Source organism: Gadus macrocephalus, chromosome 3 (assembly GCF_031168955.1).
Source record: "Gadus macrocephalus chromosome 3, ASM3116895v1".
In the NCBI taxonomy this organism is placed as follows: Eukaryota; Metazoa; Chordata; class Actinopteri; order Gadiformes; family Gadidae; genus Gadus; species Gadus macrocephalus.
In genome coordinates, this window is record NC_082384.1 from 11,790,070 (window position 1) to 11,846,171 (window position 56,102).

Here is a 56,102-nt window from a genome sequence, read left to right on the forward strand (position 1 = left end):
CTGTCCTCTCTGTTCATCCCGCTGTCTGTCTGTCTCTGTTCATCCCTCTGTCTGTCTGTCTGTCTGTCTGTCTGTCTGTCTGTCTGTCTGTCTGTCTGTCTGTCTGGGTCTGATGGACAATCCTGATGGACTATAAACTAATCACGATCTGATTGGACAGGAGGAGGTTGAAATGGCACATGCTTGAGAAACATGATCATGATGGGTCTCTGCTCGTCTCCACCCCGGCCTTCCTCTCGCCGACATGTCCCACCTGTGTTTGTTCCAGAGAGCCTGTGGGGAGGGACTGCAGGCGGAGCTTCCCTAACGATGATCAGCCTCACCTGTGCAATGTTGGCCCACAGTCAGGTGCCTCTCTGGCTCCCTGGAGCAACAGCCTTGTTTTGGCTTCTAGTTCCTGTTGGGGATCTTGTATTTTAGTTCTCACTGCTGTGCTTTGTATTTAGTTTGATGTTATTTCGGTAGCCGGTCCTACGGCACTCAATGTGGACGGCCCAGTGGTTTCCTCTCTTTTGTTGTGTTGAGACAGATCACCCCTTTTGCCTTTCGGTTTGTTACGTCTCATGGGTTTGAGCCGCTCCAGACAGGGGCTGTAACACCGCTGGTTGTAAACAACACGGTCCCCCCGTCCCCTTACTTAACACTACTTTCCACCAAACACGCAGAGTGCATGGTTTGTCACAGACTGTTGTCTCTTTTTCCTTGTTCCTCAAACCCGTCCCTATCTCTCACTCCTCTTTTCACCTACAGCAGCTACCTGGGTTTTAAAATGGTTCAGTCTTTTACAGGGTTGGAAAGTTCAGGCTTTGTTTGCAGCAATAATGTCAGTTGGACCAAGGATTCAAAATAGAGGTTGCCTTGCCTTTTTATACTAACATGAAACCCTCTGTGCACAGAAGGATACAGATGCTTAAACAGACACACACGCACGCACGCACGCACGCACGCACGCACGCACGCACGCACGCACGCACGCACGCACGCACGCACACACACACGCACGCACACAATGACACATTCATATTGGAATGGACACGCACGCCTGTGGTTGGTCTGCATGGACCTACACTTTTTCACACACTTGCCTGTGCTTTGATATGCATGACCTATGCACGTACACACACACACATACGCACGGACGCGCACACGCACTCACATACGCACGCATGCACACAATGACACATTCATATTGGAATGGATTTCAACTTTTCTTAATTATAGCAGTCCCCGCAGCAGTTGGTGAATGAAACATGAAACTCTCCTTTAATGTGATTCTGTCCTCTTTTGACCTTCCCTTCATGTCAATTTTTCTTTTTCTTTTGCACTCTAATTCTCCCTCTCCTTTTCTATGCTGCTGTCCACTGAATCTCTTTTGCCCCCTCTTTGTCATTCACTTTCGCACCGACTCTCTCTCTCTCGCTCGCTCTCTCTCCCCCTCATTTCTTCAGCTCGCTCAACCACTTCAGATTTTTTTTTCAAAACACATACAACAAATCAATCATACATACACACACATACACATACACACGCACTCGCACAAAAACTCAAACAAACGTACAAACACACCCACAATCGCATTGAACAGCACTCACACACACGCACACATACAACATCACTCACACACTCAGTGGCAAAAACATTCAGGGACAGACACATCCCTGAGGTTGTTGCTAGGAGACGACAGCTACCTGTGGACTGATGGGGGCACTGTCTCAGCACCGCGCCGGCCAGACGTCATCTCAGGATCACTCAATGTCTCTTGGTGATTCATGGCTGTGCCACTGCTGCTTTCAACACCCAGTGAAACCCAGAAAGGTTAAGGTTTTTGATGAAGGGATTTTACATTTATTTGACCAGGAAGTCAAACCTCTCCTCTAGGAGACCTGCCAAATAAAGTAAGTTATGCAAGTTTAGAGATAAAGAGAGGATTCCTAGTCTCAGAAAAGTGTAGCCGCATTTGAGTGTTTCACTCCCAAATGTGTGCATTAACCGATGTAAGTTGCTTTGGATAAAAGCGTCTGCTAGATGTGCTAATGGTAATTGTAATTAAATTCCCTATGTCAAAAGCACATTTGTAAGCAACATCCCTACCCTAATAATAAGTCTAAATTCACTGTAAGCCCCTGAGGTTTAATCTTTATCTCGCATGCTCCTCGGTTAAGACTGAGAAGACCACTGTATCGGAGCTCTGCTTCACAGCATCCCTGATCGAAGACTCTCCCCGTCAGCCCCATAACGTTGTTTGGGATGGAATATGACCTATTTATTGTTATTATCAAATGCCACTGGCTTGCGTTGTTAGTGTGACTCTGCAAGTCTTTGAATGAATATTTAACTTAGTCAGGAGGACCAAGCTTGAAAGTGGGGAGATATAAAGAGCATCAGCAGTAAATAATGAATGGGAGCCAGCCTGGGGGGGGCGGGGGGGGGGACACACTGTGTTGCTTCTGAGAACAATCTCTGTAACAGAGAGAGCTGCACACTGACACCAACTGCCTCGCCTCCCTGCAACTGTTGACAGGGGGTTTATGAGGAAATTAATAATGAAGGCAGCAATTGTATTTCTATGTGAGAGTGCATGAGAGAGTATGTGTTTGTGTGTTCTGTTCGTTTTGTCACAGGGCAGGCTGACCAGTGGGGTCACAGTGTTTTGAGTAAACATGATTTCAACATCATCTTTACTTAAATCGCTCAGCAGATACTTTTATCCAGAGCGACTTGCAGTGAATTGAGATACATGTCAGTACAACACAGTCTCACTCCCTACTCGTCAAATGTGTGACGCATGGCCAAGGATCCCTGACGTCAATTTCCGACGAAAAATGGGTACCTTTTTCGTCGTTTTTCAACGCCAGATAGACATTCATGTTAATCCCTCACCGTCGGATATAGACGAAAGGAAATCAATGTCTATCAACGGTGATGCCGTCACGTTATGCAACTATTGTCGATTGATTTGTTTGACAGATTCACCATTAAACGTGTTTCTGATGACATTTCTAGCGAGAAATTTACTTTTTCCTTGAATAATCTTCAGTCAGTGAATGTGTATGATCTTTATTAATCTTTAGTTATTAGGAAGATTTAATCGTCTCGCTCGCATGTCACACCAAGTCAATTTCCTGTATGTGTGAATATACTTGGCCATTAAAAGAATTCTGATTCTGATTCTGATTCTGATGTTTCAACGACGTCAGGTTGCTAGGGACGCTGCTTTCGCTAAACTAGCAGCTCACGTGTTTCCTGCGTTTGTGTTATTAAACCGTTACTTTATGTAACTTTTAATGATATTGTAATAACCACAGGCGAGGTATTGAGCGAAGTAAGCTTGATAACAGGTTTATTGGATTCCACAATCGGACAGGCAGGCACAGCTCCACCGGAAAACTACAACAATCAAAACTCCCGCCCGGAAGGAAACCCCCAGAACCCCCTCTCAGAAGGCCCGCCCCTTCCTCCCAAACCCTGTGACGTGAAACACGTTTATCTGAGAGCCAACCCAGTCGCCAAAAGCATACGTTGACAGTGTACGTTTTCGTGAACACTGGATTACGTCGCATTTCAACATAAAATAGCGTGTTAGCACACATATACACACACACGCACGCACACACACACACACACACACACACACACACACACACACACACACACACACACACACACACACACACACACACACACACACACACACACACACACACACACACACACACACACACACATGCATTTCGCTGCTAAAACAACAACTTGGGCTGCTTCTAGGACATTTTGGGTGGATTTTGAACGGTATGTGGGCAGGACGTTTTTTGCAGGCAGGACCTGGCAACCCTGCGCTGTTGCCCGAGGTGCAGAAATGCTCCGGAACAGATCTGGATCCACCATGGCCAAAATAATTGTCATGAATAGCATGAATAGATTCATGCATTATCATTCAACTTGAACATGTGTTTTTACAGTATAGAGTGGTGGAGGGATGACGTATGTTGGCCAACCCGGAAGTGAGCGTCGACCTGGGTTTCCCTTGACAAAAAGCCAACGGGTTTTTCCATTGGATTTTGGATTATTGCAGAAAAATTAGCATCTTTGAAGCACCTCCACAAAAACTGAAAATAAATAAATAAATAAAAATAACTGTGCTCCAAAGAACGAAATGTAAACCAATGCATTCTGAATGGGAGTGTTTCTCCGATTTTTCCATGCTACACAGAACGAAATGTAAACCCATGCAAATAAAGACTTCATGGTCATAATAATTTAAATATCATTATTCTCCTCAGTGTGTAGGGTGGTATTCTATTTTTTTCAACGGGGCTGCATCGAGTCACTTGACCGTCATGGTTGCTATGGTGGTTGCTATCGACCAGCCCCTCTAATCCTTACATGGCTCTAAAAAACCACGCTGCAAAGGAGCTGCCGTCCATTGTGTTGTTTTTGTCGTAAACTGGGTCCGATGGTTAAAAAATAGACAGATATTCCAAGGTATCCTTAAAAGGCAGCTTGGATGTTTATATTTTCTGCAGTTTAGACTTCTTCTATAACCTATTTTTGAAAGCAAAACACCAAGCTCAATGATTTAACGAGGCAGGGTTATTTGAAACAATTTATTAAATATATATTTGTGAGAGGTCATTCCTTCTCCTGAGTTTGCTTCCTATTTATGTCTAGTGTACAACCCTACTGTCCACAAGCATCACCCCCCCCCCCCCCCTCCCCATATGGATTTGGAGAATTGTTGCCACGTCCCAGTGGTGGAGGTATCATATATATGAAAGAGGGCATTCAATTATACTAATGATCAATTAGGAGGCCGAAGTGATGCAATAGGTGACTGGGTCGACAACATTTAAGTAAACTGTACTTTGAGGTCTCTTATATATCAAAGGGGGTCTCAAAGGACGCATATGCTTCAACCTGTGGCTCCAGCCCTACAGGAAATGACTCAGCAAGTGCTCCATCTCGTTGCACCTGCACCCAGCGGCTCGCTTGCAAGATTTTGGCCTGAAGTTCTTCCCAGACCTACACCCTAGCCATCCAACACGCTTATCTGAGAATCAGGCTTCTCTTTAATAATGACAAAAAGTTACGAGAGAAATACACATTAACTTTTTGTTATCTCATAAGCGGCGTGGTGCCGGCTCCTTTTGACCTTTTGACCCCAGACTTCTGGGGGAATAGCTGAATCAATTCATTAGTCAATCAGAAGCATGTAAATGTCTTCCCGGTGGCGTAAGAGGGCGAACAAGGTGTCCTTCAACATCTACGCTTCCAGGCGATTGCAACGGTGCCACACATGAGCATATTCGAACATGTTTAATGGTAGTAATTAGCTGTCAAAATTGGAGGGCTTAATCAATAATGAGCAGCTATTGATTTGCTTCCCGATAGAAATGTGTGACAAATGACATGTTATTTAGCATCTACACATTGAGCTGAGTCCAATAATACCCAGCATGACACTCTAGCAAATGGTAACATGTATTTTACATGGTACACCTAGGTCTAGGACATGATCTCGGTGTAGCAAGAGGGCGAGCTTGATCTCAGCTTAACGTGTAGATGCTAAATAACATGTAATTTGTCAAAAATCTCCATCGGGAAGCAAATCTATGGCTGGTCATTATTGATAAAGACCTCCAAAATCTACAGCTAATTACTACCCCGAAACATATTCAAATATGATCATGTGTGGCACTGTTGCAATCGCCTCAAAACGTAGATGTTAAAGGACACCTTGTTTGCCCCGTTACGCCACCGGGAAGATATTTTCATACTTCTAATGGATTGATTCATATTTTAAGGTTCTCGGAGTGAGACTTTAAGCGGCTGCAGCAGAAGTGTTGAGACGAAAGATGATATCAAGACATTTATAGAATATTCCCATTCACATTATGATTCTTCGTCATAACATCCAACCAAACATCCTTTACAGTCACCGAGCGAGGATTATGAAAGTCCAGGCCCCCCCTTCCTGCACTCGGGGTCCGACTGGGCCAAGTTTCGGGCAGGAAGGGCCACCCCTTAGTGGCCCTTCCTATAAAGAATGGCTATTCCATAAAATTAGTATGCCTTTAATCATTAAAGGCATACTAATTTTATTTATGCTTTTTCACCATTTTGAAAAGTGCAAATTGTGATTTGATAGTGATAGGTTAAACAATAGTGATGACTGTGAAACAAATAGAATCATCCATAAGCTACTGAATTTCCAATGACTTGAGTTTAAAATGAGGGCATTTTGTTAGCTCATGCCTGGAATTTATCTGACAATAAGTCCTCTTTTTCAAAATAGAGTATTTATTCAATGAGAATGAGCCAGATGCCATGCAATCTTTCTTTCTTAGAGTATAGTTTAATGCCATAAGAAAGCATCACTCTTTTAAACGATCTTGACTAGCAGACAGTATAGCAGGGCTCAATTAGAGTGTTGTGCATTTCTCTGAACAAAATGGCCCTCTGAATGTTTACAAAATATATACTACATCATTGTAATATGAAGGATATTATCATATTATAATAAATATTTTAAAACAAATATCACAATTACCAGAGCAAAAAGCATGTGTTGACTGGTCTGTTTGAAGACAAAGACTGCATTGTAGAAGGCAGGAAGAGAAACGCTGCATCAAACATCTGTTTAAAACACAACTCAAGTTTATTGTATCACCAGAACAGCACGCATACAGGTCTGTTCGCTTGGGTCTGTTAAAACTGGTATGAACGTAAAAGTAAAGCGTAAGAAAAACGTTGACATCAACAACATCAACCATAAGGTTGGGATTATTGTGGATCTGTACACCGGACGAGTCCTGAAACATGTCCTTAACTGAAGGAAACCAGACCCTTGTCTGTAGTGTCTGGGCTGCACACACACAGCCCTTCATCGTATTGAGACCACAGTGTTCAGCGTTGTTCCGTTTTTCACATGTGATCCCCAATCGTTGCATCAAAATATTTACACACATCAAAACTGTGTTGAAAACCTACAAAGTGGGGGGGACTGGGGACGGACAGAGAGAGTCAAAGGAAACAGAGCGTAAAGAAAAACAAAAGTGTAGGGGAGGAAAAACATAAAGGACTATTGCAAAGAACCTTGGGCAGAGAGGAAAGACGTGTCCTTTTTTCTAATTTCTTTTCTTCTTTTTCTTAAAAAATATTGTGTGTGTCCAGCACACACAAACATTCACACGTGCACACACAGTCCCTGAAGAGAAACGTGGTTTAAAAAAAAAATGGACAATGTGGAGAGACCCTGGCCGGATACAGTATTATTGTAACAGAGTAATACGAATGCAATTAAAAAGACGAGAGAGAGAGAGAGAGGTTACAGCATCTGGGATACATGGAGGGAGAGGGTGTGTCTACGGACGGGTGAGGAGCAGAAGGACGTGTCGAATCGGTGGAGTCTCTGAGCGAGAGCATACAGTACTTATTTCAAACACCTGTTTCAAATAAAAATAAAAATAAAACATTTCAAACACCTGTTTCAAATAAAAATAAACAGTTCAAATAAAACCACACGTTCCGAGTGATGGCTGGTACAGCCAAGATGGCCGGTTAATAAGTACACAAGGAAACCGACGCCGCTAACCGCGTGCAAAGTCACTAGCGCATCCCCCACACGAGGGTGGGTGAACCGTTTGCACCTCAAAGAGTTCCGAGATGCAAAAAACGTAAGAAAAATATAAAAACAAATATCTTATAATGTTATCATTCATAAAACGTTATGGCTGTAACTTTAGTTATATTATATGTCACTTAACAATAAAAGCCAACTATACAGTGGAGCCACATCCAGCCTGTGGGACACAGAGGTCCAGGACAGGACGGGATTGGCACCGAACAACCCTTTACATCAGCAGCCCATCGCAGTGTTAATAAATGGATACCATGAAATGAGCCCGCTCTTTTCCCCTTGTTTTATCAGAGTTTCTCCAGATCTACGTCGGGGACTCAGACAACCCGGTGGTTGGAGAGGTGAGGAGGGAAGATGGGTGGAATGATGGGAAGGACGGACGCAATGGAGGACAGGCGGCGTGATGAGAGGAGGGGAGGGGCTAGGAACACTTCCACACGCACACGGCCAGGCTGCCTCCGAAGAACATGTAGAGCAGGTTCTTCACCTCGTGGGTCACCTCGAAGCCAAAGCCCTCGCCGATCACCACGTGCCACGAGCTGCCAAACTTCTTGTCCATGGACTCCTTGATCATCTTCGCCGCACTCTGAGAGAGAGAGAAACGGAAAGAGACCGGAGAGAGACAGGGGGAGGGAGTGAGTGACGTAGAGACATAGAGAGATAGAGAAAGAGACAGACCAGATAGAGACAGGGTGAGTGGTAGTGAGAGAGATAGTGAGAGAGAGCAGCAGAGAAAGAGAGAGAGACCAGATAGAGACAGGAAGAGAGGGAGTGAGAGAGAGAGAGCAACAGAGAGAGAAAGAGAGAGACCAGATAGAGACAGAGAGAGGAAGATAGATAGATAGATAGATAGATAGATAGATAGATAGATAGATAGATAGATAGATAGATAGATAGATAGATAGATAGATAGATAGATAGATAGATAGATAGATAGATAGATAGATAGATAGATAGATAGATAGACATGGCAAGCCGTTTTAACATTCAATCAGTAGGGCTGACTTGTAGTGATTTAGTTTTCAATAGTCAAAATGACCTTTCGATATTTTAAAATGTTGTTTTGACTAGTTGAAATGTTAATTTAAGATAACTGTAAAACAATTTAGACATGATACAAAAATATTTTCCCATTCAAAAATGACATTTCAACTTGTCACAATTGATTTACATTTATGATATCTGTAATTCAAGAACGATTGCAGATATCTATGATGAACATTGCCACTAGTGAGAATTTAATCTATCCATAATTAACATTTTGACTAGTGAGAACCTATTTGTAGAAACCATTAGAATTTCAACCACTCAAACTAACATTATGGATAAGTAGAATTAGAATATAACATGTCCAAATTGTAATTTAGATATCTCATATGTAGTTTGAATAGAAGTCAATGAGAAAAAAATAATAGTAGTAATTGAGTTATAGTTATCTACAATTAACATTTATATTAGTAATAACTGAATTGTTGATATCTTTAATTAGAATTGTTGCTAGTTATTGCTCTAAGATTATGGATATGAAAACCCAACAATCTCTCTATTTGTTACTAGTTAAAAAGCAATTGTTGATATCTACCATTTACAGTCTTTGAATTTAATAGAATAAAGACATTTAGAGAGAGATAGATTTAAATTATTGACCTGAAACTAACTAGTATCCCATGTTCTGCAGAGCTGAAACAGCTGAATTCAGGTGATTCTGGGAACGCACTCATTCAAAATGATGCCAGCCAGCATATTATTTACTCACACACCTCATTGTTTGTTGCAAACTTTTCACAGGCCGTCACACAGAGCTCCATAGTCTCGACCCTCATTTCCTCTGCCATGTCTGTGTGCTGGAGACACAAACACAGTTCATTAACACCCTACCATGTCTAAAACACACATACACACTGAAAGAATAAACCAGGCCTCTGGCAGTTGGCCGGCTGCTTCTTAGGCTGAGTAAAAAGTGACACACTAGTCTGTGTCAGCTGGCACTATACATACGATCAAACAACAATGATAGAAGATGATCCATTTACTATTTGAACTATTGAACTATTACAACAACTGCTATTATGATTAAGTATACATTTTTATTGAATGTGACTGACTCACTACTACAATTGCATGCAATATCAATACAATAAATAATGTACGATAATCAGTGTAAAACCCCTTACCCTTATGATCAATGTAATGCCCATACCTTTATGATCAATGTAACACGCATAGCCTTATGATTAATGTAATACCAATCCCCTGATGACCAATATAACACCCATTTCCCAATGGTTAATGTAACACCCATTTCCCAATGGTCAAAGTAACGACCATAACCTGATGCTAAATTGAACACCCATACCCTGATGATCTACGTAACACCCGTACCCTGATGATCTACGTAACACCCATACCCTGATGATCAACGTAACACCCATACCCTGATGATCAACGTAACACCCATACCCTGATTTGAACTGAACACCATACCCTGATGATCAATGTAACTCCCGTACCCTGATGATCATTATAAAACACCATACCCTTATGATCAATGTAACCCTGATGATCATTTTAAAACACCATACCCTTATGAGAGGAAAGCTGTGGAGTCTCTTGTAGTCTGCCTCTTCCTTCTTCCCCTCCCCTGTCTCAGCCATTCCGACTCGATCCAGCAGCTACACAGAGAAAACAGCACATCTTCACGAAGACAGCAGCACGTATAGCTTAGCTGACGCCTGTTTTTAATAGTACATGCACCAATCAACAACCCTAACCAAACGTATACATGACAGCCATTGAAAGGGACAGAGGAAGATGCATGCGACCCTAGCGTAACTCGATACAGGCTAATGTTTGGTTGCTAAGTTCATTCAATAGTGCTAGCAACGGCTAGCCATAGCAATCCTAGTATTTGTTATAACAGCATAATTGCTGATCTGGTAAGAATGACAAGTACAGCGTTTGCATGGATTATGGTTATAGTTCAATATATATTGAAGAGTTTAATATATGACTAACGTTACGGTTAGTATAATTAGTAATTGTAGCTCGCGTTAGCTAAATATCTTGAGTAGCAACCACTCTTTTCCATTGATGTTTTGTCTACAGTTTATAGATTTGACCAATCTCGTTAACGAAGTAGCGACTCACTTCTTTAATAAATTGAACACAGATACACTCGTTACTTACGCGACGTTTGCTCGACAAAAAGTTATTTCATGTGTAAGAGTCCGGTTGTTAAGGAGACATGTTTTAAACAAACGAGATGCCAGTGAAAGACAGCTCCGCCCCCTTTGCTTATACTGCTCCGCCATTGGCTCAGAGTTTACCGTTGAACTGAGCTGAAGAAGAAACCATGATGTCATCCTACGGTAAGAGAAAGAGGGACAGAGAGACGAAGGGACAGGGCGAGTGATGGAAGGAGTCATACCCAACGATCAACTGAGCCCAACGTTATTGCAAAATTAAGCAGACATGCATGCATCAGAAAGTAAGCTTTCCTCATATGTCTTCGGTTTGATGAGATAAAATCTAATTGATCAAACATTTAGGAATCGAGTTCCAGAGTTATACTTCTGTAGCCAATGGTGGGAGTGGAAAATCACTTTTCTAATCGGCCCACTAAGAGAATCTGACCTAGATGCAGTAAAGGGGTAGCAGCCACAAATCCCCAGGTGTACAAGTTTGATTGAGAGCAGACTGCGACCTGCAGTAGTCCGACACACATTTTATAACAAATATATATACGTAAATAAACACATTTTCATTCCATCCTGGTGCGTTACATTTGTGGCCGTGCTGCCATAATAATTAAATTAATTGATGATCATTCATCAACCCTTTGTAACAATGTTTATATCTGAAAATTACCTTTCCTTCCAGATGTGTTTAATTTGCAATGAATTATTGGAATTGAATGGCACATAACTATACTTTGTCTAGTAAAACATAAAACATGTTCACAATTGACAGCCTCTGGATTAAAGATGTTATTATTTTTCAAACAATGACCCCTGTCCACTGATGGATGGAAGTGGATTAGCAATCTCTGGGGTCATGGTAAAACCTCTTGCACATTAACGCTCTCTCTCTCTTTCTCTCTCTCTCCTCCATTGCCTAACCCTTGCCTTCACCACTAATGGACCATTATCATAATAGTGTTATAGCAGGATAAAAGTTACTTTTACCAGAGAGAGATTTTATCCTGAGTAGGATAAATCAGACCCATCCAAAGTAACAGCGGTCTGGGTGCTTAGGTACACGAGCCAAGTACCTTTCGGTGCATGTGTGTGTGTGTGTGTGTGTGTGTGTGTGTGTGTGTGTGTGTGTGTGTGTGTGTGTGTGTGTGTGTGTGTGTGTGTGTGTGTGTTTGTGGGGGGGGTGTAATAGCATGGGCATAAATGTGTGTGTGTTGATGCTGGTGTTGGTCTAGGTGCGTGTGTTCATGTGCAGTGGAGGTAATTAGAGTCCCTCAATTATTCATCAGGTGAGAAACTTACAGGAGGTTATTGGTATGGTGAAATGATTACCAGCCCACTTCATGCTATCTTACTATGGCGGACAGTCATCAATATATTATTGAAAGAGGCAGCATATGTATAAATATCAATATACATTTAAATGTACAATTACATATAAACTTTTATCCAAAGCAGTGATTAGACAGTGCATTTTTTTTAAGTTTTAATTCAGGGTCTTGGTGATCAAACCATCGTTACATCTCTCTTGGCTTCACCCAAACGTCTGTTGCCAATAGAATTTGTCCCGAATTACTTCCCTGTACATATTCTGCCAAAAAGCATCTAGCGTGCACACGGCTGCCAGAAATGTAATCGCTGGCACCATTGGACTAAGGTAACACCGTTGGGTGTTTAAGAGGGTCAAGGAGCCGTCGTGATCAGACTGTGTGGAGGATGGAAGTCTACTGCTCTCTACCATGTGCAGCATTAAAGATCTCTAAGCCCCTCCGCGCTCGTGCGCTGGGTGTGGCTACACACCTGTGGTGCATTGACCAATCAATGCACAAAGGTTAAACCAGCCATCACCGCACACACTTAGGAGGGCTCTGAGTGTAGCACAAAAAGCTATTAGGCCAAATGGACACTACAAAGTTATTTTGAAAGACTATGTATAGGTGGCAACGGATGTTTAAATCAAGCCAGGAGAGGCGATTGCAATGGTTTGATTTCCCAAATCGGTGCTGTCCTTTAGGCAGCAGGTATCTTGACTGTCTATGCGAGTAGACAGTCGGGAGGGAATAACTCACCACTAGACTCTGCTGTCTGACAGTCTTTGTTTTGGACACTCGTTAAGATGAGTAACAGACAAACACACAGAGCTTTACGTTTGGTGACTCAGCGGTCCGACCAGGGAGAAATCCTATTGGTTGTCAGTGACCAAGTGCAGAGGGAGAGAGAGACCAGGGTTGAGAGACACACCGTAAGATGACGAGAGAGCGATAGAGACCAAGGTTGAGAGGCAGACATTACACTTGTTGAGAGAGACAGAGGGAGAGACCAGGGTTGAGAGACATGGTGTTAGAAGCAGAGAGAGAGGGAGAGAGAGGGAGAGCAGAACAAGTCTACAAATACAAGTGTTCCTGGATGTGTTTGAATGTGTTTCCAAATGTATATTCCTGTATGTTTATCTTTATTCTGTGTGTGTGTGTGTGTGTGTGTGTGTGTGTGTGTGTGTGTGTGTGTGTGTGTGTGTGTGTGTGTGTGTGTGTGTGTGTGTGTGTGTGTGTGTGTGTGTGTGGGGGGGGGGGTAAATGTGTGTGTGTGTCTGTGTGTTTGTTTATGCATGCATGCATGAGTGCATTTTTGTGAGTGCGTGCACGTGGGTGTGTGTCTGTTTGTGTGAGTCTGCAGGTGTGTGTAGGCAGAAGTCATGAATCAGCAGTCAAACAGTAGCCTATGTGTGGCCTGTATTGGGAAAGTAATCCATTACTCAGAGAGTAATGGATTACATTATATCAGGGATCCCTATTCCTTTAAGATCTCTTATGAGTAACTGCACTGAGTTCACCTTACACACACAAACACACAGAATAAGACACACACACATACACAAACACAGACAAACGTAAACACACATTCAAAGACACTCACACACATGTGTGATTTTCCCCATAGTCAAATAATCATCCGATCCAGCTAATCTCATCTGACGACAGTTAAATGAGGTTCTCTGTGTGTGTGTTGGTGGGCAGTTGTGTCGGGGTGTGTTTGTGTGTTGTTGTTTTTAGCATAGAGCTCCACTTTAATCCAATTGTGTTGTCAAGAGCTGACAGAGAGAAATATAAATGGGCTTCAATTGACCCATCCTCAGATCTACATTACCATAACTTACCCCCCCCCCCACACACACACACACACACACACACCCTTCCCACTCGCACAAATGTTCAATTTTCAAACCCTCAGACCTACATTACCATAGCTTACTGACCCCCCAGAAACTGGCACACACAAACACCCCCCCCCCCACACACACACACACAAACACACACATACCAAATTAAAACCCTCAGAACAAACAATACCATAAGGACTCCCCAAGCATCCACACACAGACACAGACACAGACACACACAAACAAGCACACACACACACACACACACACACACACACACACACACACACACACGCACGCACGCACGCACGCACGCACACACACACACACACACACACACACACACACACACACACACACGCACGCACGCACGCACACACACACACACACACACACACACACATATCTACACACACATACACACACACTGCATTGTATCAGTACAGTATTGAATATTATAGTACAGTATATTACAGCATAGCATAATAGAGAACAGTCTCTGATGTAGTTTTGGATCATATCATCATCCATAATATTTGAATTATTATAATAACTTTATTTCTTTGTCCACATATTAACAATATCACAGTAGATCCATAGACGTGTTCATAATGCCAAGCACAATACTGATCTCACAGTCTTTAACATCAAATAACCAAAAGCAAGAGAGTGTGGGTGTAGTCAGAGAGCGAGAGACAGAGAAAGAGAGAGAGGGAAACAAGAGACAGTGAGAGAAACTACAGAGGGAGGGAGACAGAGAGAGAGAGAGAGAGAGAGAGAGAGAGAGACAGAGAGAGAGAGACAGAGAGAGAAAGAGAGAGAGAGAGAGACAGAGAGAGAAAGAGAGAGAGAGACAGAATGAGGTGAAGTGAGCGAAGAAGAGGAGTGAAGAAAACGAGAGGCAGAGTGAAAGGAAGCAATGATGGGTAATATTTTGGTTGTGGGCATGTGTGCCCAAACAGGCACTTTGAAGACACAGGCGTCACTGCTCAGTTGGGACAGAAACGGTGAGGTAGGCCTACATGTGAGGAGGGAGTTGAACATACACGGTTATGTTACACTAGACTCTTTTCCCACTTTATTTGTTATTCAATATGTAACACCAGTGGGTGTATAAAAGGGCCAAGGAGCCGTGGTGCTCAGACTGTGCGGAGGATGGAAGTCTACTGCTCTCTCCAGTATGCCGTGAAGTATAAAAGATCTATCAGGCCCTCCACGCTCGTGCACGCAGAAGGGTGCACGTTCATGCTCGTGCATGTTACACCTCACCCGAGTTTAGATCTCAGGGCACCCAACCAAGGGAAGCCAAACATGGTCACAGTTTGGTGGGGTACAGCATGAGTGCTTTGGTAGGCAATGGCATCGGTGCAGAGGCTAAGATACATGTTTTCAGATCCAATTGAGAGGCACGGCAAATGTAGAGGAATGTGGAGATAAAAAGAGTAGAGTGGGCATTATGTGGATGAGATGTTTTATAGCAAGGGCAGGGAACAGCACAAAGAGACTGTAGCAGTTATACGTTAAACCACAGAACGTGTATAAATGAAATACATAAATAAACAACGACACTGCACTGAGAAATCAATGCTGCACACAGTGTATAAAAAAATCAAAGCACACAAACATCACCCAACACGTAAAAAATAAACAATATCAAGCAAACATAGTGCTCATCTTTGAGTATCAAAGTGAATAAATATAGCAAAGTTATGATGAGGTGATATCTCAGAATGTAATTCACAATTCAGCATAAACTTAAGCAACTAAGCACAAAAAAAACATTACAAAAAATCCCCCAAAACATATTTCTGGGGCATTTTGTCCCCTCCAGGGTGTCTGGACCTCATGAGATTTCTTTCACGTCCATTTTGGAACTGAGGCGGTCTGGAAACACAGGTGCGTTTCTAAAATCGCCCAGAGTATTTTTTTTAAATACACCTCTTCTATGGCATCCGTCACCAGCTTACACCTATTTCACCCACAGCTCACAGGTAAAACTGTTGGCAAAGCACATGTCGACCCTGACAAAGTAGATAACAGTGAAACCCATAACGGTAGATCTATTACTATTAGATAAAACCTACAGTCAACCAATACAATCAAACCAATAAAAAAACAATACAAAAATGCCAAACAATCAGACCAACTATTACGCATAACAAATACAAATCGTATAATACACTTCTGGCATCAATACCGCGTACGTTCATGCTGCCTGTCCTCAGGTGACCCAGGAGGTGTGACTGAATCTCAAGGAACCACTTGTGTGTGATGTGAGAGCTAAACAAAACAAAATCCTTCACACTTTGGGTGACCTTTCCTCACCAAAGGTATCGGAAAATCAATAAAACTAAGAGGGATGGATTCAATAGACCTTCGACCTTCTGCCATCTTGGCTCGCAAAGTTGACAAACTCCAACACTCCAACACGTGATATAAGCAATCTACATTAAGTTTATTGTCTGATCCTAATTAAATTAGTATGCCTTTGTTTGAGACAGGATCCTAGATGAAGGACAAGGTTATAGCCTAAGATAGGTGTTCGATTACATGGTTATATTTCAACCCTTCCAACTTGTTACTCGTCGAACACAAACGTGTATTCAGATAAAATATGTCAACATAAATGATCTTAATGAATCTAGTTAGTTTAGAGAGACCGCTGAATCTTCCACCACCCGTTTCCCAAACCCAATGGAAACCACCTACACCTCATGCCCCTCTTTAAGCTCACTACAATCACCTGCCCCAATGTCTCCAGCTCTCCCATCTCTCCCTCACCCCCTTCCCCTCCTCTGGACGTCTCCCCCCTCCGTCTCCCCTCACTGTTTGTGTCCCTTGGGGTTGGTCCTCTGGGCGGCGTGGCAGGGGTCCAGGGACTCCTTGATCGCCCCACCGTAGACGTCCACGTCCAGGTCGGTCCAGGGGGCGATGTTGCCCAGGACGGGGGAGCTGCAGTCGGCCAGGGCGGCCACCTCCGCGGGCTTCAGCACCCGGTCCCACAGGTTGAACTGGGACAGCTCCCCCACCAGCGCCTGGGAGGCGTCGAACCGTCCACCCAGGGTGTCCTTGGGTTGGGCAAAGAGCGGGAAAAACGATAAGGAGGACGTCAATGATAGGCCTGTTTGGTTCAATGCCATTTGGCGTTGGCACTATTATGGTCCTGTATGTTCATGTTGATGTTGTCAAAACTAAATGATGTTGTTCTTTATTGACAATCCTCTCCCCATCCAGCCAGCCATCCATCTCTCAATCTATCAACCCCTCATCCTTCTGTCCTCCAATCATCCACCTACCCAGCCACCCAACATATTCATCTATCATCCATCCACTGCTCCATCCACCCTCTCCCCATCCATCTCAATCATCCAACCACCATCCATCCATCTCCTCCCCATCTCATCCATCCAACCATTATCTCTCCATCCATCCATCCATCCATCCATCCATCCATCCATCCATCCATCCATCCATCCATCCATCCATCCATCTCATCCATCCAACCATTATCTCTCCATCCATCCATCCAACCATCCATCCATCCATCCATCCATCCATCCATCCATCCATCCAACCATCCATCCATCCATCCATCCATCCATCCATCCATCCATCCATCTCATCCATCCAACCATTATCTCTCCATCCATCCATCCATCCATCCATCCATCCATCCATCCATCCATCCATCCATCTCATCCATCCATGCAGCCAGTGGTCTGACCTGCTCCTGCCCCAGGATGAGTACCCCCCCGGGCTTGATGGGGTGCCAGGCGGCCAGCCCCTCTCCCCTGCCCTTCATCTTGCCGCCCTGGAAGGCCTTCCACACCCCGTCCCGGAGCGTCCAGCTCACACAGACGTGCTGCCACTCATTCTGCAGCAGAGACAGGGGCAGCTGCGCCACCTAGGGGCAGACAGTTGAACAACGTTAGTCCTCTAGTGGGGAAACTCAATAGACTGGCTGGGATTAGGTTTCCCTTCACCATGGCCAGCTTCCATGCAATGTGTAACACTTCCCTAACGTGGTCAACTAATGACATGTTATGGACCACAGTTGGTTCAAGGCACATAGATAGATAGCCAATAAGACTGTCAGCCACTCAGTCAGCCAGTCAGACTTTCAGCAACTCAGTCAGCTAGTCAGACTGTCAGCCGTGAGTCAGCCAGTCAATCAGACTCTCAGACGTCCAGTCAGTCAGCCGGTGAGACCGTCAGTCAATGATTCAGTCTGTCAACCAACCAATCAATGAGCCAGCCAGTCAGCCAGCCAGATATATGTTACCTTGTCGTTGATGAGCAGCTCCACAGGGTTGTGGACCCCCTGCAGCAGGACCAGCTCGTTGGGTTGCCCAGGGACTGAGTAGGAGAAGGGGGTCCCGATGCCACCCTCCTTGGGCTTCAGCCACAGGCAGGCGGTGAAGGCGTACATCTCGGGCATCTCCTTCCTCACCATGCCGTACATCTGGTTGGTCCGTATAGGGAAGGAGATCACAAAGCCGTCGGGGAAGGAGAGCTCTGTCATCGCTGGGGACAAGATTCAGAGAAAGAGATAGAGGGAGAGAGAGAGAGAGAGAGAGAGAGAGAGAGAGAGAGAGAGAGAGAGAGAGAGAGAGAGAGATGGAGGGAACGAGGGAGCGAGGAAGAGAGAGCAAGATAGAGTGAGAGAGAGAGAAAGTAAAAAGAATTGGGTTAGATAAGAAAAACAGAAACAGAAGATGAAAGATGAAAAACACCCACACAAAGCTACCCAGCGCTCAAAACAGATTTACCCTTATTCATTTATTCATTTGGCCTTTGACACTTTCAATGCTTTGTTCAAACTTACAGGTCGAGAACAACCCTAACAACAAATTCAACATTGGAATCTGTAAGGAATGCAGCAAGAAAAACACCCGATAAAAATAATCATGTCTGAAAAACAGCACATAAATATAAGCTTATTATAGTCCAAACAATATGGTAACATCTCATCAATGCTGCGGCAGCAAATCTTCATCTCATCCACAATACGAACACATTTTGACATGGCAATGATAATGTTTTGCTCATTTTACTGCAAAAACTATTTGGCAGGTCCTGGACACAAGGAACCTCCACAGGTGTGTTTTGAAATGACAACGCTGGGAAAGGTAATTGCAAGAGAGCCAAAGAAGCTATCTGAAGGTTGTGAGAGCCCCTGCAAACCATATGGGTATTTCGATCCAGCGTCAAGGTCCCACGCATGAAATGATCCTGCAAACGAAAGCTGGATTCCTTCCTTACAGGCATTTCCTCCCTGCATAAGGATGAGCTGAATCGATCTGTAGCGAGGTGGCTCAGTCTCCATTACCTGAGGGCCTGCGCAGATTTGAATGTACGAAAGGGGTAAAGTTCTTTATTCTTTTTACTCCAAGTCTATATTTTCTTCCTTAACATTTCTGTTCAAAAACCTACCTACCTACCTACCTACCTACCTACCTACCTACCTACCTACCTACCTACCTACCTACCTACCTACCTACCTACCTACCTACCTACCTACCTACCTACCTACCTACCTACCTACCAACCAACCTATTTTGGATGGTTACAGATAGGAAAGGCAATATGGAGAAACCAAACAGGGCAAGCTTGACTTTGAAAGTATCGAAACGAAAAGACCACCCCTCCCTCAAGGCATGCCTGCAAGGTCACTTCCTCAAAACAAGTAACTTTAGCAATTTGAGGCTGCAACAGCCAAATATAACAGATGTTTCGATTTTTACTGGGAGCATTTAATTTATTCATTGACAAAATCTGTCAATCAAATGCTTTTGTTGACAGAGTATGTTAACAAATATGAAAGAAAAGGTTGCCCTAGCTTTAAGTAGAATATATTAAAATGAATATGAATACAAAAAGGAAAGTCCTCATGATTATCTTTGCTCCATTTTGCTCCAATTATGAAGATTGAAATGAACCAGGTCATCAGTAGCAATTTGGGCTTCAGCGTCTGTCATAAAGCATGGCCAGGGGATCAAGATGGCAACCCTCCAGTTGCCAAAATACCAGTTGAACTTAATATGCACAAGCTAATACAATACAAGCTATTCAAAGCTAATAGGCTACATACTTACAACCTCTACCCTCCTCCCCTTCCCCAAAACTCCCCGAACATTAGTAGGGGTGGCCCAGGATAACACAAAGCCCGCCTGCAAATCGGTGCTGCTGAGAATTTATACTCCACCAAGCTACCATATTTAAGTTTATGCATCAGATTAAGCAGGGGCAGCACCTGGGGAGGGGGGACGACCACATTGTTCTTATGAAAGGCCAGTGGATCGCGGCCCTGCTCACCCACCGGCAGCCGACAAGGACTCACTGTGCTCTAGCTCGGCCAGGCGGTGGTCCACGGTCTCCAGGCCCTTGTCGATGTTGTCCCGGTGGCCCTGGCTCTCCTTCCTCATGGTCTGACGCTCCTTCTCCAGCAGCTTGATCTTCCTCTCCAGCTCCCCCTCCAGATCGCCCACCTTCCAGGGGCCCTTGCCCCCCCGCCCGGAGCTCCCGCCCTGGGGCGCGGGTCGGGCCGCGGGGCGCCGCCCTCCGGAACCGGGGGCCCCCGGGCCGGAGGCCCCGGGCGCGGCCGGGGGGGCGGTCGTCCGGCTGACGGTGACGCTGCCGCTGTTGCTATTGCCGCCGCTGTTGCTAGAACTGCCGGTGTTGCTAGCGCCGCTGCTACTGGTGGTGCTGGCGGATGTGTCGGTGAGGTTCAACGCAGCCGGGCCGATCTCTGCCTGAGGCACAAGAGGGAGAGAGTTAGCCTGGAGGCCATCCACAAGGTGACCTCCCCGGGCTAGGGAGAGCACTGAAGGAAGCAGGAATATGAGAGGAAAGTCACATATAGGATTTTATATACAATGAAAGATATCATATAGGATGGTTATAGGGTGTCATTTATGACATGGGTGAACGTGAACGCTGCTTCCAGAGCTGCCAGCAATGTCGAAAAAAAATAAATGCCTACTTGTTGGATGATCAAATGTAACAACTTAACATTAAGAAACAATTAATGAAAAGAGAATAATTAACCATTTCATTAGCATTGTATTTATGATTATATATAAAAAAAAAAATTATATATCGGAATGTTGGCAGGAACGGGTGTGTTATTGATGAGTCTAGTGAGGATAGAGAAAGTTACATTTATTGATTATTTATTGGTATATTGGCAGAGATGTGTGTGGTGCTGATTAGCCTACAAGATGATCGACATAAATTGATTACTTTCTGAGTAAGAAGATGCAGATGTCCTGAGTATAAATGTGTGTGTGTGTGTGTGTGTGTTTGTGGGTGTGGGTTACTATGTGCGTGTGTGCGTGCATTGGCGAGTGTCTGAATGTGCGTTTCAGTTTATGTGTGTGCGAGCATGTGAGTGTGAATATGGCATTATATATTGGTTTTATTTCTGTGTTTGTTATGCAGTATCTTAAGCCCTCTGTCCATCCACTCTTTCATGTTGTATTTTTATGGGTTTTCCCCCGCCCCTTCCCGTCTCCCTCGCCCTCTCTCCCCTGCTCCCTCGCCCTCTCTCCCCTGCTCCCTCTCCCCGCCTCTCCTCTCCGGCTCAAAGCATCTTTTATTCATGTCTTCTTCTGGTGCCAAATGAGGAGGTTGAGACTGAGGGTGCTGGGGTTGTGTAGGTGAAGGAGGAGGTGGGGAGGGTGGAGGTGGAGAGGGTGAAGGGGGGGGGGGGGGGGGGGTTTAGGTGGCAGCGGGGGCTGAGGATGACAGGGCGAAGGTGGAAGAGGGAGGGGTGGAGGAGAGGACAAAGGTGAGATTGTGGTGGGATAGTGGGAGGTGGGAGGTGGAGGGGTGGAGATGGAGCGGTCGGAGCAGAGGTTGGAGGTGATGGAGGAGAGGGTGGGGCAGAAGAGGAGAGGGTGGAGAACAACACTGAGCATCAGCGTCATCATAGAGATGTATGACACATGCAGGGGGCTGACTAAGATAAAGGGGGAAGTGGAACGGCAGATAATGCCAAGACTGAGGAATGACAAATCACCGCCGACTCTCATATTCGTCATATGACGAATACTGCTTGCGCACGCGAGAGACATTATTGATGGGTTGTAAACATAAGCTTGTATCGATTTAGCCATATTCAGCATTGAATATCATTTTGTGTATTCTATATCTGAACCGAATTATTTGACAACAAACGGTTGGCTGTCACCGACCGGACTTCCACGTGTCATTGTTAGGAAGTTGTAAATAAGTAGGCCACTACCTCCAGTTTCTCGATGCGGTCCTTCAGATCCATGATGGCCCGCTCCAGCTCCTCAACGGCCCGCGCCGTCTGCAGCTGAGCCGCCGCCGAGGAGCTAACGTCATCTCCCGCCATGAAACGGCGGTTGCTGCTCCACGGTCCCACGCTGCGCTCGGGCACGTTCTTGTCGTCCTCGAGGTCACTCTCGCACTCGTTCAGTTTCCCGGTAAGCTCGCGGATGGTCTGCTTGTCCATGAGGATCTGTTCGTTCTGCTGGCCCACCATCTGCCGGAGGTCTTTCGCCGTGGTCCGGAGGTTGACCGATTCCTCGTCCACAGCCCACGGGTCGTCCGCCTGTGGCTGCTGCTGCTGCCGAAAGATCTTGTGGTTACATTCTCCAACCGGAACCGGAGTGCAGATCAAGCGATTGAAGCTAAACGTCTTGGCGGACCCTACTCCGGCCACGTCCCCTGTGCCGAGCTCATTCAGAGTGGGGACGTCAAAGCCGATTCCTCCCAGGCTGTTTCCTCCGTCGAATGACCCACCACCACCCTGGAGAGCGCCCAGTGGCCCGGCATGAGCCACGGCGCCCGGGGCGAGGGCGTCAAACCTCTCGGGCGCCAGGGTGCCGTTGTCGACACCCGGAGCCACGATCTTCCGAGGATACACGCTGGCGATGATGCAGATGACCGCGCCGAGGAAGGCCACCGTGCCCGCGGCTACGAGAACCACGACGAACTTCATCCCGGCGAAGAAGATCCGGAGACGGATTCAAAAAGGTGGCTGTAATCTAAAAACACCACCACTCAAAGTTAGAGGAAAAACACACACACGCATGCCTTACCATACTGGATGGAAATGCAACATAATTTGCTGGATCGATAAGCGATCGCCATTGGTATATTTGAAGATGTTATCGCCAGCTTGACCGGTCGCCCAATACACTGATTACTACGTCTGAGAAGGGTTTGGCTAGTTTGTTTTTTAATTAAATACACTCACGTGCACGAGTAATTCAGCGTCCGCAGATACCAGGAACGATGTAACCTTGCGTCGTTCCGGTGTATAATGCAGCCTAAACCACCACTTGTCTCAGTCAGCCCGGGCGCAGCTCGACATATCCACGGCGGGTCTCTCTCCTCGTTACTAAGCTCCTCTCCTCCAGTGCGTTACTATGGGGATCTGGAAGGAGGCGGGGGATGCTGAGCGAAAGAGGATGTGGGCATGCGTCACTCGGTCGATGGAACCATAACAAACAGAGGATCCTTCTGGTTTGCGTGTGTGAGTGTGAGTGTGTGTTTGCCTCTACGTGCTTGCATTTGAGCGTGTGTTCATGTGAGTGATGTGAGTGTGTTTTATGCATTGATGACCTAATAACAAGTTCAAACGTTTTGAAAGCACTCTTTATAAAATTGTGATACATTTTATGTATTCTATAATTTAAGTAATGCCGGGATTAAGATTCCACAGTTGGAATAATTACAATTTTCATAACAAAATAACTAAAATAATTGCATTTTTCCTCTGCTTCCCTTTATAATAAGAAGTAGGATAACCATCCATCCAAGCACTACCCAGACAGCAAAGCACTTTGGTAGAGGTGTCTGCACTCTGCAGGCTGCGGAGGTTATCTTTGTTCATCAGGAACGGTATTGACTAACTTCTGCTCAGCCATTGACAGCCGATGGAACTAATAACAGCCAATGGAGGACGTTGTTGGTTCAAATTGTGGTCGATAGTTTTTTAAATGTGGTCGATAGGGTTTAAATGTGGTCGATAGGGTTTACATGTTTAAATGTGGTCGATAGTGTTTATATATGGTCGATAGGGTTTACATGTGGTCGATAGGGTTTACATGTGGTCCATAGTGTTTAAATGTGGTCCATAGTGTTTAAATGTGGGCGATAGTGTTTAAATGTGGGCGATAGTGTTTAAATGTGGTCGATAGGGTTTACGTGTGGTCCATAGTGTTTAAACGTGGGTGATAGTGTTTAAATGTGGGCGATAGTGTTTACATGTGGTCGATAGGGTTTACATGTGGTCCATAGTGTTTAAATATGGTTGATAGTGTTTAAATGTGGTCGATAGTGTTTATATGTGGTCGATGTTGTTTAAATGTGAGCGATAGTGTTTAAATATGGTCGATAGTGTTTAAATGTTCTTTTCCCTCACTCTCCACCTCATCCCTAACTCTCCACCTCAAGCTGGTGTGTAGTGAGCGTTCTGGCACCGATTGGCTGCCGTGCATCACCCAAGTGGGTGCTACATATTGGTGGTGGTTAGTGAGGTCCCCCCTTCACTTTAGGCGTCTTTGAGTGTTATTAATTATTATTATTCTTCATGTTTAACCTCTGTTTTCCTTTTATTCCTAGTCTGTTTTACATAGTTTTGAATGATGACTATATGCTCTGTAAGGTCACCTTGGGTGTCTTGAAAGGCGCCTCTAAATTAAATGTATTATTATTATTATTATTATTAAGTTAAATTGGATAGAGCTCAGCCATTATCTTTGGGCTCTAAGGATGATACAGTGTTCCCCCGCTGATTGGTAAGACGGCCGTTTGTTTGAGTTCCATCACATTCTATGCGGCAAGAATCAATGAACCTGGAGAATGAGGGTGAAAAGGATGTCCTTGTGTTTTGGCTTAAAGCAAAATCCTTTATTCCGAAGCAATTACAAGCAATTATCGAATCCTTGATACTTTCCTGCTTCTCTCTGTTTCTCCCTCAGGCCTTATGTCACCTATCATCATTCCGGAACCAGTGTCATAGTAGGATAGGGGTAAGGGGGTCATACTCAATCAGACAGAAGGGTCAGGGTTCGATCCCCAAAGCCTGCAGTTTACCTGTGGGCGTCTTAAAGGAAAAGGCTACCCATAACCCCTACAGGCTGATGGTTGACATGCAGGCCCGTCTTGACCGTAGTTGTGGTGATAAGAGGCTCTGCCTGAATGCAGCATATAATCAATAGAGCTGAGGATTTGACCACACCCAGCTAAACGGTCTGCTGACATGGACAGAGATGAACAGTCAATGTGCTTACTCTGTCTCTCTGTGGAACGCCATCACATGCACTTATGTACATGCAAGAATGGTTCCAGACCTTGGGACTTGATCTATTTATTTATTTTCTGCACAGCAAGCCTCATATTTTATTTATATCTCTGCAGCGAACCAATCCATTGCTGGCAATCGCTTTCATTCCCTCATTTTAACACTCATATACACTAACAAACACACGCACACACACACACAGATGTGGGTCGGTAGTATTATCCTATCATTCTAAGCCTTTCAGTATTCAAACATTACCGTCTAAATCCTCTTTAAAACATTCATACTAATTTTGATGTACAAATAAAACTACATGTGACAGGTTGGTTGATTTATATATAATGATGAGATGAGAGAGAGAGAGAGAGAGAGAGAGAGAGAGAGAGAACCTGCTTTATAGCGGCGTATTGAACCAAGTTGACCATATCCTTTAATTTAATGAATTCATCATTATATATAAATCAACCAACCAGTCACATGTTGCCCCCAAGTGGATAACTAGAGAACTACAACAACGTTGCCCTCAAAACTATTAGGTCAGGATGGAAGCATAAGACAAGTTGTAAGACGTTGGGAGTTGAATTAAGCTTTTGTTGACTTACTCGAGGATTGTATCGGTCAAATCTGCGAAGATTTTTGTGATATAATCTTGATAGGTTGTCTAACTTTAAGTATAAATCAACACAAAACAAGTGAAATAAGCTTTTAATGAAAAGCCTTGTACAATTAATGCACGAAAGCAACAACAGTAACAGATAACATGACATTGAATACATAACCTGTACAATAAGGTTACCAAAAACATGCTTCAGAAGTTCAGATACATTACAATGTCATCATAATCGTCAGTACTAGCAATACAATTACAAAAAAACATTTCAACTCAGCATTTACAAAACAAAAACTGCAGTTTTGACAGTTTAATTCATTAGTCAGCAATTCCCTTCCTGTCAAACCATAGTCGACCATTTCATTAAATGGCAATTAAACAGAAAGCATAATATTGATAACATTTATTAAAAATAATAATTCAAATACAGTACGAGGGAGAGAAAACAAGTTTCAAATACACAAGTAAGGTCATTATTTGTTTAAACTAAAGCATATTACCAAATCCTTCGGTAAACCCCCAAATCGAGTGCCTCATACAGCACTTCAAATCACAACACACGTTTACATGAAAACATTTCATAGAAGAGAAACAAAAGGCAAGATATAAACACTAAATAAAAACCAAGAGCCCTATTTGGTAGAAAGATTGGTTGTGCTACCCCAGATTTGATTATTATTATGTTGTTGAAACTCTGTCCAAATAGCACCACGCTCCACACAACTACCAACCGACTCTTCTAGCCACCGTTTATACGTTCACAATACAAGACATTCAAAGTTTTATCCCAAAATACAAACATAACACCAGAAGCACAGTGCTGTTGGGTTTCTTATTGTATACAATTAACGCTTACATTTGCAGCAGCAGGAGACAGACACTACCCAAAAGAACCAGTCTGCCAAGCCAGGACTTCAAATGGGTAATCAATTCTTGCTTAAAGGTAAGATGATTGGTAGTCAAATCAATAAAGAATAATCCTGCCCCTCATGAACTCCTGCTCTACCAAATGCTTGCAAACGATTTGCAAGTCATAAACATAGCGTAAAAAATATGGTGTTATTGTTTCCGGGTGGATTTTTGTAGTTTGGGACAAAACACTTTGAACGTGTCCTAGAGCAGAGCACTGAGAAGACACGACAGAGAACCATCTACGTCACATGACAGGAAATGAGGCGGGCATTTGGCTGGCTTCTGCCGGGAGGAGATCTACATGAGCAGAGCTGCGCCCGCCGCCTGGGTCCGGGGAGGGGTAGAGCACGTCACTGAGACGAGGCAGCGCTGCCTCGTGGAGTGCAGTTTGGTTCAACGGAGCAGCGGTAAGGCAACGCATGCGGAGTGTTTTAAATACTGGGGACAGTTACACCAGACAGACTGCCAGGCGAGGAGTACCCTTGGTACATGGGGCAGCACGGGGAGAGGGTGAACAATGGACCCATGTCATCTGAAGTTTACAGATTCAATGCAGTGCCTTCAAGTAGTAAGAGCGATTGCAATAGCCAACATGGAACTCCAGAATTGTACCTTTGTTGCTATTTATTATACATTTCAGCAATACAACACTGGATCCGCTATTGAAAAAGTGAGGTGGAAGATGTGGTTTCTGGGGGAGACCGGGCAGGTTCTAAGGGGGTACTCTGAGAGTAACCCTAGCATCAGTCAATGGGGGCCAGAACAAACCATGGCAAGGGGAATCTTGTTCCCCCGGACCATACTTCCTAAAAGAGCTCATTCAATGTAAGGTCTATTCAACTATGCTAATTTGCCTTCACAAGCTATGTTTGAGCCGATTCATCCCTCGCTCATTTATTAATTACGTTGCTGATTTAAAACGGGCAAAACTATTAGTTGAAGTGCAGACTGCAAAGTCAACAATGCACTCAAGAAATGGCCGACCCTGCCCAATCGATTACACTAGTTTCCCCCACGGCCTCAGGGCGGGAAATCCTCCCAACAAAGTTTACGTTACGACGTAATTTCCACCTAATACAATTAGACAATTATACAATCATTTTTTTTATTAATCAGATTCTACAAATGTTCCTTCTTAAATGTTATTGACTTAATGAAATTTGCTCCATCTCAAATCAACCTTTTACAGCAAGGTTATGATTATAATTGTTTATAATGACCAGTACTGTCATGTCCATTACCATAATAAAAGGCTGAAACAGTGAAAGGTCAAAACGTGCTTTGTCCCACATGATCCAGGCCTAATGATTTTGAACGAGTCGTTTCGTTGCATAACCTCTGTAAGGTCAAACAGCAGCAAAAATACATGAGTGTAAACCGAGCCCGGACGGATGCAGGCTCCCCCCAGACCCATCAACCCAGCCCGGGAAGGGGAGGAGGATGGGGGTGGTCTCAGTCTAATGGGTCTGCTCTATCGGTACTGCTGATAGAGCTCCAAATAACCTATCTCGACTCAGATCAAAGTGTTCCCCTGCCACAAAATGTATCTCAATCCTTCCCACGACATCACTGGGTGGCCAGTCCAATCAACACAGCTGTGCCACGGGGAGCTGGGAGAAAGAGATGCTTCCATCCTTCCTTCATTCACGAACTAGAGTAAAAGCTGCCTTGGTGTGTTTGACAAACAAGCTATAGACACACTGTAAAAAGGGCATAATACCTATCAACTGTAAACTAGGGTAGAAAAAACGATTTCAATAAACGACTGACCAACGAAATCTAATAGCAAAGAGGAGCTAACAGCAGAAACTACTGTTAGACAGCAGACCAGGGAAGGGATACGATATTCCAGGAGCTTCGGACTCCACTAAACCTTATGGAGTCATGGTTTGTCTGGGTCCCGTTATTGTTGTTATACAAGTTGTGAAAAGCAGCGACCAGGATGTAAAGCTTCAGGTATTAAGAAGCTGGGTTTATGGAGCCGTTCTGACAGGTAGGCTGGGCGAGGGTAACCGCGACCAACAACCTAACCTCTACTTAACCTTCTTGCCATATCATCTGAGAAGTCACACAGCTGAAATGCGGCAAATTAAAAAGAATCACAGACTGCTCGCCAGTTTAGCGTCATGGCGGACATTACAGAACGGTGGAGGACTCGAGGAAGAGAAACCAATGTCAGTGGGGCCACACAGTAAAATCGGCCATCAGTTGGAAATCTATGGATTTTTGTGATTTTACGAATTCTCTGTTCGAAGGCTGTGCGATGTGCGTGCATCTAAACGCAAATTCTTATTAGCTGTGCATTTATGAGAGGCGGGGGAAAGGCCTTGGGAGTAGGGTGAGGGACATTGGTAGCTTTTTGAAGCATTCTGTTGCTGCGTTTACCTCGCAAAATGTGGATGCGATGGCTTGGACTCTAACTGTGCAAAGATCCTATCCCCTGTCAAACTAACAGCAGGTCGGGCAACCAGCGAAATTCAGGGATGGGCAACGAAATGGCATGACACCGAAAGGTGCTCAACACACCCCTTTGTGGGGCAGTGCATGTATCAAATTGGCATTTAGTTTCTTTCATGTACACTAAGTGTGCTTGGTAATAGTTCGCCCACTGTCCTAGTTTGAGAGTGTTTTACTACGACGCTAGGACACCAAACACGGGATGTGCAGCAAGCCTGAAGGAACTGAGTAGAAAGCTGCTTCCCAGTCGGGGCACCAGTCTATACAAAGTCACTAATGTGCAAGTGAACAAAATATGGCCATTCAAGGGGCACAGGCTGCATCTTCAATACCTCTATTTCAAAAATATGATGCCATTATTATTACCATTATTACATCATCATTATTACTAGTCAATGGCTGGGTGGCGTTAAAATTACATTATTCATCACACAAATACAGCAACAAATTGAAAAAGGAGGATATCGGTGTATTTGTGCCATCATTGGAACATTTCCTAGTCTTAATGGTGGTTTGTGAGCTCTGTAAAGAGTATGGTTCAATCCTGTAACCAGCTCTGCTCACTGCCATCAGTGAGGAACCCGCATGGCTGAGGCTGATTGGACTTTCAACATCCAATCAGAGACTAAGAGGTTTTACGGACAGTGGCGTACAGTAAACCATGAGGCAGAGGCAAATAATTCCATAAGCTGTGCGGTTTTCAATCTCTTGCATCAGAGTGGCTTAACCGATATCACAGGCAAACTTTAACTCCTAAGAACGGAAGGATTAGTGGGGACGTTTTCCCCACAAACCAATCGCATTAACCGTTTCAATGACGCACGGAGGGCCATGCAGTGCGCTTCCTAAGGGAGGACTAGAGCCCCCTTAACAATACACTCATCGCCACAGCGATGTAAACTCAACTTGTTTAAGACAGGCTGGTACGTCCAATAATAGTCACACTTACACCGGTACAATCCTTTAAAGGAGGGGGGGGAACACGGGGAAAGCAAAGTGGCAACATTGGCGAGAATCATTCTGTTGTCATGGACAACTGGCTTTCTAACCTTTGACCTTCCTATGGCTTGGGAGGGGCGGGCTCAACAGCGGCGGCAGAAGGGGCGGAGCCAGCCTCGGTGCCGGCGGAGGAGGGGGAGGGGGGGCGGGAGGCGGGGGAGGGGAACTCCTTGATGGTGACGGTGACCAGGTTGGTGGTGACGTCGGTGACGACCACGCCCTTGCAGCTGGGCCCCGCGTCGGGGCGCCAACCGGGGTCCCCCTCGGCGGGCACTCGGGGGGGCTCGGCGGGGGCGGCCGGCGGGGGGTCGGCCTGCCGGCCGGACGCGGCGGAGGGCGCCGCGTCGCCGGGGAGGGAGGAGGAGGAGGGGGACGTGGCGGCCGCCAGGCTCGGCGTCGACGGCCGGGCGGTCCGGCTCTCGGGGGCCTCCGTCGCGGGCTGGCTGGGCCGGGGCCGGGAGCAGGCCGGGGCCTGAGGGGCGCCGGAGGGAGGGCCCGACGCCGGGCCGGGCTGACTCTGGGCGGCGCCCTCAGGGATGGGGCCGCCGGTGAGCGGGTGGAAGGGCCGGGGCCCTCCGCACTGCAGGCCGAAGGGCTTCCCGTACATGGGGAAGCCCAGCATCTTCAGCGGGGGCTGGAAGGGCCGGTAGGGCGCCGCCTCGCCGTGCCTCTTCCCGATGATGCGGTTGCGGGACGGGAGGTTCTGCCGGCCGGCCGGGGCCCCCCGGCCGCCGGCCGCGGACCCCCGGCCGGGCTTGTCGATGACCTTCAGGTTGACGATGATGCGGCCGCGCTTCACCTCCCGGGGCTTGACCCGGCGGTTCAGGATGCGCACCGTCTCGGAGAAGGGGGAGGCGTGGGGGCGCGAGGGGAAGCCCCCGGGGCCGGGCCCGGAGGAGGCGGCGAGGGCGCGGGGCAGGGGGCGCCTGGACATGCGGTGGCAGCGGTGAATGTCTTTCTTCAGCTTGTGGGTGGAGGCCAGGGAGGAGTTCTTGGCGGCGGGGGTCACAGAGGCGGCGGAGGCGGAGGAAGAGGAGGTGGCAGCAGCAGCGGACGGCGGTGGAGGGGGGCTTAGGGCGGGGTCCCCTGGAGAGGCGCGGCGGGTGCTCTTCCGTTGGTTGGCGTCCCCACTGCTTGTCTCCCCTTTTAGAGTACGAGCCTGCAGAACAATGCGTGTGCACAGCTTAGGGACGTGAAGAAGAAGCCGGGCCCATTCAGCATGCATGGTAACTCAGAACAGCGTGAGCCTTAGGTGAACCATCGTTGAGAATTAGAGATTTCGCCAAACAAATGCGATGCAAATTCTGACGAAAATTGGTGCCAGGGAATGTTATTCATTCTAGTTTGTATGGCTGGCACCAATTTGAGCCAATCAAAATTGTGTCACGTGTGTATGATGTTGACAGGGCTGTGTGGTTGGCTTGGATTTGATCATTAGAACCAGATAAAAAGAGTACCTTCATGCCAGGACTTTTGGGTTTCGGCCCTCGTTTCTTTGGCCCGTGCATTTCTCTTTCACGCTCCCTAAACAACAAACAAAATTTTTTTTACTGTGTTTTTTCTTAAATAAAAAAATGCTTGAATTGATCCGGATGAGACTAGAGGTTTTGGAGAGACACAAACAAAGATGGAGAACAAGAAACAGAGAAAACAGAGGGAGGAGAGGAAAGGGTCAGAGAGGAGAGGGTGAGAGAGACCGAAAGGAGGCCGTGACCAGAGACATTCAATTACTTCACATTTATCGAGCTGATGCTTTTGTCCCAAGCAACATACAATGGGTGCATTCAATAAAGTACTCAAAAAGTGAAAACAATCAAATGGCTCAAACAAGAAAAACTGCTTAAAAAGCTACAATACAAAGAAATATTAATAAGAACATGACCCATGTCCATTGCTACACTCCACCTAGGTGACTTTTACTGGGATCCTCCGAATACAAGAACGAAGGGCGGTGGTGTTGAGAGCCGGTTCATTGTACTTTGCAGATAATGATATCTGCAAACCGTTTTATTGTACGGTTTGCAGATAATGATACGTCGCGCTGGGGCTCCATGTTTTCATGCAAGAGACCTCTCACTGGGTGTGTGTGGTGATGGCTGGTTCGATCTAACCACATTGATTGCGAGAGAGAGGAGGAGCAGGGTAACAAAGATCTCTGTATCACTAAGACATGGTTAATGTTTTGACATTCATCATGTCTTGGATTCATTTAAGGCATCATTTAAGGAATGGGAAATAGAGAAATAGACCTTTGAAATAGTCACTGAACAAACAAACTAACGGAGGAAGTTTGTTTAAGTCCTTGGAGGACTTTCCAAAGTGTGTTTTTAAAACGTAACTGACACAGTGAAAACTATGATGACGACTAGTCACTCTCAAAAGCACTGCCGTGATTTTAGATCGGTCATTCCTGAGCAGGAAGGAGTTTTGGCGTCTTCCTCATGGACGCCTACAAGTAAGGTTCAGACTTTGGGGTTTAGACCCAGAAGCTTTCAGATTAAGAGTCAAACACCCTAATCACTAGACTATCCGGCCAGAACTCACATCCCCTTTGAAGATGTTACATCTTTTAGGAGAATAATATAGTAACACATCATATGAACTTAAGTTTCAAATCCCAGTCGTCCACACCTTCATGGGGCGATTTTTTTGTTGACAACTTTGGAGAAACACTTACTTCTGCTCAAAGCCCAGGAGCAGGCGGTCATCCAGAATGTTCTCTTCTGGCTCCCAGGTACTGTGCCTAATCACAACAGACATTGAGTTAGAGCTCTGTTGAATCACTTTCAGCACAAACCGCTACCTGTTATTCCAACCGTGGCGGCAAAACATCCTACTTCAGCACACTGTACATCCTCATAAATCAACGCTTAGCACATCATAATAAAAAATACATTAAAAAGAAACGGCACAAATGTGTCAAGTTACTATTAAAAGTTTCACTTACTTTAGTGCCCAGCCTTTCCATTTCACAAGATATTCAAGACTACCCTGTAAAAAAGAAAAAAAAAGAAAAAACGCATTTATGATTGAGGAATAAATATAAATTGTTTAAGACAAAAGAAGCAATGTTTTCTTCACACTTACTCAGATTTCATCATCTAAATTACTTTTACCGCTGTCATATGACCTTCCGATGCTCGGTATCAGGACAGATCATTTGTGCGTGCACTTTTTCAATCCACAGATTTGGCATAACAAAATCCATACACTGCACTGGCCTGAGGCTGGAGCGTTCAGCCTGTTCTGAGCTAGAAAAAAAAATCACAATCTCAAAATAATAAATCCTATATTGTTTATACATTTTTATAAACCAACGCAAAATAATAGTTTTTATTTTCTATGTCAAAAGCTTAGTAGTGAGTGGTTGGTTGTAGCTACGATTCGCTTGCAAGTAAAGTCGGGCCCTGCATTTTGTTCTCGTCTTACTATGTGTGGTTTTGTCCCCTCCACGCTTGGCCCCTCTTTGTGTTGCTATTTTTATTGCTCTGCCTGGGCCATAATATAACCCCCCTGACGTAGTACTCCGCTTAGTAGGCTACTTGCTGTGTAGCAACAATGCCCAGTACCAAGAAGTTGACTCGCAACGTCAGTAACATGCACATAATGAAACAGCTATTACTTTATGTGATTGCTGGAATTTTCCCATTTGTCCCAGTATGAAGGTTTAATTGTGAGATAATAGTTTAGTCCAAATAGCCATGATGATCAGTTCGGAAAACAACCACCACCCCTTAATATTTCATATCATAACCTATCGGAAGTAGCTTTAACCTTTCCTCTTACTGTTTTTCATACAGATTAGTATCAACAGTAACCTCAGCCTGACAAACACACACGTGTTATTTGGTTTATTTGCGTATATTTACACAATCTAATCTCACCAACAGCCCCTTTTTGAGATCTTCACAAATAGTACAAATATGTAACCGGGGGAGGAAAAGTGCTTTAAGTAACACGACTCCCTTTGATGATTCGTTATCGACACAAGTGAATTAGCAGCCTCAGGTTCACACGCTGGTATCCCACACGTCAGCCCACTCGTGTTTGTTACGACCGTTATCGATCATCCATCACGTAATACACAATCCACGACTTTGAGGCTAACCGGTTAGCTTTTAGCCCATCCTGTAAGCAAGGCCTATATAATATACAATCTGCTTTAAGTAAGCCCCGGGTGTGCATAGTGGAGCTGTGTTGAGCAGACCCCTCTCCTGCAACATCTGGATATACGATCAAAACAGGCGGGACGGCGGCTCTCTTTACCTTGCGGACGCGGCGCTTGAGGATGGATTCCGCGGCGAAAACGCGATCACCCACCGCCGAGAGCTCCATCTTTCATGCCCGACTGCTATACCACTCTGTCTAAACAAGTAGTTCCCACTGCGAGGGTCGACTACTTTCACTAGTCTCCTGTCTGTGGCTGCAGACACAACAGCAGCGTACGAGCTGGCCCAAAAAAACACACCAGCCGGAAGGAGAGGGCTGTCACGTGGCTAAGGTCACCGCTCCGGTCGTCCTAGCAACGCCAAAGACTCCGTTGCGATGAACCAGATGATGAACCCTAGATGCAACCACACACAACTTATATATATAACACATATTTATATGTGTTTATATAACATATATTACATGTATATATAACATATTTATATATAAAATATATAAAGTCAAACAAGTCATGATCACTGAGTTTTCAATTCCGATCAGGGATTTTTTATTATATATATATATATATATATATATATATATATATATATATATATATATATATATATATGATACATCTTCCTTTATAATTGACTAATCCAACATGCCACATTATTTATTTCTTGTTTTTTTCCATTCGTTATTTGTGTGTTTCGAATAAACTGAAATAAACTGGCGGCGTTGCAAAGGTGTCGTGCGTGATTGCTCGCTGCATTCCTCCCACAGGTCCCTCCCATTGCTACCCTTGGTTGGTCTGATACTTACGTCAATCAAAGCAAGCTTGGTTGCAGCGACCTAGTGGTTGTTGACGTTGACGTCAGGACTCAGAAGTCAACTCCACGGCGGGCAAGAAGCAGCCCTACCAACAGCATCAAGCTCATTCTAAACTAATGCGATTACACTCACTGGAGAGGTAGGTGGCTCACTGCTTTATTGTATAGGCACAAACAATGCGGAACGAAATGCATTTAACAGACAGGACATTCACCTAGGTAAACTGTGTGGCGCGTGTCAAATAAATTGTGGACGGTGAGAAACTCGTGACATCTGAGAGCCAGTGTGATCTGCACACTGAGACGACATCAGCCCAGACTCATGAGAGAGATCCACCAAGAGTGGAGTGGTGGTGCTGCGGAAATAGGAATGGGCAATTAGCTGTTAAAATGGATGCAGGCCTGCGTACTTTCTTAATACCACATGGGAATTGTCGGGCGTCACAGTAGAATGTACTATGTACAGGACGGTAAATACGAGGTATTAAGAGGTAAACAATGAATGAAGTCATAGCAAAATATATAGAATATGTATATATCTACACTAACCCAACTTATTAAACGGAGGTTGTCTTGTCAATCCTTTAAGCCAGTGTCTACTGTCTAGTGTAGGAAGGGTTCATGGTGTTGAATGTACCGGATGCAGCAAGCAATTAAAATACTAATGCAATGGTTTGTATACCTTGTTCATGTCCCTCATCGGCAAATAAACAATAGCCAAGATAATACTTGAAATATGATTCAGACAACAGACCAGGGGCCCTAGTTGTACAGTGAGTAGACGTCGTTGTTCGTGTCAGGTCTCTTTAACCCACATTCTGTCTCCAAAGGTGACCATGCAGTTTCTGGGTCGGTTGTTAGACACGGTCTCGTCCGTGTCGTCCAATCTCTTCTCCAACCCGTACCGTGTGAAGGATGTGCCACTGTCCGACTACGGCACCGGAGGCAAGGTCCGGCTGAAGGAGGAGGGTCGTATGGTTCTGTACCGGAACCCGGCCTGTCAGTCATGGGACTGTGTGCTCATGTGTCCGGAGAATCCCACTTTGGCTATCAGGTGGGGATACATTACAGCAGTGCAGGCTGCTGTGTGTGTATACATGCATGCGTGCAACAACCTGAATGCCACACACACACACACACACACACACACACACACACACACACACACACACACACACACACACACACACACTACCACATCCTCAAATTGTTATAGAAACTATGGTACCCCTTCAAGTTCATAATGAACTTTTTGACACTGTGGTGAATGGAAAAGTACACAGATTATCTGAATTATAGTCATAAACAATACATATTCCCTTACAAACAAACATACTTATACACAATAAGTATTGAATCAAGGAGACCCTAGAGGGGACCATCTCAGGCTTTGTGTTTATTCTATGTAGGCATTAGAGCTGGACTTTTTTGTTAGTTTGGTTCAAATTTGTGGTTCTTCTCAGTTATGTTTTCTCACGTTACAACTGACATGCACTGAGGACAGTGGTCCCCTGTGATAGAAGCTTGCTGCCCACATACTGAGTGTTTTCTTGATTTGTGGTGAGTCATTCTGACCCAGGGGGGGAGGAGGGGGGGAGGTGGGTTGGGGCTACAAAGCCAGTAGTCTCTAGTGTTATGTTAAACCTGCCTGTGAAGCTGCATGTCCAGTATCACTCGTAAACTTATCTTATAACATCAGATGCACTTTAACTTCTTAAACTTTATGTAATCTTTTGCATTATTTTTCCTTTGTTTTTTTGTATTAACTGACTTACCCCTGTAAGTGACCCAGATGCAAAGAGGCACGTTAGTATAGTGGCTACTTTAGCATTGGACTCCCTGTCTAAATGTTCAACGTTTGATTCCAGTAGTCAACAGACTCAGCATCCTTGAGCTAAATGCTCTAACCCCTACCTGCTCCTCTAAACTACATGCATCTGAATTCACTGCAAGTGCCTGCTTGATTAATAAATAGTTATTGCATGTGGTGTGGTAAAGCAGCAGGTAGGGGGATGGGGTAGCTTGCTCTTGGTAGTCGACGGGTAGGCTGAGTATATGCGGGATCGAGATTCAAGATTTAAGATTCGATTTCAGCAGTGTGTCAACACCCTGATCACTACAGTATCCTGCCGCCTATAGTGCGTCTGAAACCTCCTGCGAGGGGAACACAGCATCTATGAGCCATACAAATACAGTTTATGTATTTATACCCCCCCCCCCCACCACCAGGCTGTTCCAGGTGCCAGCAGAGGAGGACGCCCTGAACTGGTTCCCGCAGTACGCCCTCAAGCTCCGCCCCTTTTACGAGACCCTACACCTGAAGGCGGAGAGCACTCAGCCAATCGTGGACTGCCTCCGCAGCCACCCGGACTGGAGCTCCGCCCACATTGCTGTGGACCGGGGCCTGCGGGAGTGTCTGAAGCACAACTACATCCAGAGGTCAGAGGTCATTGTATGCGTCCTGCCGCTATCCTTGTGCTTTCAAACTGCGCTTGAGTATGCTGTGGTCATCCACCAATCAAAATCAGCGGAGACGGCGGTACCTCGTTTTTCATTATATTCGTACATCTGTCGAATAGTCTTTCTTTTAAATAAGTTACAAAGAAAATGTAGCTTACCGTTAACAACAGAATAGGAAATCTAGTCATGGAATGAGCACCGAAGCCCTGATTGATGGCCCTCACCGGCAGAAAATACGTTTGTTTTCAGAGGTTGTGATGAGATTTATAATGTACGTCGAATAGTTCTGGTATCTCAGAGGTGCTGACTTTATGTACGGTTGTTTTCCTTTGCTCTAGCCTGTACGTCGAAACATATCTTATAGGTAAACACTATAGTTAGTAGGATTAACCTTGTTTTAAAAGGTCGGGTTCAAACTGGGTCAAAGTTGAAAATGTTTGAATATGGTGTGTAACGTTTTGAAAGTCTGAGCTGTGCGCTACGCCCTGGATGGGGTCTCCACTAGGTCGTGCTTCATCATTAGCGTGGCCGCCGCTGGAAGCTCACTGTGCACTAGACATAAACCGCACATCCTGTCTGATTGGCGTGTTTCCCCCCCCCGGCCAGCCAGCTCAACGCTCGCGACGCCTCGGGCCAGACACCGCTGCACGTGGCGTGCGAGCGGGGCGACGTGGTGTGCGTGCGCGAGCTGCTGGAGGAGAGCCAGGCGCGCACGGACATCGCCGACCACAACGGCGAGACGCCCATGCACTGCGCCGCCAAGCAGGAAACGGCCGCCGTCGTCAAGGTGACGATTCTCTCTCCATCATTCTCCGCGGTTACTGTTTCCATGTCACAGCATTCTTTCTCAATCGTTCTCGACAGTTACTGTTTCTATGTTAAAGTAATTGTATGTGTACTACTTTATTCACATAGCAGACACTTTATTCCTAACCGACTTGTGGTGCAAAACAGGACAGTGATACACATGATTTAAAGGAGCAGGTGGGAGTTAGGGTATCTTTCTCAAACATGCCAACAAGTAGACTGTGAACATGGGACATCCAACCCAGGATTTTTCCGCTGGGAGTCAGACACACCCATGGCCCAGCCCTCCCTGACACATACATTTTAAGCTTTGTAATATTTGTTTCCAGAAATCAGTGATATCATACTGGCCAACCCTATCACACCCTTTTAGGGATGCAATTTTGCTCTCATGGTAGGCCACTCCTTCAGTGGCTTGTTTATTTCCTCTATTCCTCTTTATCTCTCGGATTTGTGACATTCGTGATGCATCAATGTGGAATATCATGTTTCACAAGGATAAATATGTAAATGGTTCGTTATGTTCATTATCATTAAGTTCTCATGTTCCACTCCCAGGGCAGACTAGTGGTCTTGGTCATTGACTTCCGTTCAAATGGTTCTTTGGTTTAACCCTCATGCCCACCGCATCCTTGGGCAAGATGCATAACCCCTGCCTTGCAATGCTCAGTATCTCCATGTGACTTGCTGCAAGTCCCTTTGGCTAAAGGTCTGCTAAAGAGTAATGTTAAAAGCTCTTCACCTCCTAAGAATATATTTAAAAACAAGACGAGGTCCTACTATCACAGAGCAGTGAGTTTGAGAGTGCTCCCCTGTAAACAGTGATTCAGGAGGTAGCGGGGGTTCCCAGTAGGCTGGTAAACAAGGCCTGGGGGCGTGGTCATCGTCTGTGCAGAACACTGTAGAGTTGCTAACTATTTACACACTGCTGTCCTGCTGTCCTCCTTCTTTAGTGGCCTCAGTCATCCATGCTTTTGTCAAACCTTCTCTCCATTCTGCTCTTCTAACATTGCAGACAGACATTTTGGATCGTTGTCTCACAAACGTATTTCTTAATTGACGTGTGTATAATCTTTTTTTTGACAAGCATTACTTAATTATCCATTGAAACACGCGATTCGCAAACATAAACAGCCTGGATTTAGTCTGGATATCAGACTGTTATTGGATATTGGATTGACTATCAGATAAGTAATATTCAATACAGATTCTACTAATTTACTATTTGGACTATTTTCTATGACGCCGAGTGAACTCATATAGATGTCATTTGAGATGCTCAGGCTGTAGGTTATGGGGGTACTTTGATTGGCAGGTAAAACACCTTAAAGCCACTCCAGTGTCCGGCCCCTAATATACTGATAATGGTAGTGAGGAAATCCTCTATTATCCAGCAGAGTGGCCGTGTCAAATGGCCCTCTCTCGCCCCCCCCAGGTGCTGTGTTCACGTCTCTGCGCTGGTGTCAACGAGCTCAACACTGCGGGGGAGACCCCGCTCCACGTGGCGTGCCGCCTGGGTCGGGCCGAGGCCGTGGCCGCCCTGCTGGCCGGCGGGGCGCGCTGCGACGTGACGGGGGGCAGCGGCTACCCCATCCACTCTGCCATGAAGTACAGCGAAAAGGGGTGAGAACGGGCCAACGCACGAAGATCAACGGGGAGATGGGTCAACGTTTCCGTTCCGATGTTTTCGTGTTGATCCTCGGGTCTGGGGGGGGGAAATAGTTGAAATTGTGATGCATTTTAACTATGGCTACATGTGTTGCTGTATGTGCATGGGGGACTCACTGCAGTGGGCTGTGCGGGTGCGTCTGTTAGGTGTGCAGAGGCGGTTCTTACAGCTGACCCAGGACAGCTCCAGGCTGAGGACCCTGTTTACGGAGGAAGTCCTCTCCACTGGTCCAAGACTGCTGAGGTGGACACCCACACATAAACAAACGCACGCGCACGCACACGTGCACACTTAAACCGGCACGCACGTACACACACTTAAACACGCACGCACGTAAACACTTTAACACTTTTTAACATGCACTTATATACACAAAAACACAAAGTACATGCATTGATCCTTCTAAGGTCTATGACGGACCTTCAAGATGTTTCCTGATTAAATGTGGGAAAGAAAATGGGGAAGGTACTTAATACAAAATATCGCATTTTCTAAAGGAATACTTCACCGAATTTTGTACCTCCTTGACCGTGAAAAGGCAGACAGTGACTTTTTGGTGCTTGCGGATTGAAGATGACAACTCCCATAATGCTAATCAGCGCTCACTCCCTGAGCAACATAACATAACAACCAATCAGCGTTCACTCCCTGCAGTCCAGCGTCAACAGCAGCATGGAAGTGATTGTTGACGTTTGCGGACTCCCGGAGCTCTATATCTAAATAATATAATATTATCTAATATATAGGTATCTATAATACAATATATAATATCACGGCCAAAAGCTGTGTGTGCCTCTGGATGATATAATGAATTAAAGACTGCGTCGGGTTCTCGGACGTCTCTGGTACTTCCACAACAAGTAAAGACTCGTAGTGGGGGTTATCTCGGCCAGAGTCCTTCACGGGTTCGGGCACCCGACGGGTGACCGGCACAATGTCGATGAAGCGGGGGAAAGATAATGTACGTACTGTGTCGGACACAGTAGCTGGACGGGTGGGACGCCTGAACAGGGCGCCTCGGTCGCGGGTTTTGCGATTGCGAGCGAGACGATGAGCGAAGTGGACGATGTGCTTTTTTTGCACAGCAATCTAAAGCACCACGCCAAACACCAGATAGTGTAATTCCCCGGCGTTCCATCTAATGTGTCTAATTTTCCATCGGGTGAGGGTCGGGCGTCGGTATCAATTTATAGCGGGTCTGGTCGGGTGCGGAATGTAATTCTCGGGTACGGGCGGGTGCGGGTTTGCAAAATAAGACCAGAGTATTGATTTTCTGCCATGGTTGAGAAGGAATTTGGGGAAGAAACGTTGGCTTTGACTCTCTGAAGCCCAGATTGAACTGCAACTTCAGATTGATGTGGAACTGCGAACCGCGACATGGAGGAGAAAGGGATGGTTGCCCGCGATTGTCTCCCGCAGCCCCACAGAGCCCCAGCCACTGCCCGCTGCCCGCTGCCGAGGCTGTGGTGCCTCTGCGCAGGCAACGGGGCTCCGGCGGAAGACAATTGCGGTCCACAACCGCGGGCAACAATCCCTTTCTCCTCCATGTCGCGGTTCAGTCTACTTCAGATTGATGTGGAAGTGGATGAACCAGAGACGTTGGAGAACCCGACGCAGTCGTTTGAGATGATATTATGAATAAACGACTGCGTCGGGTTGTCCGACGTCTCTGGTCCTTCCACATCAATCTGAAGTTGCAGTTCAATCTGGACTTCAGAGAGTCAACGCCAACGTTTCTTCCCCCAATTCCTTCTCCACCATGGCCGAGAATCAATACACGGGTCTCCACTTCGGCTCTTTCCCATTGCAAATTTGTTTCGGCCATGGTCTGAGGTTTGTGTCGGTCTAGTTCTCTGGCTAAGATGTGAAGAAACATGGCGGACATTTTGTTTACATCTCGTACGCGAGCTCCCGCCCCCCTCATTCCTTATTGGTGGGCTTACAAATTTGTGTAGTCCCCGGCCCTTCTAGCAGGCAAGCAAATTTCTACTGACATGACGTCAAACGCGTCATTTGACGTCGGGTCAGGAGAAATGTAAGGAGGACAGCTGGGCCAAGAGAAGACTGGGTTAGCCTGAGGGAAGAAAATCTTTATTTTTATTTTATAATGACTATTTTATAATGATAGAACGCCGGTTCTGTATCGGTGAAGTATCCCTTTAAATACATGTGAAGAGAGCCTCTTGGGTTTTTTTTTATCACATTTAAATGAAATCAATACATTATATGTCTGTCTCCCTCATGTTCTCTTCTCACATTTTATCTAATCCCTCCCACCCCCCTCCCTCCCCTCAGATGTGCAGGATGCTGCTGGAGCGGGGTTGCGCGGTGAACTACCTCAGTAAGACGGGGGAGAGTGCACTGCACATTGTGACCAGGAGGGGGCGCTTTGAGGCGGCCATGGTGCTGATGACCCACGGGGCCGACGCCAACCTCAGGGGGCAGGGCGGGAACACAGCGCTGCACCTCGCCATGAAGGTGTGTGTGTGTGTGTGTGTGTGGGTGTGTGTGTGCCTGTACTCAATCAATGTGGTGCGCATGTGCAGTGTCACAATGTTTGCTTAAAGACGTTATAACATAGGCGCCAATAGTGGCGCCATACCCTGGCAGTGATAATGCCATGCTCTAACCATTGAGTTTTTAGGATTTCTGGTGCTGATGGTTTGTCGTCATTTTAATGATACTGGATGGTCATGGGGGAATATTTCAGTTGTTTATGGGGATCTCTGAATTATCCTGAATTATTTAGATTTCCGGTGATCTCCATTTCTGTGAACATTCTGTACATGAGGAGAAGTGTACAGCTTTAAAATCAGAGCTGACATGTTTGAGTCTTGTCCTGTGTGTGTTTTTGGGCCCAAGATGGACCAAATGGACCTGATCAAGGCTCTGATCGTGTTCGGGGCGGACGTGGAGATCCACAACGACCTGGGCGAGACTCCTGGGCTCATCGCCGCTCGCACTAGCAAAGGTGCGTGTGTGTGTGTGTGTCCGTGTGTGTGTGTGTGTGTGTGTGTGTGTGTGTGTGTGTGTGTGTGTGTGTGTGGTTGTGTGTCCACTCGTGACTACACAAAAACAGTATCACAGCCATTAAAAAGGGAAGACAGAATCGCCCCTTGCCTTTGCTGTTGGAGATGTTTATAACACGCTAATATCCGGTGTCACTCACAAGCATGTGTGCATATACATAATACATAGCATAACATGACGTAACACATGGATGGTACTCTATGCAAAGGCAATAAGTAACATTCAAAAGGGTTTCATGCAAGATTTTTTCGTCTTTACTTATTCTATCATAAAATGTCATGGCTATTATAGATTTTTGTTAAAATGGACTTAGTGAGGTTAGCTGGAACATATTTTTCTAGAGAACAACATGTCCTGGTTTCAGGTGTTTTCCTGTTGAATTGGAGGCTAACTAGATAGCAGCTATATTTCTTCGGAGCACGTCATGAGCTCGTTCAACTGTAGATGGCCGGGGACAGTTGATCCCCACATTAAATATGTAGTGATGACCTCATCCCAACCCAAGGTATAGCCTCACTACGTATTTGGTTGTTTCTTAACTGGGGGACAACGGTTGCCATAACAACCTCCCGCACTTCAACTGTGAGATGCAGTCTTCAGTTACAATGATATTTGAGTTTTAACGGATTATATATTCTTGCCAAGTCAAACACTTCTGTGCGACGCTGGGCTGGGCTGGCTGGGTGGTCTGGTCAGGGACCTGTAGGGCTCTTTGGAGTGTCGATAATACGATTCTTGTAAACAAAGGGTATCTTACAGGTTGCCCAGTATTTTTTTATTTGTAGAATTCATCTGTCATGGGATGTGATTCTATCAATAACCTTTTGAAATCACAATTTAAGCAGAAGTGTTGTCGACAGATATTTCCAGGTTATTTTAAGCCACGAGCTAGTTGAAATGTTACGTACTGCAACTTTAAGACATAAAGGGAACATCTGTGTTTGGAGCAACAACGCACTTACTCTATCATTAGTCTGGGTAATGAGGAGGGGGGAGGAAGAGAATGTGTTAATTGTTTTTTGTTGATGCACGATAGTCACTACTTGCCATCTTCTAAATCCATTTCCAGTTCTCTCTCTCTCTCTCTCTCTGTCTCTCTGTCTCTCTGTCTCAATCTCCCGCTCCTACTCTCTGCATGTGTGTGTGTGTGTGTGTGTGCGCATGTCTAACCCATTTGCGTGTGTATGCATGCCAGGTCCTAATAGAAAGATCCTGCTGGACATGCTCTGTAGCGTGGGGGTCCAACGCTGCCACCCCCCCACGCCTACCAGCCCCCCCGCAGCTACGCCCTCTGCTCCAGCCATAGGTAAACACTGTCCTCCACCCAACCCCCACTTATCCACCCAACCTCCACCACCAGGGGCCATGTCCACACCTCATCCTATAGCTGGGCCCTCCGTCCATGGTGAAATGTAGCACGGGAACCAGACGAATCTGCGAGCTCATGTCTTACTTGCAACAGCATCTGATGGACAGATTTCCAGCAGTTCTGCTCAGGGTCGGGACAATCACAACCGTTTATGTAATAGGGGGCGTGTTTAATACAATGATTGTAAGGGAGGAGCACCCCCATGGGAACGTCGTTGAGGCATTTTCATAAACAACCAAGATGGCTGCCGCTGCCCAGCCCCACGTTTCGTCGTTGTGATCGGTTGTAGGTCTATATGGATCCAGAGGCATTTTGTTCTGCGCCCGTTGTTATCGGCCCATTGAAATGCCGAATACGTATTTTCTAATTGGTTTGGCGATGTCAGGCTAATTTAAATTGTGTTTTCGTCAAGTCAAGTTTAAGACGCTCTTCCTCGTGGATACATTTGAAAAGGTCAGTCTAGCGTTGTCGTGTAGTCAGGGTAAAAAGCTGTTAAACGCAGGGGCATCTGGCGAGTGAAAAAATTTGGTTACTTACGTTTACGATCTCTTAGCTTCCGATCGGAGCTGGAGCTAATAGATAACCTTGAACACTAATAGTAATTTGTCCTGGGAATGAATGCGGGTTGTAACCAAGTCAGTTGTTGGTGGTTGTTAGTGGGGTTTACTTTCCATTAGGAAAGGCACCCCACTGCCCCCCCCCCCCCCCCCCCAAAGCGCCGTGACTCCATCTGTGTGAATCTAAGTCTTGAATTAGCTCCTCCTCGGTTGTCAACGTGTCCCCACAAGAATAGCCTTGAAAGACATAACATTGCTTCACTCGTCTGTCATCTAAAAATACATCAATAGAAGCCATGCCTTTCTATTCATGTCTTCGGGGTTAGCAACGAACATCCGGCCTCGTTCCAGCCGCCCCCTGGAAAAGGAAACAGGAATTTCCCCTTGAAGGTCTGCAGCATCAGTGGTCGTTTGGTGCTTCAGAGGGCAGGATGGAACATGGTCGTATTCCGATGTCTGCGATAAAAGTAAAAAAACAAAGACAGATAGCTGTGCTGTTTTTTCCAAGCTTTTTTTTCGCGTCTATTTTGGAGTTGCATTGTTTACAAAAGAAGAACAAATTGGTACAGGTCAGTGTTGTCCCACCTAGTGGGCGTTGTGGCCAAACGAATATACCAGGGTATGAACTAAAAAAATCCAGATTAAACACTGGAAGGCGCTAGAAGGCAGGGGAACACCTCCTATCAAAGCACTGACAAAAAACCCTTGTGTGGTATCAATTTTTCCTCGCTGTCTCCTTCTTCTTCCCTGGTGTTTTACTCCCTCCCTGGTTCAGTCCATTCAATCCCGTCCTCGGAGCTCCGTTGACATCGATCGGCTTGATGTAAACTCAGTGCGCACCGCTTATGTTTCACTCTGCACAGATCCGTGCTAGGAGCCTCTCTTTCCTCAGGAGTAAATTGATAGAGAAATCAATTTACTACCGTACCGGTTAAACAGTTCTGCTGAGATCCTTACCGCAGGGAGAATCCATACCTTTTCACCGGACAAGCGGTCATACCACCCGGCAGTCGTCGTACATGTCTGGGATATCCGTACCCCCCCCACCACTATTTCAAATCGGTTCCAGGAAAAACATTGTTTGTCAACCAGTTGTCTTTGGCCCTGTCAAGGAAGTTTATCATAATGTATATTTTATGTGTTTGTGGGGAGTCCACAGCATACGTGTAGGCAACCTTGATCCAGAGACCCTAAGCCTTACCTGCTCCCTATTGACATGGGTCTGAATGAACTGGAAGCTATTGGGTCATTAGTCAATTTGTGTTGTGTGTGTGTGTGTGTGTGTGTGTGTGTGTGTGTGTGTGTGTGTGTGTGTGTGTGTGTGTGTGTGTGTGTGTGTGTGTGTGTGTGTGTGTGTGTGTGTGTGTGTGTGTGTGTGTGTGTGTGTGTGTGTGTGTGTGTGTGTGTGTGTGTGTGTGTGTGTGTGTGTGCGCGCGTGCACAGGCATTGATGACCTAATGCACGTGGCGGCCTCAGTCGGAGCGATGAGTCGGGGGTCGTCGGCGGTGGACGGCGGTAAACCCCAGAGGAAGAAGTAGGTCACATGTCCGCCCTTCTACTGACAGTCTACTGGTTTACTTGGATTCCATTATTTCACTGTCATGAGGTCCATTTGCTCCGTATACTACCTCTCTCTCTCTCTCTCTCTGTCTCTGTCTCTGTCTCTGTCTATGTCTCTGTCTCTCTCTCTCTCTCTGCCTCTCTCTCTCTCTCTGCCTCTCTCTCTCTCTCTGCCTCTCTCTCTCTCTCTGCCTCTCTCTCTCTCTCTGCCTCCCTCTCTCTCTCTGCCTCCCTCTCTCTCTGCCTCTCTCTCTGTCTCTCTCTCTGCCTCTCTCTCTCTCTCTCTCTCTCTGCCTCTCTCTCTCTCTGCCTCTCTCTCCCTCTGCCTCTCTCTCTCTCTCTCTCTCTCTCTCTCTCTCTCTCTCTCTCTCTCTCTCTCTCTCTCTCTCTCTCTCTCTCTCTCTCTCTCTCTCTCTCTCTCTCTCTCTCTCTCTCTCTCTCTCTCAGGGCGGACCGGTTGCTGTGTCTAGATGGCGGGGGGATCAAAGGTCTGGTTCTGATCCAACTGCTGATCGCCCTGGAGAGGGAGGCGGGCCGTCCCACCAGGGAGCTCTTCGACTGGGTGTCCGGGACCAGCACGGGGGGCATCCTGGCCCTGGCCATCATCCATGGTGAGGAGTGTGGGTGTGGGTGTGTGTGTGTGTGTGTGTAGGCCTGCCTGTGTGTCATGGCGCTTGGTGTGTCGGAGGTTTGATTGTGTGAGGGATTTAGCGTGGGTGTGTGTATATCCGTGTGAGACAGTTTCAGGTTTGGGTCTGTGTGAGAGTGAGAGGGATTTGTGTGTGTGTTTCTGCAAAGGGGTGTTTGGTGGTGCGTGGATTGTTCCGCCCCGGTGTGGTTTTGGCTCAGGACCCGGATCTGCTCCCTCCCTCAGGTAAGTCCATGGAGTACCTGCGCTGCCTGTACTTCAGGATGAAGGAGCAGGTGTTCAAGGGCTCCCGGCCGTACGAGTCGGCGCCGCTGGAGGACTTCCTGAAGAAGGAGTTCGGCGAGAACACCAGGATGGCCGAAGTCCGCTACCCCAGGTAACACCAGAATTGATTAAAGACCTCACTCATTCAGACACACTGACGGTCTTCAGCTACCCGCAACACATAGACACGGGGACCAAAGTCCTTGTACGCATCGGACCTTGAAAGGGCCGATAGTGAGCATGTGGCGCACACGGTCAATGTTTCACTGCTGAGCCCGTATACAAAGTTACGTAACTTTCCACAAATTCGATCCACAAATTCCAGGGTGATGGTGACTAGCGTGCTAGCGGACCGGCACCCCGGGGAGCTGCACATCTTCAGGAACTACGACCCCCCCTCCCTGGCCAGGGCGCCGCCCTACGCCTCCACCGCCACCTTCCAACCGCTCACCATCCCACAAGGTAGCAGGGAGGGAGGGAGGGAGTGCACAAGAGTGAGAGTGCATGAGAGTGCATGAAAGTGCATGAGTGTGAGAGTTTGCCAGAGTGCACAAGATTGAGTTTGCGAGAGTGCATGACAGTGAGAGTTGAGAGAGTGCACGAGACTGCGAGTTTGCGAGAGTGCATGAGATTGCATTAGAGGGCATGAGTGAGAGTGCACAAGAGCGCTTGAGAGTGCACAAGGGTGCACAATAGTGAGAGTTTGAGAGTGCATAAGAGTGAGGGTTTGCGAGAGTGCATGAGAGCTGTCGTCTCAACAATCTAACATAACCTCTTTACTACCACAGAGACAGTGTACCTGCTACATCTCACTTCAAAGCAAATTAGCTAAATGCTAATTGCTATTTCTACTAACTACAGTTCTTGGAGGGAAGTACCAAATACTTTCCCTGCTTTCATACCCACTGAGAACAAGAGACCACTTCACACTGCCCAGAAAGGGGGGGATGTGTTGGTCCTCTTTAATCCTCATAGAACATGCTCACCCCCTCCCGAGGCCAGTGCCCTAGATCCTCAATGTTTCAGCTAGTCGCCGTTCACCTCAAACTGGAGTCCCTCTAGTGGCTGCTTTAAACATTACAGTTACAGCAACTGGAAAGTCCCACCATCTTATCTTAATTTGATTTACTTCATCTCCTCCTGGTTTGCTGGTGCGTGTGAAATTAGCTTTTCCATGTGTCTGTGTTGTCATGTCCCAAATCATGTGGTTTCCTTCTGAGTGGGGACCCTGTTACTGTTGCAGGATGGGAGGATGAGGATGTGTTGATTGTAGGATACACTCAGGAGCCCGCAAGGAAGCGTAGGAAGGTGACCGACGAAGGTGTGTGTGTGTGTGTGTGTGTGTGTGTGTGTGTGTGTGTGTGTGTGTGTGTGTGTGTGTGTGTGTGTGTGTGTGTGTGTGTGTGTGTGTGTGTGTGTGTGTGTGTGTGTGTGCACATAACAGATTATGGGTGGAAATGAACAGGATCACATAACATGTCACATCTAACAGGTAAAAAGGGCCACCATTTGACCATCAGGTACGATGTTCATTAGCTATTAAAAGCCATTTCAGAATATTCCCTGTAGTGACATTACAAAGGGGAGTTTCGACATTTTTAACAGTCTGGGTGGAACCATAATCCACTTGTGTTTATGTAGAAGTGATAATATATGTTTTAACATATTGATATATTTTCATCCAATCAGAGCAGCTGGTCTGGAGGGCAGCCCGCTCCAGTGGTGCCGCCCCCACCTATTTCCGACCAATGGGTCGTTTCCTGGACGGAGGGCTGCTGTCCAATAACCCAACGCTAGATGCCATGACGGAGATCCACCAGTACAACAAGGCTCTGAAGGCAGAGGTTGTGCAGCACTCACTCACTCACTCACCAGCCAGCCAGCCAGCCAGCCAGCAAGCAAGCAGTTTCTGGTGTTGTTCTGTCACTATCGACGTTGACCATCCCAACCATAGGGATATTGAGTCAACATTATGTACCTAAGTAATTGGGTTGTGTAATGGGAAAATTAAATTTTTGAGATTCTGTTTCTCTAGCTGCCCTTTGTTGGTATGTGCCTGTTTTCCTTACCCCCTCTGGAAGGTCGAGAAGCCAGGGCTCCAACTGATTAGGCACGGCTACCTCCCCCCTTTTTATGACATCCTGAGGAGGGTCATCGCTAGTTTACCATCTGGTTAACTAATACTATAGTTTTATTGGGGGGCAGAGCTTTTCTCAGCATCCTGACAACACTGCATAAGAAGTCCTTGCTTTTGCCCACGCATTGGATTTCTCCTTGCAGAGCTCTTAGAGAGACGCAGGGCGAACTCCCATCTGAGGCCTCGGATTATTGTTTGTTCATTGTTTGTTTATTCTATGTTTGTTGTGTGTTATTGTATCTTTTATTAGTTAACTGAATTAGCCTAATTGTTATAAATTTGGATTACTCTTTATTCTAAACAGATTAACACAGAAACGATTGACGGTGAAAATTCCCCCCACAGTTGCACCTTATGAAAAGTGTTCTTCTTGTCTGGTCTCAGGGCCGTGGCCAGGAGGTCCAGAAGCTGGGCATAGTGGTCTCCCTGGGCACCGGTGAGAGACTCGTAATGATATTCAGCACCCATACAAATACTATTGTTCTGTGATCCACCACCCTGTCTTATCTACTGTCCATATGCAACATTGTAGAGACTGTTGAGACTGTTGAGGGTTTATATAATTAGTTTTGGGAAAATCGAATACAACTTGTGTGTGTGTGTGTTCCAGGGAAGCCCCCCCAGGTGGTGGTGAACTCGGTGGATGTGTTCCGGCCCTCCAACCCCCTGGAGCTGGCCAAGAGCATAGTTGGCGCTAAGGAGCTGGGCAAGATGCTGGTGGACTGTGTGAGTGGGACATCAGGAGTCTGGAGACCCTGAGGTCCTAGAGGCCAATCTAATCCCAAGGGCCAATCTAATCCCAAGGGCCAATCTAATCCCAAGGGCCAATCTAATCCCAGAGGCCAATCTAATCCCAGAGGCCAATCTAGTCCTCATAGTCAAGTAGCTACAAACATGTGTTGAATCCACATGTACGGCCGTAATAACATTCAGCATTGTCTCTGTCTGTCTCTCTTTCTTTCTCTGTCTCCTTTTCTGTGTATCGGTCCCTGTCTCTATCTCTCTCTCTATCGCTGTTACTCTCTCTCGGTCTCTGTCTCTGTCCATGTCTCTATATCGGTCTCTCTTTGTGTGTGCGCCTCTGTCTGTGTCTCTCTAGTGTACAGACTCGGACGGCTGTGCGGTGGACAGAGCCACGGCCTGGTGTGAGATGACCGACACCGTCTACAACCGGTCGGTCCCACCCCTGTTAATCCTGCCTTCATGGGTCGTTCTGAAGCATAGCTAGCATTAGCTGCTAAAGGGCTGCATGCACAGAAGCTAGCGCTAACCATGCCTCCTTCCATTTTCACGTCGTCCTTGAGCAGACGCTTTTATCCAAAGGGACTCGCAAGTTTGGGCTGAGGGTCGTCGTTGGAAGTAGTGATAGTAGTGGTGATGGTAGTGTGAATAGGAACAGTAGATATCACATATCAAGTGTGTTCTTTCCATGCTGCTGTGTGTGTAGACACTGATTGGATCAACGTGATTAGCATTACCTAGGGTTGCACTAATACTAACCGTACCCCCTCCCTCTCTCTCTCTCTCTCTCACTCACTCACTCACTCACTCACTCACTCACTCACTCACTCACCTCACTCACTCACTCACTCACTCACTCACTCACTCACTCACTCACTCACTCACTCACTCACCTCACTCACTCACTCACTCACACACCAGCCTGAGCCCCCAGCTCTCCCAGGAGGTGCTTCTGGACGAGGTGAGCGATGCGGCTCTGGTGGACATGCTGTGGGAGACCCAGATGTACCTGTACGAGAACAGGGAGGTCCTGCAGACCCTGGCTCAGAGGCTGATCCTCCAATGAGGGGGGGGGGGGGAGGGGGGAGAGTGTGAGGAGAAGCAGAGACTCCAGGAGGCGTTGGCTTGAGAGGAGGAGCATGAGTGGAGAAACGACCGAAGGCGTGTGGCGTGTGCATGCTTTGTTCTGTAGCAAAGACCTTGAGGATCGCCAGGTTCCACTCCTTTACTCCACTGAAACATCTGAACACATTAAATGAAACACACACACACACACACACACACACACACACACACCGAGGTGTACTGTGTGTGGTAGCAAGTGACCTAATGGCTGCTAAAAAAAACGGCCTTTCACGAGGGACAGGAATAAGTCCTTTGAACGGCTCCCTAAACAACAACAATAATGACATCACACTGTAGAGACACGACCTGTCACAGTGACATTACCTGAAATAAGCCAATCACAAACTGCGATTGCAATTACCAGCTTCTCACCAATTTTGTCTTGTCTTAATAATGTTTAAGTAAGGGGCGGGGATGGGGTGTTGCATACTTCTAATGAGATCATGCTGACCGTGGCCTCGTTTTCTGGAACGTTTGTTGTCCACACTTTGCTACTACACTCTAGCGCAACATGTTTCCATGACTGCTGCATATTGATCTGATACATATAGGCTGGTCTGTGAAGGTCACATCATGAGTGACTGATTTCAGTGTTGAACTATTTGCTTTCTTTTTTTAACCAATAGCTCAGACTTCCCTTCTCGTAGCCCACTGTTGTCTTAAACGTGAATATCAAACCAATAATGCTGTACCACTGAAACGTATATCGCAAACCACTTAAATACAGACCACCAAACCAAATACTTGAAGTCATTGCACTGCCTAACTGGAATTTCCTTCTGTCTGTTACATTGTTATCATTATTAATATGAACAAGTTTGTGCTATAATTTGTGCTATAATTATGTGAACCATTTGATAAAATGACCAAGATATGTCCAAGTGTCTTTTCTGCCATTTGGAACGTTTTTTGCTGCACCAGGCTGCACCAAACTTCCGCTCAATTTTCATTTCACCCTCTGTTCAAATGAAATGAAGTACGATGGTCTGGTAGGACCACCAGCCTATATTAAAACCAGTCTTGGGCCGTGTTCCAATACCCGTACTGTCCGTACTCAGTACGTTCCAATTCAGATCCGGCGAAAAGAAGTATACTCAACGGCAGCCATCTTAGCTACGTAGCGGAAGAGGCGGAGCCAAAGTCGGCGCATTTTCCACATAGCCTGCATTAATAGAGTCATTTTGTAGTTTTTATAGCTGCTAGGCGTAAAGAGTTCACCGTTCAAAGCGGGATGTGTATTGCGGGGGAGGAGCCGCGGCGGCAGTCGTGATCGTCATTTCCGATAAGTGCACCACAGAGTACTCGATTTGGAACAGCACTCACATCTGAAAAATTAGCGTACTCAAGTGAGTACGGATAGTGCAGATAGTGTACTTCCTTTAAGTGTACTCATGGAAGTACGGGTATTGGAACACGGCACTGGAATCCAAATGCCAACAGTATCGCTTCAAACATGTCTTGTGTGCTTGACCGCCGACTTGTGGGTACATTATGTAACTGCATGTCCAACCCAATCAAAACGAATTGATCCAGGAAACCTTTAAATATAATTCCGCAAAATAATAAGTCCTAGAAAATGATGGCAGGATTGAAATGGAATAGAAGTTTAGAAGATTAAAAACGTGTACACACAAAAATATTACAGGTCACACGATTTTAGTTGGCGAGGCGCGTCGTGGCAGCTGCCAGACAGAAGACCGACCGATTTTTAACTCCTGCTCTGTATTAAATGAAGAGGAGCCTTTACCTTTGAAGTAATGTTCAGGTAAGTCGTATTTACTATAGACCAACATATACCAGGTAATAAATCCAAAGTAACAATTCATTAAACGATAAACCAGAAGATAAACAACCAAACCAGTGTTCGACGGGTGTTCATCACAATAATAAAAGTAACGTTGTCATGAGGTTGAAGTTTGATAACCGTAGTCACAAACCAATCGGTTAACTAGGTAATTTCTCAGCTGAACCCACAGATGGCGATATATCCTCAGAGGAAGGCAGAATTCAGGAAAAAGGAAGGTGTGTGTCAGGTGTAGTGTCAAGACGTGGTATAAAAACACTATCTGGTAATCACGTTGACAATATTTTGGGGCATAACAGTGACACTGAAAGGTGAGCGGAGTCCATCCTGGCACACATACAAAGAAGCAGATATGTAATTTTACACAAAAATTGTGGCCATCAATTACTTACATTTGATTAACGCTAACGCCTACAGGTCAAGGTCACCTACGTGTTGGTGCGTGTATATGATGTATGAGTGTGTGCTGGTGTGTTTGTACATGTGCTGGTTTGTGCGGGGGTTGGGGTGGGTGGAGGTTGAATGTGGTCTGATGCATTGTGTGTGTGTGTGTGTGTGTGTGTGTGTGTGTGTGTGTGTGTGTGTGTGTGTGTGTGTGTGTGTGTGTGTGTGTGTGTGTGTGTGTGTGTGTGTGTGTGTGTGTGTGAAACCCAAGACCTCATACATGTGGGGTCGGCTGTTCCTCGCAGCTCCACGGGGTGCATACAGCTGGCTGATTATCCTGTCCAACACGCGTCATCCATGTCCCCGCACTACAGGGGTCCGGCCCCCGTGTGCGTGTGTGTGTGTGTGTGTGTGTTTTCAATAATAGACACAGTTGGAGACAGACGTAAGCCGACCTGGAATTTTCTCAATAAGGTTGTAATCTGTACTGTAAACTGCACTGTAAGCTGTACCGTAAGCTGTACAGTGCAACAAGCAGTAAAGCCCCAATCCACCTCCTCCTCCTCTACCTCCCTCCTTCCTCCTCCTCGTACACCTCACTCTGTTATAAACGCTGTGTGTGTGTGTGTGTGTGTGTGTGTGTGTGTGTGTGTGTGTGTGTGTGTGTTTTCTGTGGCCAGTCCTCAGTATATATTTATTTATACTGCCGAATCAAACTGACTCAATATCACCAGTTGTGATTCACTTGTCTCTCTCTCTGTCTCTCTTTCTCAGTCCCTGTCTCTCCATCTCTTTCTCTCTCTCAGACTCTCTGTCTCCATCTCTTTCTCTCTCTTACACTCTCTCTGTCTGTCTTTCTCAGTCTCTGTCTCCATCTCTTTCTCTCTCTCACTGTGTGTCTCTTGCTCCCTCTCTGTCTGCTACACTTGTACTGTTGCAGTATAATAGTTTTTAGGGCAAGGTCAGAGCCTGGCCATACAGAATGAGACCCATCTGTACCTCTGTACCCCCCCCCCCCCCCCCCCCCCCCCCACAAACACACACACATACACACACACACACACACACACACACACACACACACACACACACACACACACACACACACACACACACAGGCATACAGAAATGTAGAAACTCTCGCTCGCACACACATACAAAAAACAAATTGATATAAAACCTAAGTCTGCGGTCCCAATAAACGGTAAGAGGAGACTCAGTGACACACATACCCTGTTCCCCTCGCTTCCTGCTCCACACCGACCCTAATTGGTCAATAGAGGCTTTGTGAGGTGTTATCAGGTGTTGGGGGTATCTCAGTTCCCCCTCTATTGTACCGCCGTCCTGAGCGCTTCCATCCGCACAAAAGACCGCCAGCTCACTCCTGTTAGACCCAGGAAGAAGGCTGCGAGTGTGTGTGTGTTTGTGTATATGTGTGTGAGTGCGAGTTGCCTACCTCAAGCTGTGTTTGTGTGCCGCAGGTGTGTTGCATCAGTGTTTTTAGAGTTCAGAATGGGTGAGAATGAGTCCTTATGACCCGTCTGTAGAGGCTTAGTTAGCAGGGAGAGAGAGATTACCCTGTGTGCTCCAATGGGTAACGTACGGGTCCAGAACCCAATTCTTGAACATTCTCTAGTCTTAAGTATGACAACAGACGTCAGAGCTTCTTGAACTGTCCCTGCCATCTCTGGATCTGGTATTGTACGGCTGCATGAAGGGTTTCTTTTATTCTGAGTGTAGTGAACAGCCCACCTCTGATGGAAGCTGATCTTTTCAAATCAGATTCAGGGTGCTTTCATATGCGGCCCGAAACAGATACGTATCTGGTTCAGAATAGTCTACTGGCTATGTTCTTTTAGTCCCACTGCTGAGATGGATCTCTGAAGTCTACCTATACTCATGATGCCTTACCCTTACCTGCTCCTTAATGACAAGCATCGTAAGTCGCTTCGGACTAAATATGAAATAGTGTATATTCGTGGGTGACATTTCAAGGCACATGTCTGTCAGCATAGGTCGCTGGATGACATGATGGGGTTCTAAGATGCAGAAAATCCCTGTGGAGAGGATTGGTAAGGCGGTAATATGAGCCCAAGCACCAAAACACTTCCCAGAATCTTAGGATTTCTTTGTTGGTTTGCTTCCTTGCTGGCGGCATCACATGTAGTCTAACATGGTGGCTGGCCAATCAGATTGCAGCTGGGCGATGCCCAATCAGATTACAAAATATCAGAGATGGCGATCGCAGACTTACCCTCCTCGGTTACAGTATGTTAGGGTGGTTTTTGTTCTGAGGGTTTGGACACAATGATTTTTGTTGA

The 56,102-nt window shown here is 46.0% G+C and overlaps 4 protein-coding genes across 6 annotated transcripts; 1 reads left to right on the forward strand and 3 right to left on the reverse strand.

The window, feature by feature from the left end:
* Window positions 1-6,632: 6,632 nt before the first annotated feature.
* LOC132454106 (dynein axonemal light chain 4) lies at window positions 6,633-10,958 on the reverse strand. The gene is made up of 4 exons (XM_060047282.1): window positions 10,823-10,958; window positions 10,219-10,308; window positions 9,397-9,480; window positions 6,633-8,222 (listed from the first exon to the last, which is right to left on the reverse strand). The coding sequence occupies exons 2-4, from the start codon at window positions 10,288-10,290 to the stop codon at window positions 8,058-8,060; spliced, it is 321 nt and encodes a 106-aa protein (XP_059903265.1). The 5' UTR covers window positions 10,291-10,308; window positions 10,823-10,958; the 3' UTR covers window positions 6,633-8,057.
* Window positions 10,959-14,522: 3,564 nt separating this feature from the next.
* nptxrb (neuronal pentraxin receptor b) lies at window positions 14,523-23,520 on the reverse strand. The gene is made up of 6 exons (XM_060047283.1): window positions 23,214-23,520; window positions 22,233-23,001; window positions 20,328-20,739; window positions 18,270-18,511; window positions 17,712-17,891; window positions 14,523-17,055 (listed from the first exon to the last, which is right to left on the reverse strand). Exons 2-6 carry the CDS (start codon window positions 22,953-22,955, stop codon window positions 16,810-16,812), a joined length of 1,803 nt encoding a protein of 600 aa, XP_059903266.1. The 5' UTR covers window positions 22,956-23,001; window positions 23,214-23,520; the 3' UTR covers window positions 14,523-16,809.
* Window positions 23,521-25,954: 2,434 nt separating this feature from the next.
* On the reverse strand, window positions 25,955-34,751 carry cbx6a (chromobox homolog 6a). Its single transcript, XM_060047284.1, has 5 exons — window positions 34,510-34,751; window positions 33,191-33,234; window positions 32,921-32,986; window positions 31,701-31,767; window positions 25,955-31,402 (listed from the first exon to the last, which is right to left on the reverse strand). Exons 1-5 carry the CDS (start codon window positions 34,576-34,578, stop codon window positions 30,305-30,307), a joined length of 1,344 nt encoding a protein of 447 aa, XP_059903267.1. The 5' UTR covers window positions 34,579-34,751; the 3' UTR covers window positions 25,955-30,304.
* Window positions 34,752-35,139: 388 nt separating this feature from the next.
* pla2g6 (phospholipase A2, group VI (cytosolic, calcium-independent)) lies at window positions 35,140-52,469 on the forward strand. 3 transcript variants are annotated; one of them, XM_060047286.1, is made up of 19 exons: window positions 35,211-35,365; window positions 36,056-36,279; window positions 37,455-37,664; window positions 38,292-38,472; window positions 39,928-40,115; window positions 40,308-40,404; window positions 42,457-42,639; window positions 43,024-43,132; window positions 44,387-44,497; window positions 46,561-46,651; window positions 47,125-47,288; window positions 47,552-47,702; window positions 47,916-48,052; window positions 48,834-48,911; window positions 49,280-49,434; window positions 50,112-50,163; window positions 50,338-50,453; window positions 50,827-50,900; window positions 51,390-52,469. In XM_060047286.1, exons 2-19 carry the CDS (start codon window positions 36,062-36,064, stop codon window positions 51,532-51,534), a joined length of 2,460 nt encoding a protein of 819 aa, XP_059903269.1. In that variant the 5' UTR covers window positions 35,211-35,365; window positions 36,056-36,061; the 3' UTR covers window positions 51,535-52,469. The 3 variants fall into 3 exon arrangements, with proteins under 3 accessions (XP_059903270.1, XP_059903269.1, XP_059903271.1); XM_060047287.1 differs by lacking the exon at window positions 48,834-48,911 and having other exon boundaries at window positions 35,140-35,365; XM_060047288.1 differs by lacking the exon at window positions 44,387-44,497.
* The last annotated feature ends 3,633 nt before the right edge of the window (window positions 52,470-56,102 follow it).

Bases quoted from the DNA above. Each gene is read 5' to 3' on its own strand.
- nptxrb (XM_060047283.1), bottom strand. From the start codon at position 22,955: ATGAAGTTCGTCGTGGTTCTCGTAGCCGCGGGCACGGTGGCCTTCCTC. The intron at 20,740-22,232 runs GTAGTGGCCTAC...CTTGTGCCTCAG, and splicing joins ACCGCATCGAGAAACTGGAG to GCAGAGATCGGCCCGGCTGC. The intron at 17,056-17,711 runs GTCAGACCACTG...GCCCAACCCAAG, and splicing joins TCATCCTGGGGCAGGAGCAG to GACACCCTGGGTGGACGGTT.
- LOC132454106 (XM_060047282.1), bottom strand. From the start codon at position 10,290: ATGGCTGAGACAGGGGAGGGGAAGAAGGAAGAGGCAGACTACAAGAGA. The intron at 9,481-10,218 runs GTATGGTGTTTT...TTGTGTCTCCAG, and splicing joins ACAGCTTTCCTCTCATAAGG to CACACAGACATGGCAGAGGA. The intron at 8,223-9,396 runs GTGTGTGAGTAA...TCTCTCTCTCAG, and splicing joins AGTTTGCAACAAACAATGAG to AGTGCGGCGAAGATGATCAA.
- cbx6a (XM_060047284.1), bottom strand. From the start codon at position 34,578: ATGGAGCTCTCGGCGGTGGGTGATCGCGTTTTCGCCGCGGAATCCATC. The intron at 33,235-34,509 runs GTAAAGAGAGCC...TCTTTTTTACAG, and splicing joins TCAAGCGCCGCGTCCGCAAG to GGTAGTCTTGAATATCTTGT. The intron at 31,403-31,700 runs GTACTCTTTTTA...ATTGTTCTGCAG, and splicing joins CCAAAAGTCCTGGCATGAAG to GCTCGTACTCTAAAAGGGGA.
- pla2g6 (XM_060047286.1), top strand. From the start codon at position 36,062: ATGCAGTTTCTGGGTCGGTTGTTAGACACGGTCTCGTCCGTGTCGTCC. The intron at 38,473-39,927 runs GTGACGATTCTC...CGCCCCCCCCAG, and splicing joins AAACGGCCGCCGTCGTCAAG to GTGCTGTGTTCACGTCTCTG. The intron at 47,289-47,551 runs GTGAGGAGTGTG...TCCCTCCCTCAG, and splicing joins GGCCCTGGCCATCATCCATG to GTAAGTCCATGGAGTACCTG.